The sequence below is a fragment of the Cygnus atratus genome, chromosome 17 (assembly GCF_013377495.2).
Source record: "Cygnus atratus isolate AKBS03 ecotype Queensland, Australia chromosome 17, CAtr_DNAZoo_HiC_assembly, whole genome shotgun sequence".
Taxonomy (NCBI): Eukaryota; Metazoa; Chordata; class Aves; order Anseriformes; family Anatidae; genus Cygnus; species Cygnus atratus.
In genome coordinates, this window is record NC_066378.1 from 6,422,913 (window position 1) to 6,488,148 (window position 65,236).

The 65,236-nt window shown below is 40.3% G+C and overlaps 2 protein-coding genes across 3 annotated transcripts; both read left to right on the forward strand.

Annotated features, from left to right (window-relative positions):
• Window positions 1–1,536: 1,536 nt before the first annotated feature.
• TOP3B (DNA topoisomerase III beta) lies at window positions 1,537–16,046 on the forward strand. Its single transcript, XM_050714189.1, has 18 exons — window positions 1,537–1,717; window positions 1,798–1,957; window positions 2,626–2,757; window positions 3,757–3,863; window positions 5,269–5,343; window positions 6,272–6,468; window positions 6,907–7,063; window positions 8,165–8,278; window positions 9,183–9,273; window positions 9,583–9,737; window positions 9,969–10,074; window positions 10,910–11,056; window positions 11,831–12,004; window positions 12,781–12,909; window positions 13,165–13,314; window positions 13,791–13,891; window positions 14,147–14,348; window positions 15,538–16,046. Exons 2-18 carry the CDS (start codon window positions 1,888–1,890, stop codon window positions 16,017–16,019), a joined length of 2,589 nt encoding a protein of 862 aa, XP_050570146.1. The 5' UTR covers window positions 1,537–1,717; window positions 1,798–1,887; the 3' UTR covers window positions 16,020–16,046.
• Window positions 16,047–20,802: 4,756 nt separating this feature from the next.
• On the forward strand, window positions 20,803–46,102 carry PPM1F (protein phosphatase, Mg2+/Mn2+ dependent 1F). 2 transcript variants are annotated; one of them, XM_050714190.1, is made up of 8 exons: window positions 20,803–20,978; window positions 29,522–29,652; window positions 33,293–33,492; window positions 34,143–34,331; window positions 35,200–35,343; window positions 36,295–36,388; window positions 37,452–37,576; window positions 45,351–46,102. In XM_050714190.1, exons 1-8 carry the CDS (start codon window positions 20,803–20,805, stop codon window positions 45,387–45,389), a joined length of 1,098 nt encoding a protein of 365 aa, XP_050570147.1. In that variant the 3' UTR covers window positions 45,390–46,102. The 2 variants fall into 2 exon arrangements, with proteins under 2 accessions (XP_050570147.1, XP_035412421.2); XM_035556528.2 differs by lacking the exon at window positions 45,351–46,102 and having other exon boundaries at window positions 37,452–38,042.
• Window positions 46,103–65,236: the final 19,134 nt, after the last annotated feature.

Genomic DNA, 65,236 nt, shown 5'->3' on the forward strand with positions numbered 1-65,236 from the left:
GCAGGGTGCCCAGCGCCGTGCCCAGGCGGCTCTGGAAGGTCTCGGAGGAAGGAGATTCCGCAGCCTCTCTGGGCAGCTTGTGCCAGGGCTCTGGCACCCACGTGGCACAGATGTGCTGCTGGTGGTCAGGTGGAACCTCACACCTTCCAGTTTGTGCCCATCGCCTCTGCCCATCATTATCTCATCGTCTGAGTAACATGCTGTAGGTGACCCTGCTTGAGCAAGGGGGGGTTGGACCAGAGGATCTCTGGAGGTCCCTTCCAACCTCAACCATTCTGTGATTCTGTGATCTGGGTCTGCTCAGCATTGACCTTGGAGACAGTGATGGGGCAGCCCAGCACACAGGCCTCCTGCTGCTGTGGTGGAAGCGGCCTCAGCACGGGAGGTGGAGAGGCAGAGTGAGAGGCCATGAGTGTGAGTGCCCAGGGCAGCACCAGAAGTCTCATACCTATGCTGATCTGTGGTTTGACCCTAAATGAGCAATAATGTGTTAATTCCCCACATTTGGCGTGCAGGCCACCTGTGTGTTGCACACACATCTGGTTTGGCAGCGTGTGTCTCCTCAGCGTGAAGGAGGCCAAACTGCTTGCATCTTGCAAAGCACCCAGGCTGCCACAGGATGCCCTGTTCAGTGCAAGTCTGGTGACAAAACTGCTCAAAAAGTGTGGTAGCACTCTTTGGCTCCAAACCTGTGGCAATTAGCCGTTACAGAGATGTCACACGAACCAGTGCCTGCCTGTTTGTGTGTGGACCCAGCTGGCATGGGGAAGTCTGCAAGGAGTGTTCACATCGCGCGTGTGCAGGTGGGAGACTCTGGAGCCGCAGTGTTTGCTTCTGGGGAGCGTGAGGAGCCTGGTACATAGGTGTCTCTTAAAATAGCACATGGGCCAAGGAGAGCTGTGTATGTGGACTGCCTGGTCAGCAGGACTCCTTTGGCAGGGACAGACTTGGTGTGTCTCGTTAAACCAGCTACACACGTGTGTGTACAGGGAAAGTGGAGCGCAGGGACCCTGAGCACCCAGTCCCTCAGCCCCGCTCAGGAGAGCCCCAGCTGCCCCTCACAGGTAAGCACAGGTTGGAGTTTGCACGTGGTGTTGCATGTTAAAGAAGAAAAGAGGCGTTGGATTTTGTACAGGGCTTTTAGTAGAGGAAAATGAAAAATATGTATCTGACATATCTGAAGACTCGGTTCCAACTCTCATCCTGATTATTCCAGCTACTCCCCAGATGTCAAAGGGAACCAGGCACTGAAACAGACGAAGACATTTGTTTTAACAGGTTCTAACTTCAGTCATGCCAAAGAACAAAGAGCTTTGAGTCTGTCTCGACTTTTCTTCCACTAGTAACTTGCATATCTATTAACCGCCCACCAATCTATCCGCAGGTGAGCCGGTTCCTTTCACTCAGGGCGGCGATGGGCTGGCTGGGACCGGGCTCGGGGCCACCGGGCCCCGCTGATCCCCCGCTCCGCCAGGAGTCGCTGCCGCGGGGGCCGGCCCCTTCCCTTCCCTTCGCCCTTCCATCCCTTCGCTTCCCCTTCCCTTCCGGAGCTGTGCCCCGGCAGCGCAAGGGGGCTGTGGCCTCCCGTCCAGGTGCGGGGCGGCCCTCACGGTGCCTCAGCGCCCCCCGAGCCCTCAGCGCCCGCTGCCGCCATTTCCCGGCCCCGCTGCGTTCCCCGGCCCGGGGCACCGGAGCCCCGCGGAGCTGCGAGATCCGTGTGAGTGTGCGTGGCCTTCGCGGTTATTTGTTGCTGGACATGGTTTTGCAGCACACCCGCCCTGTGTTTTCTCCCCGCAGGCCGAGAGCGGGTTTCCCCCGTGAGCTGCGTGCTGTGGCTGCAGGAGGCTGCACCGAACCGCTGAGCGGTGTGGGGCTCGCCAGCCGAAGATGAAGACCGTGCTGATGGTCGCGGAGAAGCCTTCTCTGGCTCAGTCGATCGCCAAGATCCTCTCGAGGGGTAGGAGAGAAAATAAGTTGATTTCACGCCTTCTGTTCTGCCAGACTTCACGGGAGGTGAAGTGAGGTTGAGAAGTACCCAAGTCGGCTACTTGGTTGTCTCTGGGGCAGCACTCACCTGGGAACAGTGGCTTAGCACAGGTTGAGGTTCTGGAAATAACCGTATGGTGCTCTATTCTCTTTATTTTATTTTTATTATTTTAACGTGCTAATGCCTGTTCAGTTTGAGTAATGGAATCTTTGTAGCTGTAGCGTATGGTAGTGCACATGCTTTCTGGAAAGTGCCAATCCAACCTAGTTTTTTTTCAGGGATTTTTGAAGCTATGGTAAATGTTTTATAAATCATGTGGAGAACATAATGATTTAATTATTAACTGCAGTGATCGAGAAAACTGACTGTATTTGCATAAAGATTTCCTGATGGGAGGGAAAAGTTAAAGGAGATTCTGAATAGTTTCAGTTAAAAATGAAGACTCCTAGAGAAGTTCTAAAGTGATAATTGACTTGAAAAAAGCCTTGATCAAAGAGTAGAATTTTGTGATCAGGAAGACCCTAGCTGTCAGACCTAGACAAAAGGGGATGTCGTTTCACAAGAAACAATGGTTATTTCAATAGGTTATTTTTGTTTGCATGCTTTAAATCCCATTGATGATGACCTTATTCTTACAGGAAACATGTCCTCTCGCAAAGGACTGAATGGTGCATGCTCTGTGCATGAGTACACTGGGTCATTTATCGGACAGAGCGCCCATTTCAAGATGACATCTGTGTGTGGTCATGTCATGACTTTGGATTTCATAGGTATTTGTTCATGAAATGTTCTAACTGATATGGATTGTAAAATTGTCAAGGACTTAACTATTTCCATGATTGCTGTTTTCTTCAGGAAGAGCATTAAAGAAAACTAGAGAGGAAGGGAGGGTGACAAGATTGCTTGTGGTCAGCAGTTCCTGGCTTGTTTCTAGTCCTCTGGCTGACTTCTTTCATGACTGTAGGCATGCAACTTATCTTTCCAGTACCTGAATAACATTACTGGAAAAAGAGGGCAGATGAGGTCAGTTTATTAAGTATTAAAAATTTGCTACTGTCAATGAAAAGTAATTAAGGAATAGAGTCCAAAAGCATAATCTCTAAAGCACCATAGTGAGCTAGTACAAAATAGAAATGTGGTAAGGATCACGTGCAAGTAATCCTGTCACTAACTTGCTTTGAAGTCACGTGAGTACTCTATTTTCTCTGATCCTAACTACCTCACAAGTTTTGAGGACTAAGTTCTGAGTTATTTACACAGTGCTTTAAAGAGGTACGGTGTCATGTAATTGCTAACCATTATCACCAACAAGTACTTTTGGGAAATGGAAATGAACAAATGCAGCGATATGAGAAGGTGATGACACAGGATGCTCCATAGCATAACAAGGCTGAGACATAATAACTGGCCAAAAGTAATGAGTGGTAAAACAGTCTGCAGTGCGCACTTTTTATGTGTGCTGTGAAAACAAGGAAAAATAGACCCCACCCCCATCATGACCAGTTAATTGTACAAAGAGTTTTTTTAATAGCTCATGTTAAAATTTCTGAAAGGTGAATAGTATTTTGTTTTTTCTTCTATCATGTCTCAAAATTAGAGCTGCAATTCACACAAAAAGGGGTCCCTAGATAACCAGTAAAGCAAGATGTATTAGGGTAGAAAGCTTTCCAAGACAAATTTTGAAAGCAGGGTGTTTTATGAAGTAATGTTTTGTTTTGCTTTTTTAAATATATGTTTATAACTCAACTTAATACACTTCTGCTTTTCAGGAAAATACAACAGCTGGGACAAGGTGGATCCAGCAGAACTTTTTAGTAAAGCTCCCACAGAAAAGAAAGAAGCTAATCCCAAACTGACCATGGTGAAGTTTTTACAGGTATGCTTTCTTATGAGGTGTATTTGAGATGCATCTTTCAGTTTTGTCATTCTTTTGTTTTATTTCCTCTGGAGCATATTCTCTTCACGGATATGTTGTCCTTATTCTTCCTCTGTTGAACACAAAGCGGTGAGATCTATTTTTATCAATCCAAGAAAAGTGAAATAAGTGAAATTATTCTGTGGTTCTGGAAAGCAATAAAAATTACTACTAATTTCCAAAAAATGGTGTAGTATTTTGCTGTGAATTAGCCTGGCTTTATTAAAAAAAAAATCTTACAGTTTAGCTAGCACTATTTAAGAACTAGAAACGTAATCTTCTCCCAGCTCTTAGAGTGGATCAGTTACCTTCACTCTAATATAAGAAAGAGAGTCTGTTTTCACCATAGATAGTTTTCTATTGGAGGGTAATGCCAAAGGATTCCCTGTACTTCAAAATACTTGCTACATACCTTCCCTCTACTAAGGTAAACAGGCCATCAGAAGGTACTGTTCCTCACATTGTAGGCTGTTGAATGTTTGATTTATTTATATTCTCCTACTTCCCTAAAGTGGGCAGCGTTTGGCAGTATGTTATACAATATTCTAGAGTTGTTCTAGAGTCAAAGATACGGGTACATTCCTAAATGAGAGCTTTCTTCCCTGCAGAGAGCGGCTTTTTGCTAAAGATTAGATATTTTTTTTAATTTCATTGTTTTTTATGCCTTCTGAAATCTTTGCCTTGTTGAATTGACACGTGCCTTCGCTCTGTTTTTTTTTTTGGCTGTCAGTATCTTGCTTCTCAAAATTGGAGTGTAGGATGCATGTTTGGCTCGTAGCAGCACATGCAAGACCTAGCTTGTAAATGCTTTAAAATGTCTCTGATTATTGGTCACTTCTCACATGTGCATCTAAGAGGAAAGTGGTCATTTGGATGTCGTTTCAAAATAATACTCTTTCTGGAAAGAGGTATTTGTGGTATAAAACTGATTTCTGTAAGATAAGTTTGGGCTTCATGGTATCTTTACGAGCTAGGAAAAGGGTTCTTGGTATTTTTATATATATATATAATATATATATTTTTAAATGATCTGGGAATTAAGATGCAGAAAGAGGAAGGAACTGTGCCCAAAGTTGCACACACAGACTGGGTCAGGAGTTTAGGAGACTTCCACTGCTGTATAGCTGTGCCGATTTTTGTTCATGTTCTGCAGAAAAGTATCTTGTAGGCAGACTTCTAGTCCCATGAACCACAGCTTGCTTCTCTCTTCAGCCACTGTTTAAGTACAGCAGAGTTCTTGTCAATTCTAATACATTCTTCCAACCCTTTTTGCGCCAAATAGTTTACCTTTGAAATAGAAATAAAAGCTATACAGTTAGTGAGAATTTTTTGAATTGCTGAAGAGCTGTGCTAATTTCTTTCACAGGTGGAGGGAAGAGGCTGTGATTGCATTGTCTTGTGGTTGGACTGTGATAAGGAAGGAGAAAACATCTGTTTTGAAGTAAGATTTCTTTCTAAGATTCATAATACTGTAATATATTCGTTTGTGGCATACAGTACTACCATTATGTTGTTCTGATGTACTGATATACAGTAAAATTTAAACTAAGTTGAATAGAGATTTAAAGGCACGGAGGGCCTTGGTGGAAATAAATCATGTTTTTGAGCTCTAATTTGTCAGTTAAAAAGTATAAACAATTTCACAGGTGTTGCTCATCTGAGGTGAATAAGAAGGTCTCTTAAATTTTCAAACATTCCAGTGCTTTAAGAATCAGACTGTTTCAAAGCTGGAGTAGTTATTTTGCCATCCTTATAAAACTTAATTTCTATCGTCCTTGGTTCATTAGATGATTAGACACTTTTGAGTGTAGAGGCTGCTTTTAAGCAGCAAGAGTTTGGACTCTGCCCACAAAAGGTATAGAACTAAAATTTTGCACAAAGATTATTTTTTTAACATCTTATTCCCAGAAGTCTAAATGAAATGAAAAATGTCTTTTTTTTTTTTTTTTTAAAGAACCTCATTTTATCAAGTATTTAAGTTCTTTAAATACCACTGTTTCATAACTGTGCCCTGGTAATACATAGAAGTAAACCGGGATAGAAGCAGATACATACTCACCAAAAGATGCTGCAGCTGCACTGGTGGATTTATTTGCCCTTAGCTAAGAATAGTGCTTCATTTCTGGCACTTGCTGTTTAATAAATAAATCCTTCAATTTTGCTCATTCTTAATATACTTCTGAGAGTATGACAAATACTGTTCTTATCAGTTAACGTATTGCCATGACATCTTCCGAATGAAGAAAATAATTACGTGTCAGCAAACATTTTCTGGGGAGTGTGTGGGTTTTTTCTCCTCTAAAGAGAAAAAAATGACTTAAGCCCTTAGCTTTCAATTACTTACAAAATGTGCTTCTGATCTTTGTTAGGTTCTTGATGCTGTTCTTCCTGTTATGAACAAACCTCGTAGCAGCGAAAGGACAATTTATAGAGCTAAATTCAGTTCCATTACTGACACAGACATCTGCAATGCCATGAATCATTTGGGAGAACCCAATCGCAATGAAGCTCTGTCAGTGGATGCCCGCCAGGAGCTGGACCTTAGAATTGGCTGTGCATTTACAAGGTGACAGCATAGATTACAGACGGTTTTGTGAAAGGTTCAGCAATACTGCACTGTCCACAAAATATGCCTTAGACCTGTAGTGGCTAATTCTGCTGAGCACCAAACCAAACAATTTTATGCATGGACAAATAAAAAGAAATTTAAAGAAAGTGTTATGGCTTTAACTGAGCTAAGATAAAGTACATTAGCAGCTATTATATACTCTTCCTTTATGACTTGCTCCCACATTTCTTTGTGAATAAACAAGATTCTGTGAGGCAAAGTATTTATGACTTCTTTAGCTTTAAGACTTGATGTTTCTGAGATTTTTTTTTTTGACAAATACCTGAATGACTTAATAGATTATTCATTTATGTCTATAAAAGTTTGTGATTTTTTTTTTGCTTTTCATGGGAATGAGGGTATTAATGTACTTGTTCCTGTATTTTTTTTTCTTAGATTTCAGACTAAGTATTTTCAGGGGAAATATGGAAATTTAGACAGCTCCCTCATCTCCTTTGGGCCATGTCAGACGCCAACACTTGGATTCTGTGTTGAAAGGCATGACAAAATCCAGTCATTTAAGCCTGAGACTTACTGGGTGCTGCAAGCTAAAGTAAGCTTTACAATACTTGTTTGGTAAAAATATGTGTTCCTCATATACAAAGAAATGTGCTTATTTCCATTTTGTCCATTCATAAATTTGTAGCTGCTGACAAGAATTCACAATGCTTACAATTTACTTGTGTGCTTTCATTCAGTTCATATGTGTCACCACTCTCTCTAGAACAGATTCCAGGATGTCAGTTTTTTGTATTAAAGTGGTTATTGTGTGCTGCTTATAAGAATTCTTCAGTGTTAACCAGCTAAGCTTAGACTCAGCCAGAAAGACTACTTGAAACGGTTTGCTTTTGTTCCCTGGGGTCCTTGGGCTGACTGTGGTGTTAATTTGAATCCAAGAATTAATTAGGCTGCCAGCAAACATTGGCATTGCTGAGTATTGGAATTTTAAAGCAAATAAAATGCTCATTGTGTTAATTGGCAATTGAGTCCTCTGAATACTTTGGCAGCTTATGGCAGTTTTATAGCCTTGCTGCTGTCCAAGCTCTCAGAGCAAACTAAGATGATTTTACTGCTTGTGATGACAAGGATTGTTTAAACAAATAAAAGATAGATGGTAAGAAGTTGCCATTTTTAGATTTTAAAATAAATAATAATAATAAAAAAGAAATCTAGCATCTACTCTCATCTGTTTTCTGATACATCTCATTCATGTGTGTCATGCCAGGAAGTATTTGGTGCCTGTTTTCAGAGTTTCATGCTCTCATATTGTCTGGTTCATATTTATTTTTGTATGTGGGACTTGAAATATGACCTAGTTACACTTTACTTTTAATACAAAGAATTAGTTTTGCTAGATCAAAATTATAAACTTTAAATTTCTGCCTGCTTCAGCTCTTGCTATTCCTAGCACTAAAATAAGTGTGGTATTTCAATTAACTGCAAGAATAATTCTAGTCATTCTCATGGCTCCTGAACTCAACTACTCTATCTTTCTCAGAAGTCCCTGGGAAAAAGAGCATAACTGCATGTTTGGAGCACTTGTGTTGCAGAATGGGTATTATTAGGGTTTACTTGCTGGATTGTTGTTGGAAATGTGCATTCTCACACTTTCATTAATAGTGTTGGTGGCAATTAAATTTTTTTTGACCATTAGGTGAATCCTGAAAAAGAAAGTTCTCTCACTTTGGATTGGGATAGAGTGAGGGTGTTTGATCGTGAGATTGCTCAAATGTTCCTGAATATAACGAAGATGGCAAAAGAAGCAAAGGTACAAATATGTATGAAGTGTTGATAGAGCACATTTCACATTAATGAAATACTGTTTAATATCTCATCTTCTGCATTTTGTTTTCTGTTAAAGAGGGGTGTAGAATATCATCTGTATCTTTTTTATTATTATTTATTCCATTCAACTTTGTATAAAATAGAATAAAAGTCAAGAGGTTCTTGATTGTAGTTCATATTATGCTAGTGTGGTCATCTCAACAGAAGGCCCGTTCTTAATATTGACTTCAGAAGTGATCATCATTCATGATAGGAAGTCTTCATTACTAAACCTGCTGAGAAATACAGTTCAGAACTCTCCAAGCAGACCTCTTATTTCCCATGAGACACTGTATAAATCAGAATTTAATTACTTATATGGCAATATTCCTGCAGTTAAATTTTTAATCATGTGTATGGTACAGTCTTTATAGCCAATTAACTTGTAATTCTGTTCTGTTCAATACTTGTTTGGCAGTATGTTTGGATTTAAGTGTTTACAGCCATCAAGGTTCAAAGACTGCATGATGCTTTTAAAAATCTGGATCCTTATAGTTAGGACCATTACTTGGATTAAGCATTAAATCCTTGTAACACCGACATATGTGCTGCTTAGTTAAATGAGAAGTAAAGATAGCAATAAGCTACCTTGCTGCATTTCCAGTTGCAGGTCTAATCACATAGCACAAAGGGACCTCAGGACTATAACTTTACAATTTGGTAAAACTGTCTCCAGTCAGATTTCCTAAAGTAAAAATATATTGGTGGTACTGCTCTAAGAAAAAACCCACAGATATGATGGCAACAGGTAATGTTAGGTATACCATATGGTTCTAGTCACAGTGGAAATGATATATTTATCAGTTACCAAGCTTCAGAACTTTTACTGGAAAAATACTATTTTCTAGGTAGAATCTGTGAGTAAAAAAGAGAAGGTGAAGCAGAGACCACTGGCTCTGAACACGGTAGAAATGCTACGAGTGGCCAGTGCTGCTTTAGGTATGTGTACAAGTTCAGATTTTCACACTGATATAAACCAAAATACCTTGGCTCCTCAGCTGAAATAATCAAGCATATACATGTTTTGATAGCCTCATTTCCCTATATTGTATCGTTTTTGCGGAAGGAACAAGTTTAGAAAGCTTGTCACAAGCGAAGTGCTGGGTAAGATCAAGGTGACAGAAGTCTTATAGAAAGGCCAAACTGATTTACTTAAATGCTTTGATAATGAATACTTTTGAACACAGCTAACAAAATCATCTACACATCACTGTGATTATGATTTCATTCTCTCCTATCCCATCTCAGGAATGGGTCCGCAACATGCCATGCAAATAGCAGAGCGTCTTTATATGCAGGGTTATATTAGCTACCCTCGAACAGAAACTACCCATTATCCAGAAAACTTTGACTTGAAAGGATGTTTGAGACAGCAAGCCAATAATCCCTACTGGGCAGAAACTGTGAGTATATGAAGCAAAACCTGTACTGTTCAACAGATTGTTCTCTAGTTAGTGTTTCAGAAATGTCTTACCTGGTATGTCTTAATCTAGATTTTTGCAAACAATAAATGCCTGTAATTGCTTTTATTTATGGACATTGTATTGTTACAAATTTGATCTGAAAAGTTTCTTAACCTGATAGTAGAGACCTGTTATCCACTTCAGTCAATTTTCTCTCTTGTCCTTCACCAGGTAAAAGCATTGCTATCAGAAGGCATTAATCGTCCAAGGAAAGGCCATGATGCAGGGGACCATCCTCCCATCACTCCAATGAAAGCTGCAACAGAAGCAGAATTGGGTATAGACAAATTGAATAGCGTTAGAACACTGTGATGAAAGTGGTTCCTTGAGTTACAGGGGCTGGGTTGAAAATCCCTGGATTTTAACATAAAATATAATTATCTGAATTTCAGGAACTGGAGAGAGAGCAGACTTAGTCTTAACTTTAATTTCTGATGACAGTGAAGATCAGAGCTGGTCTGCTCTTCAGTAATTGATTCTCAGCACCCTAAAACTGTTAAGAACAAGGAGTAGTCAACTTAACACAGTATTTCATACTTTCCTTTAGAGAAATTTGACCCACAGTAGTAGCTTCTAAGTATTGAAATTTGATTGTATGTTTCTGTTTGTAAATCAGACGTTAACTGCATTTTAAATTGGTCTCTATGGTAAGTGTTACTTATATTAAAATGTAAGATTTGATTATATGGTGTAATCTCTGAAAAGAATTTAAAACTTAAAGTATAGTAAATGGATTGTGCTGTTTATTAGGAATAACTAAAATTGTTGTAGAAAACGGGTAAATTCTGATTTTCAGGAATCAGTGAAATAATCTCTGATAGAAAAACTAAGTATGTTAAAAGTTTGAGTAACTGTAAAGGTTATTAAATGGCCATGTAAGACTTTTATTATACACAGCAAGATGGAATATTGAAAGCACAAGAGTAAGAATTAGTTTCTGTTCGTAGCAGGATAACCTTTCTACTAGTAGATTTTGATGGATTTTTGAATTTTTTCTTTCACGTACCAGTTTCTCCTGTGATAGCTGTGGAAATCTGGTGCAAATTTTAGTACAAATTTTATGTAGAGCTGCAGGACTTGGTTTGTGGGACTAAGATTTTGTTTATCTTCAGGTGGAGATGGATGGCGACTATATGAGTATATAACTAGGCATTTTATTGCCACTGTAAGCGCTGATTGCAAGTACCTACAAACCACCATTTCTTTCAGTATCGGCCCTGAAAGGTTTACCTGTATTGGAAAAGTGGTAACTTCACCAGGTAAGACTAATGAGGAAGTAAGTAGTCAGCTACAGATTATTATTTTTTCCCATATATTCATTGGATGGATATAAAAGTGAAGTTTTGGGGACAAGTAGAATTTTGAAGACTTTTTATTTTTGGAGCTATTGAAGTCACAAGGACCAAACCTTTGTCTTCATTTCCATACTTCAATTACACTAGAAGAAGTCTTATTTTTCATGTAGTAGTTTCAAGAGTTAATGCTACGCTTGCCAGTGTAAAGACAGGCTTTTTTTTAGACAGCAAATGTCTTTTGTGGTTTAGATTATACAAAGATGGATTTTTTTTTTCCACGAGTGTAAGAAACTCAGTTTCTAGTCAATAAGAAGAGTGTAGTACCTCACCACTGAGATCTTCATAGCAAGCAATCCCAGTAGTCTTTATTGCATTAATACAACTTCCTATTTGCATTTTCTTAACAAGCTCTTCCCATGCATTTGGTGAGACTTCTGGAACTGTGCTTTCATTCAAGGAAAGATTTTTTTTTTATTTAATTTTTTTTTTTTTTACTCTCCATACATCATCCTGACTCAAGTCACCCACAGAACAGATTTTATGCAGTGTCATGGGACATCTTGTCTCTTGATATAGTATTTCAGATATTGTCTGCATGTTATGGCAAACAGTCTGTATGTATGGCAGTGTATGGCAAACTTTGATCTGTATAATGTAGCCCATGTTAAAATCAGAAACATATATCTTGACCTTTTGAAAGCTGTGAAGATAATCTTTCATTACTTTGTTTACCTCCAGGGTTCACAGAAATTATGCCTTGGCACAGCATACCATTAGAAGAGAGCCTTCCGCACTGTGAGAAAGGAGATCTTTTCCCAATTGGTGAAATAAAATTGCTGGAAAAGCAAACCAGTCCTCCTGATTACCTAACAGAAGCAGAACTTATCACTCTGATGGAAAAGCATGGCATTGGTACGAACTCACTTAAATTACTTTATCCTGTAATGCATCTATCAAGAGAGCAAAGGCTCTGAATCGTTTCTCTGAGCTGTCTCTGTCAGCAGTGACCTTTCAGTATTCATTTGAATAGGTTCAGTAATGATCTTTTTCCCTTCAAACCACAGTAGCACCTCTTAGTGGATAGTGGATTCTCTATTCCCCAATATTCCTTTCCCCTTCTTATTCTTATGCCTAGTTTCTGGCCAAAGCAACGTTCTTTCATAATCCATCATTGTCACTTCTTTGTTAGAAAGAGCTGATGTTGTGTGGAAGAATGCAACTCCTATTCTTAGGAATGATTTCCTGTCAGAACAGCGTGCTTCAGCTTTGCTGGCTCCAGTAGTCCTTCTGTATCTTATTATACAATTTATCACAATATTATTTTTCTTTTTCGATCTGACTTGCTTCCTTCAATACATTTTCATAAACAAGTCCAGTCGAGAAGAACATAGTCTCCTCCTGTATTTTTCCAGAACAAGTGATTGTGAGAATAGCTATCTTTCTGTCACTAATTCCTTGGAAGAGATGAAAGGATTAAGGTTAAAATACACATTTCAGACTTTTCAGAACTGCAAAGGAACATATGTGTTAGTAGGTAGAGAAATTATCCACTGGAAACAGGGTAGCAGTAAAAAAGTATATGCATTTTAAGCTAAGAAGTGCTGTAATATGATACAAAACCAGAGAAGTCAGAAATAAGTAATTTCTTGAAAGCTTTGATGGATGTATTGTCTTCCTTTGTGTGGCAGGAACTGATGCAAGTATTCCAGTCCACATCAACAACATTTGCCAGCGGAACTATGTCACAGTAGAGAGTGGTCGGAGACTAAAGCCTACAAATCTTGGAATTGTTCTGGTTCATGGTTATTACAAAATAGGTCAGTCAAATACTCTTCCCCCCAAACCCATCCTCTTACCTTTTGTCCCCTTCAATATGTCAAAGGCGGTTGTTGCTGTATAAGTAATGTTTCTGTCTGAAATGATGCATCTAGGAAAATATCACTAATTTGAAAAGCTATAATAATTAAAACTTGTTTGTTTATTTTGATGTCAGTTTAGTTTGGGCAGTTTCCTACTGTTTTTGGTATTTCATTACTGCTTCTCTGTTGCTGATATCTCTGGTTTTCTGTTAGATGCAGAGTTAGTTCTTCCTACAATTCGCAGTGCTGTGGAAAAGCAACTCAACTTAATAGCTCTGGGTAAAGCAAATTACCATCAGGTCCTGGAGCACACCCTTGACATCTTCAAAAGGAAATTTCACTATTTTGTGGATTCTATTGCAGGTAAAAGTTGTTTTACATGTAAAAATCTATGCAACTACTTAATTGTTGTAAAGACGCTGTTAGAAAGTACTTAAGTATTAGGTTGCTTTTTCAGAGGTTTAGGCTCACTGAAAATTGTGCTGTGACTGGGAGTTTCCAGTCATATGAATTCCCTCTCCAGAGGGAAATAAACTCAATCATGTCTCTAAAATTCCATTTTAGATTTATTTGTGACTGTGTAGTGCTGAGTTCTGAAAAGCTGCAGACTAGCTGAAGTACTTACCCTAGTGTGTTTGTGTGTGCTTATTACAAAACTCTTTAAATAAAAAGTCATCTTAAACAGAGAAGAGCATTGTGAATAAACTGTTCACAATAACTATTTGAAATAAGCTGTTGACTATTCTCATTACTTCTTCACAGGTCCTGTAGATGATTTTGTGAGAGGTTTCCTCCTAGGAATTAGAATTCTAACATAAATGTTACAATCTTTTCTGCAGGTATGGATGAGCTGATGGAAGTGTCTTTTTCACCCTTAGCTGCCACAGGTAAACCTCTTTCCCGCTGTGGCAAATGCCATCGTTTCATGAAGTATATTCAGGTAAGTTCACATCACACTTGTATTTTAAACTTCACTTGTTGGGCGACGTTGAGTAGAAACCCTTTTTCCATTACTGAATTTGGATTCAAATGTGGTTGTCAGTAATGAATTTCTTGGGTAGGGGTGGAAAGGCAGGAAGTCTGATGGAGCTTTTCCATGGGTTACAAACCAGAAAGTGGTCACAGTTGGATTTCCTGTGAGTTTTGAACCCTACTGACATTACGGATGTTCTGGAGATTTATGTTCTCCTTCCAGGCGAAACCAAGTCGTCTGCACTGCTCTCATTGTGATGACACCTACAGTCTCCCACAGAATGGTACAATTAAACTCTACAAAGAGTTGCGTTGCCCCCTGGATGACTTTGAGCTGGTGCTGTGGTCTTCTGGATCCAGAGGAAAGAGCTACCCTCTCTGTCCATACTGTTACAACCATCCTCCCTTCAGGGACATGAAAAAAGGTAGGAGTTTTGTGAACATGCAGGCATCACCTTCACTTGAAATAAGTTAGGTGCAGTCTTATCAACTGTGCTTTTTTAATAGTTTTTAATGAGGGTTGCTTAGTATAAAGTGCTACTCAAATTATATTAGATACCTAAAATTCATATCAAAATCGGTGAACAAAATGTGTTAGTTAACTCACTTCTGAACGCTATTATTTTTTGCTTTAATCACCACTAGCAAAGATGTTAGTCATCTTTGCAAAAGTTTCCTGTGTATTTTATTGAATACAAGAGAGGCTACTCTTATTACATTTGCTGTAAGACAGAAGAGAGAGGCGAGTATTTTTTAAACTATTCTTGTTATTTCAGTAGCCCTAGAATTTACTGAAGCTGTTTTCACTGAAATAGCTGTGTTTTGTGCATGAATTCAAGTATTTCAAGATTGGCTATTTTTGAAGTGATTTTCTAAAGTGGCTTATGTGGAGTGGCTAGAGAAACACTTCACTGTTAGTCATATAGCCATGTCTTAAAATTTTTAGAGAAATGCTCAGAATGTTGAATGGACCACAACAGATTTTATAAAAGCAAATATGTACATACAAATAAGTTAATTTCTTGACTTTTCTAATGCATAATATATGGATGGGATATAGTTTAAGGCCCTCTCTGAGAGTAGGGGAATTGTATTTTGATGCAGAGATATGTCCTTCAACAACTTGTAACACACTAAGAAGAGAAAAAAGTAACAGTTAGTATGATAAACGTGAGATCAAAACTTATTTAAGGTAGCGCTTGGAAGCTCTGACTGCATATCAGGAGCTTTTTGGCATCGTTTTATTACCATCTTTTAATTAAAAACATCTTACGCTACTAGCATACAGTGCAAGTATTAAATGAAGTAGCTAGGATCCATATGTTTCACTGAAAACAATTTCTTTTAATCACTAATATATCCAAGCTTTATGTACTGTACAGTGGCATTGTCTAGGAATTCTGAAAGCCATTAATAAAAAAAATTCAGAGCAAGGGATTATTCTGAGTATCTGAAAAGTCAGATTGCCTTTTGGGGATATGTTCCTTTGTGCAGTGGTTTAGAAAACCTGTAATATACTAAGCTGTCTTTCAGTTCTGTGTTTCTCTTCCTGCAAACTGAGCAGTGGTGATGTAAAGGGTTCCTTGTGGTATAGTTTTACTCTTCTTCCACCAGGAATGGGCTGTAATGAATGCACCCACCCCACATGCCAGCATTCTCTTAGCATGCTTGGAATTGGGCAGTGCGTTGAATGTGAGAATGGGGTTCTGGTGCTAGACTCGACATCAGGTCCCAAGTGGAAGATGGCCTGCAACAAATGCAACGTGATCGTGCACTTCTTTGAGAATGCCCACAAAGTCCGAGTGTCACCAGAGACGTGTGATTTGTGTGATGCAGCCCTTGTGGATGTAGATTTTAACAAAGCCAAATCTCCTCTGCCTGGTGATGAGACCCAGCATTCAGGCTGCGTATTCTGTGACCCTGTGTTTCAAGACCTGGTGGAGCTGAAACACGCAGCCATGAGGCACCCCATGCATCGTGGGGGACAAGGAAGAAGGCAGGGTCGAGGAAGAGGTAAAGGCCGGAGGCCTGGGGGAAGACCCAATCCAAAGAAACCCAAGGACAAAATGGCAGCTCTGGCTGCTTACTTTGTATAACGGCTGCACAATACAAAAAAAAATAAACTTCTTATAAAAATTTGTTTCTCTTTAAGTTCATTTTAAGTATTTCTGATCTTTATCACTTTCCTGTTCTTAGAAAAGTTAAAGCGGTATAACAGTCCAAGATTTAATCATGGTTTAATCAGCAAACAAATTGTTCTGGGTGATCAGTTAGTGACTAAGCCTTTAAGCTTTTAATTGGAATTCAATTGTCCAAGTGGACTTCACAAACAGGAAGGAGACTGAGAAAGTCTACCTACACTGTTACTTGTGGCTAATTGAAAGGAAATGAAATTTTCCTCTTCTGTCACTTCCAAAGCCTTTGTCAGCAATACAAATGCCAAGAGTATAATAGATGATTAAGATCGGTGTTATGCTGCTGTAGCTTTTAGTTGTGGAATGGGCTTTGTTTTATCTGACTTCTCATCTTCTAGTAAATGATTAGTAGCCTCAGATTTTTAAATTACATCTGCAATAATAAGAGCACTACAAATCTGCCTCTCTGCTGCATGTAATAATATATGAGAATAATGCCAATAGACATACAAATTGGAAATTCCAAATACAAAGGGGAGTATCTGTCTTGAGCAGTGATTCCCAAATAATGGGCCATGCAGCCAAGTATCTTTAGGTCAGTGAGTCACAGTTAAGTGAGACCTCCTCCCACTGCTGGAGGACAGATAGAGCTCTCGTGCTCCTCTTTTCCTCTGTTCACATAGCTGGTCATACCCGATCAAATACAGTTTGTAATGTCTGCACCCCCACATTGTCATGTCAGTGTTGGCTAATTAGAGGAGTGTCCTCATGGTTCATTATATGGAGCTGTATCTAACCACTGGGTTCCACACTACAAAATCTAATGCTGTACAAATATGTAATACTCTCTCCTTTCCTTCCATGTGCACATAGCTGATCCATCTGATCACGTACAGTTTGTATCATCTGTATCCCCAAAACAGTTTCAGTGCTAGTTGTGGTCGGATGAGAGGATACCATCGGTTTTACTTGCTGCAAAGGCCGCTGCATTTGAACGCAGAATATGCAGAGCAACGTGACACGTGATTGACTTGAAACAGAATGGAAAGATGAGTCCCTGCAAAAGGTATTGTACAACCCTGCTGTTCTAATTGGCACTGTGTGCAGTTACTGAACAGAGAAAACACACAACACTGCAGCCCCCTGTTCCTTTGATCAAATGTTCATATAGTTACAGCTCAAACATGACCTATATTTTAACAGTATTACTTAAAAGACACTGATTTAGGTAGAAGCTTTTTTTCTGTAGTTTTTGTTTGTTTTTATCCCAAGTACTAAATCATCTTTCTGGTAAAAACAAACTCTTTGTATCTCCCTTAACCTAGACTGAGTAGTTTATTCTCTTGAAGTTCATCTTGCTGTAACATCTTAGGCCATAAAGCTTAGCATAAACTATAGTAGTTTTCAGAGGGGATTGTATTGATTCTGTTGTTCAAGCCCTTTCTTAACTCCTGTAGCCTGCTTGGATACGCTAGGATACTGCTTTAAAAATACCTGTGTGTTCAGCTAGCTTCTGCTGCTGTGTGTGCCGCTGGCTGGGATTTCTGCAATACTTAGTGTGGGAAAAAAGTGTGGGAAGCCTGTCATTAGTCATCCCATGTGGCTTTTGACCTGTGTGGGAACCATTTTTTTTTTATTTTAAAAAATATATTTATTTATTATGTTTTTATTTTGGCCATTTTCAGGCAAACGTTTCCTTGTAAAATCTCTTTGCTGAATTAGTCCCAGTAGAAATTAAGTGCTGGGAACTTTCTGTCATGCATAGAACGAGCCTCTTAAGTGTTCTGGAAGGTTTGAGTAGCTCCCTTTTAACTACCACAAATGGCAAAGGTCTTCTTTCTGCCTGTGCCTGAGGAATGAAGGCATTGCAGGGTGTGCCTCAGCGAGCTGTCAGTGCTGTGACCTGGCACACAGGCTGGTGGTGACGATTGTCTTCAGAGTGGAGCGGGAAGAAGGTGGAGATTACGAGTGCTTCCAGTTTCTGTTTAAAACTTAAGAGGTGCATTCCTGGGATTGCTTTATGAGGTGTGAGAGAGCAAGAATTTTCTTAAAATGTTGAAGTTGTTGGAGATGTTTCTAACAGTAAGGTGAGCGCTGTATGTATCATGTCTGTGGTTCTTACTGGAGAAACAGGTGTTACAGCTTATGAAATAAATCTTTTCTACTTTTGGTTTCCATTCCATGGAAAAGACTCCGGAGAAAGCTTTTACAATTTAGGAAAGTTGCTTCATGAAGTGGCGTTAGTCACTTTTGAAGAAAGGAGACTGTTTTGGCTCCCATAGGTGATGAAACAAAAATGAATTATCTGTGCTATATGGCTGCATGCTTGTCCATGTCTGAGATGACACTAGCATGTCCTAGGATGCTTGCTTTTGTCAGCTTGGGGCGAGAGAAGTAGCAGGTCTCCCTGGAAAGTTGATGCTAAAAAATGGACAGACGGTGCTCGGGAGTATAGAGAGTATCAAAATACAGATTTTGATCTGATGATTATATGGAAAGGAATTAAAAAAAGAGGGTCAGATCTGATAGAAACAGGGAAAGGGTGCAATGCAGACAAAAAAACATCTGTCTGAAGGTGATCAGTGGCGACTTTGGGGCTGGTAATACTGAAGGGTTGACTTCATCCCATACCTATGGTTGCTCATTTAAATCATTCAACTTTTAAAAACTTTTTTTTTTTCTTGGAAGTGCCAGTAAGGAGTGGTCATAAGGATGCTGCAGCTTTCCCACTTGGCTGGTTTCCCAGCAGTCTTTGAAAGTACTTTTTGGTCTTTCCTATGTGAAGCCACTGTAGGGCTGCACAGTATGTACTTCTTGTTTTTCCAAAGATAATTGTATGTGGGATAAATCTTGAACAAGACTCATGTTCATGAATGAATTTTGGGAGGAATGAAGTTGGAAGTTGTTTTGAACCTTGATAGATTTTCTTCTGCCAAATCCACTGGGGCTGATGCTCAAACAGTATATGTTTGGTAAAACCTGCTGTGGCTTTCAGGGACTCAGTTGGGAACATTTTGTTGTGTTCAAGTTGTTACGTCAGGTTGTGACAAACTCCTCAGTGATTTTTGTCATCCAAATCTAGTCTGGATCTGGGCATTAGAACATCAACCCATGTGGGAAAAAAAATCTTGATTCACCCAGGAACCAAAGGGAAGAGCAATGTTTAGATGCCCATCCTGCCAACTGCTTTTGAGGAAGGCTGCTGTTGGCTTCAGCAGAGCTTTGCCTGCTTTCCTGGAACTGGTAATAGGATACAGGCCACTGCAGTTTAGCACAGGAATACAAAGGGAAAGGGTGGGATAAGAATCTCCATGACAGTAATGACTTAGGAATCTCTAAAAACCTCAGCAGTCTCTGTTGCTGAACACAGTTAACTTAGTGCCAGATGCTTCAGCCTGGCATGAGTGCTAAATACTTACCAGTTTCAGCAGGAATTCAAAACACTCAGATCCTTCACAAAACTGACCTTCCAATCACTGAATTAAAAGCCCACTCTAAAAAAAAAAAAAAAAAAAAAAAAAAAGTGTAATAATGGCTCTCTTTTTCAAAGTTGATGATTTTTTTACAGGATCCCTTCTGCAGTGTCCTATTATAAAAAGAATAAGAAAGTTTGAAAGCATTAACTGTGCTGCTTCTTTCTTTTCAGAGCTCTCTGGCAATTAAAAAAAAAAAGTTGGAGGTACTTTGCTTACTAGCTCTTTCAATAGAATGGGGAAGAAAGAACATGAGTCAGTGCTCTGAAATAGAGATGTCGGAGAAGGAGAGAACAAGAAATCAAGGTAGTGCAAATGCTTGCAGCAATACTTCACTGAATGTGAACTAGCGTTTCTGCTTAATCCCTTCCTCCTGTGAAAGTGTTCTGTTATAACCAGTGACCACTGGAAGCTGTTTTAATACCAGGTGAGAAGTTTTACTGCTCTTAATATCTGAAGTAAAAAACTGTTTCTAATTGTACCTGCTGGAAACTGCTGCTGTTTGGAAGGTTTGTCACCTGTGCACATCTGGATGCTTGAGTATCGAGGAGGGGATGGGGGATACAAATAGTGTTAAAGACATTGACACAGTGCAAGGGGGGGAGTGGGTTCTGAAGTTTTTTTTCCCAAACAAGTATCTGGGTTAATGTCTTGATAAAACACTGAACGTGTTTAACACAAATGAAAGTCGTGAAAAGCCCCCGTATGTCTTATGGTATTAAAAATCAGTCGGTAGACGAAGTAACAAACTACAGTTCTGTTACAGTTGGTACGCTGTAAATACCCAAAAGGCCCCAGAAGGTGTAGGGCAGAGGTAAGGCAGTATTCCAGACCGACTTCCTTGGGGTTTTTGACACTGCTACGTTTGTGGGTTTAGGGATTCGGGGCTTTCTCTCACTGTTTGCTTGGGATATTCCAGCTAGAGACAAATACGGTCCCGTGGGGTTTATTGACACTGTCTGTTCTTTGCCAGAGGCGTTCTTATATGAGTAAGGAATGGTCCCAGGGGATAAGCGGACGCAATTAGCAGCCAGTTTGAGAGACGTGTAACGGGTGCACCCCGACTCCCCCCGCCTCACAGACCCGCTCTGAGCCTGGGCCCCCGCTGGGTCCTAGTGCCCCCACCCGCCTCGTGCCCCTCCCCGTCCGGCCACGTGCCCGCGTGGCCCCTCCCCTCTCTGAAGCCCCGCCCCTTCCCCGCTTAAAGGAGCCGTCACGGCGCCCTTTCCCCCCTCCCCCCCCCTCCCGCCGCCCCTCAGCGCGGCGCCGCCATGGCGCTGGGAGCGGAGGCGGCCGCGGCTCCCCTCGGCGCCTTCCTGCGGGACTTCCCCGCGCCGCTGGGCCCGGGGGAGCCGCCGCCGTGGGGCGCGGCGGGGAGCGGCGCCCTGAGCCAGGCCGAGGCGCCGGGGGCGCTGGCCGAGCTGGCGAGGAGCCTCCTGGGCGGCAGGTGAGGGCCGGGAGCCGGCGGGGGGTCGGGGACGAGAAGGTTCCGGGCCCCGGGGGGCTGCCCCCTGCCGCGGGCCCTGCGCGGCTCCTGCCCGGCGGGGTCACGGGGAGACCCGGGGAGAGGCGGCGGGAAGCCTCGGGAGAGGGCTGTATTCGTGAGGGGTGCGGGGGGGGCTGCGTTGGCTGATAGTTAGAGGAATGCCACGAGGTAAGGCTTGTCTGCAGTCTCCAGCTACGCTCTGGTGGTTTTATGGACGTTCGGTAGGTTTTGTTGTCGTTGAAGGTGCAGGTGATCTTCAGGTTCTTAAATTGCCTTAAAAAATCAAGTCGCTTCTGTGCATGTCAATGCTCCAGGCATAACATTAATTACATGGCGTTCGTCACTTAATTGTGCGGTGTGCCTAGACCCAAAGATGAGAAATGCGTTAAAAAGTGCATTTTTAGGTTGTAAAACCCAAGTGATCCGTCTCTTACTTGTGCTCTGACTAAACTGCTCCCAAACAAAACGCAGCTGTTGTGATCCTAAAAGAGCCTGCACACACATCGTGTGCGCTGAGGTTTTGAGCTCTCTGGAGCTAGAGAGGTTCTGGGTGAGTGCTTTAAAGAACAGCGATGCCAGGCTTGAACACACACTTATGTGGCAACCCACCTGCCACGTGGACCAAGGTGATACTTTCCAAAGTTATTTTAGAGGAAGGCATGAAGCTGTAGAGGTACAGGATAGATTCTTCAAACTGTAGTGATTTTTAAAATAGCATTTATGAGTTACCCACCTGTAATATTCCATTGTTCTCTGGCATGCACGTTAACAAGTTAACATTGCTTTTGCAATGCTTTCATCTCACCTGTCACTTCTGGTGTTTACCCAGAAAGGGGCCTGCCCTGTCAGAAGCTGCATTTTTCACATACCTGCCCTGCAGCCAGTTCTGATTAGACAGCCTGCTTTGTGGGGCTTCTGAATTCCTAAGCTGGAAAAAAAAATACAAACAAAGGGGAAGGCAGCAAAAGAAAGCAACCCAGAGTAAAAATGCAAAAATCTACTTTATGCTTCTTTTCACAAACTGGACTTGGAAAACAGCAGTATGTCAGGTTAGTGTTTTCACGTTTTCTTGGCTGCCAGTAGGCAAAACAGAATCAGCCATTTGTGCAGCTATGTGCTTGGCCATAGTACAGCATGCATGAAGTGTCCAATGTAGGCATCCCAGCAGGGTTGCAGCTCAGTTCTGGACTTCTGATGCAGACAGAGCTTGTCTTACAATCGCAGAAAGGCTGCAGTGTCATCCTGGGTCAACTAAGTTCTTGTACGTGGAGGAAGAGCACGATAGAGACCAAGGCCAAGACAGGAATGTAGTAATTTGGAAGTGCAGACCCTCTTATAATTCACGTAACTAAGAACCAAAACTGAAGTCTGTGACTGTGTGAGAAATTGCCAAATGTCAACTCAAATGCAGCTTTAAGGCTAAATAAACTTTGCAGTTAATCTGACTCCCCCAAATCTTTGACAAAAAGATAGGTGAGGAAATGTAAACAAATAGGAGAAAGAAGATTGCTAAAAGTTTTAAGAAAAGAAAGGAAAAAAAAAAAGGGGGGGGTGGATGCCTTAGGGGAGGCATTTAAATGTTTGTGTAAAACTTGTTAAAGATGCACAGGTGATGCCAGATTAGGAAGCAAGTTCCAAAGAGGTCACTGTAGGTTAGGTCCAGGGTTGTGCTGTTGCAGGCTATCATGGTAATGTCCCTAACCCACAGATGGCAGCTCAGTGGAAAACATGCATGCTGAGATACTTCAGCATCAATATCACCAGGTCTCTCACACTGCAGATGCTGTTAGGTGCACCTTGCCGACTTCTTGCATTGAAGCTTGTTCTGAATTTGCTCAGTTTGAGAGTTCTGTAACACTCCAGCATTGCAGAATGTATTTTATGTGATGATTAGTAATGATGAAGGATTTGTCTATAGATCAGTGTTACTGGGAGTTGAGTTTGGTGCACAGTTCTGCTGCTTATTTCTGCATTGTCAGGTACTTCGTTCACACCTGCACGGATGTGTGGAGTATACCTTGAGCGGCCCAAGCTAATAACGGTCCGGCAATATCCTTAGCTTGTGAGACAGCATGTGGTGATGTTTAGCTCATCTTCTTGTTGCTCAGAGGCATAAACCTTTGTGTCTTTACAAGGAGAAACATTCTTCCTCGGCCACCGATGGGGATTGCATTTGAGAAGAGAACAGGGTAAGGAATAACAGTTGTGTCCAACGACAGGTTTCTGAACGCTGTTATTCCTCTAAGGCTGCACATGACACTTGTGTGGAAGGAGTTGGATGTGTCCAACTAACCCCTTGGATGTCTTTACGAATCTAAAATGAGTTATTTTAACTACCTTCTGCAAATGTAGCTAGCACTCTGAGACAGTCACGTTTCTTCCTCACAGGGCTTGGGTTAAATTGCCAATACAGTGAAGCTTTGCAGATTCTACTTTGAATAATTAATTTAAATCAATGGAACTGCCTGCCTTGTATAGAATTAAATACTTGCATAAAACTCTGAAGAATTGGGGCAGGATTAGGTAATCTTGCTTTGCAGAATTTTAATTAACACACTTTTGGATAAGAGCTGTGTTTTACAACAATCTGAAAATGGATCAACATGAGTGAAAAGTCCATTAATTATTTCCAAAACTTCAGAAATTAACCTGAAATTTTACTTTTACTGAAACAGAACACAAGGTGAAGTCAGAGCTCCAATACAGAAGTTTCTTCTTTGCCTTGGTAGGAGCCGAAACTTGTAACACCATCCTGTCACATAGCCAAAGAACAATATGAAATTCCAGCAGGCTTCCTGTTTGAGGAGACTTTACTACAATAACAGTTGTGAGCTCTGGCTTCCTGTTGTGACCCCTCCCAAACAAGTGTTTCATCTCTTAGTTGCCTCAGCATCCTGTTTTGTGTCTTTGTTTTACACTGTAATGCTTGCACCCAAGGTGTTGCCCTGGTGTCTTTATTTTCAGCATTTCCCTGCTTTTAGAATAGTTAATTTTGCTATTCTGATGGTTTTTTATGTGATGTTCACATGGAGTGGGATTGGGACGGGACTTACCTTGCCTCTGGTTTGTCCTCTCTCTTCTAAAAACTCCCTTTAGTGCCATCCTCTCTGGAAACTACTAATAACCCAGCTACCATGACCTCTGCTTGTAAAAAGTTGCCTAAAATTTTCTTCCTGACTCCTAATTTTTCCATTTAGCATATGTTACTGTAATGCACCAATACTTCTCTTTACTAGGAACGTGTTTACAGTGTCAGTGATCTGTTTGTTTCAGGAAAGTGAATTTCATCTGCCAATGCCTCCAAACAAACTTCCTGCTTTTTGTGGGACCGGTTGTGCTTGGTGGTGGAAGGGTACATGCATCAGCCTTCGTGAAAGAGAAGGCCATTCCTGCCAGAGTTCTCGTTAGCTTATGATTAATCATGTTAGAATTGGAAGCCTTGATAAAGTTAATGCACAAGAAGAATGTAGCACTTTTGCTGTTTACTAGTTAATTTAGTCAATGATTAACAAATTGACTCTGGTAATTTTGGGTGATGGTCAAAACCAGCTTGATTTGTTGCAGCTGGTTTGCCCACTGCTGCTTCAGAAGCTCCTGTCAGGCTGTATGTCATCCTGCCAGGAACGATGTGAAGCTCACGCTGGATGTGTGTATGCATAATAACATTTTTGGCAGTTCTGACCTGCCTCCAACAATATATAGAGGCTGGACAAACTCTTAATTTTGTGCCCAGTAAATTGGCTTTCAGAATACAGTTCTTAATTTAAAACTGACAAGGAGATTTCCCTGTTAGAAGATACTCTCAGTAGTAATTTTGCAAAAAAGAAAATTAAAAAAATACCTTGCCTTCAAAAAGAAAGCATGTGTATGGGGAAGTCTGCAATGCAATAGAGGAAAAAAACTTGAGTAAATGCTGAAGAAAAAAAAAGATCAAATCTATGATGATGAGGAAACTTTTTGGTGACTTGTGGGTGTTTAAATAAATTTGTTTTGCTCTGCTTGAAAAAGTGAAATTGTCTTTCCCTTGAACTTGCATGTTTGCTCATTGCTCATGCATTTTTATTTTATTTGTCTGGTTTTATTTTAATTCCATCAGTGTTTATCTACTAAAGACCTGGTGTCATTAACACAAGAAATGACTTCCCATTCATTTTGGGATTTCAGATGTTCTCTCATTGACAGGAGACAAAATTTTTATACGTATATATATCTATATCTATATATATATATTATATCCTGATACATAATCTGGGGGAGAGAAACAAAAGCAGCAGATGAGGGAGAAAACAGTGAATACAAGCAGCTCTTGTTTATTAGGAAACTTGTGACCTGGTATTATTTCAGCATCGTGAGAGACTTGGTAGAGAACTGCTAGCATCTGCAGACCTGCGTTAAAACAGCTTTGCTGATGTGGCTGCAGTGTTCTGCAAACACACACTGAGCCCACAGTGATGAGCTTTTGCTTTAGTGGCAAAGTTGTAGTGTATCTGCTTTTCTGGTGTTACAGACCCTGTGTAGCAAATAGGAGCAAGAATAAATCTTCCCTGTGCTCCTGCTACAGCTGACTTAACTAGAAGTGTTTGTTAGCAGATACAGCATCTCTTCATCGCACAGCCTGTACATACCTCTCTCTATATGTCTGCGCGTGTATATAGCTATATATACACGTAATACTCTGAAAGGGAGAGAGAATTGTACGGTGGTGCTGTGGCAGCACTTTAATATCTCAAAAGAATGACATGAAAATTTTTTTTTCTTTCAAAGGTGGCAGGTGATCATCCAACGTAGGCAGCACAGTTGGTAATCTCTTATGTTTGTCCTTGTACACCCAGAGACTTCCTGGCTTCGCCATGGAAGAGCGTGTGTTAGGGAGCATGAATTATTTTCCTTCCAAGAAAAGTAAATAATTCAGCAGGCTTTGTGTAAACATTGGGTGTTTGTTAGGTTCTCGTGGGGCTTCATACCACCCTCCAGCAGGTTACACAGAGCTTGCTCCTCTGCTGGAAGTGCTTAAGAGCAGCTGTTTGGAGTCTGCCGCCTGTTGCAGTACTCCCCGCTTCCTCAAAGCTGCCGCAAGCTGTTGGCACAGCACAACAGAAAGCCTGTTGTGTTTTCAAGCCTTTGAAAGAAGCGCAGCCGTAGCTGAGGCTCTGGGTGAGATGGAGGGGCCTGACCCCTTGAAAATGCAGCTGTGTCCTGCAGGCTACTGAACGGGCTCACTTATATTGGTGGGGCAGAATGGAACTGGTTGCAACGTTCACTGCAGGTGTTCTGGGGTATTTGAAGACCCAAATAAAGTGATCTTACTAGGGTTTCTGGTTCCTGAAGAAGCCTGCGTGCGTTGTCTTTTATTTCCGAAGGACAATACGTATGGGTCAGAGACAGTTGCTTTTTTCATGTGATATAGAGAAGTAAATTGTGCTGCAGTAGAGAAACAAAGTGAACGAGGAGAAAAGTAAGTTCACTTCTGTAACTCATGCCAAGCTGAGGCTATGCAAAACGTCATAATTGCTTTCTGCTTCCATGTGTAACTTTATTTTGGCTGGAAGGTATGGATATCGAGAGAAGCTTTGCAAACCTTCACATAGGTCCTTTTAACAGTACAGTATGTGTCCAGTTGGCCAGAATCTTTCAAGGAGGAGGATGACATATAAATTTGTGTTATTTATTAGCAGAAGCATGACTTTACTCTTTAACCTAATGCTTTTATCTGTGCTCAAGTCTTTAAAACGAGGCTTATACTTTACCATGGAGTACCTGGAGGATATGAGCTCTCTGCCCCAGCCACTGGTGTTCTGACTTAAGCCTGTGTTGAAGCTACAATGCCTCATCTCCACTGTTACAACATGTATTATTTTTCTTTTACATTTTTGCTGTGGTCAAAACACACCCTTTTTGTTAACAAAGAGCCTGTAGCAAAGAAATTCTGAGGCTGTTTACTGCTAGCCTGTGTGGGCTGAGGCTAAGTAGTTAGCATTGCATGTGTCATAGAAATGGGGCTGACATGTTTCTTCTGGGACTCTTGCAGGAGAAGGTAATTTCCTTTCCATGTAACACACCCTGCCAGCTTCCCTCTTCCTCCCAACACCGGTGTTTTCCCACTTAGGAAGCAGTTACAGTATTTCTTCTGATTCATGAAAATTAAGTTATGCTTGGCTCAGCCCATCAGCAGGGAGTCTTGGGCTTCTTGGGCTAGGGTCATGTTTTTTAAACTTCTATTTTACCTTGTGTCAGTCTGTCAGAACCAGCTGCCCACCGTTCTTGCTGGCTGCGCAACAAAATCCCAGTAAGCAGCCATTTTCCTTCCTTGTTTGCATTTGTAAAACTTTAAAGGAGGATAGGGAGGAAATGCATAGGAAGAATGAATGAAGCATATCAGTACTGAGGAATCTTGGATTTCCTTCTTAGGAACTGGGTGGCAACTGGACAAAGTTGAAGGATGTGACCTAATAACTTGTAAACCTGTTCCTAGTTACAAGCTTCCTGTAAGTAGAGGTTTATATGGGACTTGAGAATTATAGCATTTAGCACGATGCCTCTTGTTTAAGGTTCTTGCTAGGGACCTCGTTCAGCAAACTGGGGCTTTGGAAAGCAGAAGCCTACAAAGTGACAATCAGTTCTGGTGCTGAACTGGAAACCAAGGCTAGATTTGAATTTATTCTCCCATAGAGCAGAAGAGTTCTGTAGGTGGCTGAAGCTGTTGCTTTCTATGCATTTAAATGCATAGCTACTTCTCTTAATACTTTTGTCTCTGTTCTTGGAGCTGGAACCTGCTTTAACTAATGCTTCTGACTTACAGGAACATCATCTATGCATCTGCTCACGTTTGTGTGGCTTGTATTCTCATATTCGTTTCTTTTCCACCTATACTAGGGAAAACAGGACTTTGTTTGTTAGCCATCTCCATTTCAGACGTATTTCTTGCCTGACCTTTTAAAAGATTGTCTGTTGGTGTCATGGTGATTGTATTGCGTTGTTACTTTTAAGTAGGAAGGGAACTGACTGCTAAATGCATTAGTCTTTAAAGAAAAAAAAAGTCAAATAATGCCAATTTCTGGTTTCCTGTGATGATATGACTGCAGCTAGCGCTGAAAGGACTGCAAACACGTTGCCATCTATTTGAAGTACTGAAATGAGTCATTAAAGTAGGCCATCACCACTACCGAATGCGGAGCATAAAACACGCTTCTGTTAGCAGCCTGCTGACTAACACAATGCTTTTTGTTTGCTGCCACAGGAGGTAGTCGTACGTGGCTCTGAGGATATTACAAGGCCTCTCTTTCAGAAGCACAATGGTAAAATGCATTTCAGATTGTTGTCACTGGGATCTAGCGGCTCACAGTCTTCCCCTCCTCTCTTCTGTGCACACAAAACCAGTTATCTTTGTTCAGCCTTTTCAGAGACCATTTGCTTCCACCGTTTCTTACTCTCTAGCCTGCCAGTTTTATGCAGGAATTTTTAAATGTTTCCCTGCAAAACAGCTTGTCCTTGACTCGCTGCAGGTGCCTTAATGTGTTATTTGCTTTGGTTGCATAATTTGGTGCTTTGTGGGCATCAAACACTCCATGAACAACAGATAAAATTCTTTTTATGGATGTCCACGCTTATTCTTCATTGTGCTCATGGAAAATGTCTGGAATGTGTGTCGCATACTGTAATTGTTAGTGCCTGCCATGGGAATATAGTGAATATAAAAGACTCATTTTCTAGCAGTCCCATTTTAAAGTTGAACGGAGCTTATTTTTTCACAGGTTCAGAAGCACTGTAACAAGCATGTGTTTCGATAAAGCAGATAGCTTGTGTAATACATTGAGTAAAAAGGAGAGTTTGTAGGCTGTGTAGTGTTACTGTCTTCTAGAAGCTCACCTGAAAGCTTCAGTTGAATATCAGGTCTTGGAGTCTCTTCTTAGCCTAGTCCCCGGTGCCAACCCTTTGCGCTTTCTTCCCAGGCGATTTCTTTGGAGAACTTTCAGTCAGGAGAAACCGAGCATGACGGGTTTGTGGGTTAGTACTGAGCATGACTTTTCTTGTGGAGGGAAGGGAATTGCAGTCCTAAGTAAACGTTTTGGAGATGCACGTGTGCCACAGTGCAGAGATCTCTACACTGCCTGTGGTGAGACAGTTGGCTGCAAGTGAGCTGTGTTCTGTAGTGAATAGAAAGAAAATGTTGCATTCAGAGACTGGAATTGGAGGTAGCCATTCTCATCGGAGAGCTGAACGTACGATCTGTGGCTGAAGTGGGAGGCAACAGTTTGAAAACATGATTCATGTACTTCTCTGCATTCTTGAGAAAGCAGTTGTCTAAGTGAAGATCACACCGAACATTTGTATGAATAAATATCAAACATATGGTTTCTTCTACAAGTTTACTAATAAAGTTGGAATTATTGATTGTGTTTAATGCTTTCTAATTCTGAGCTGAGGTCAGCAGTCATAAACAGTGAGGTTGTAGCTCAGTTTAAACTAATGGTAGTTTGTCTTTCCCTTCCTTTTCTTACCAGCAGAGGTTTTTCACCAATTCTTGCAGCATCGTTGATCCATGCTGCAGTTGATGAAGTTCTCCGAACAGACTTGACTGAATTTAAGAAGCAAGGTGTGGAAACAGAGGGAGAAGGAGATGAGGAAAGGTTCACCTGTAAGTATACTTTTTCCTTCTGTGGTTTTCCCAGAGGCTGTCTGTTGGAAGACTTCAGTGTTTTGAAATGTTTCCCAGAATATTTGGTTAGGTGTGTTGCAAACAGTAGTGAACATAACTTGATTTGCTCCTGCTGGGTATCTGTGGAATAAAAGGTAGCTGTGCAAATGTGGTGTCACGAGCCCCAGACTGATTACGTGGGTTGGTTTTCTGGAAAGGGAAGAGTGTTTCTCTTCCCAAAAATGATTAAGGACTGAGTATGTCCACAGTGCTTCCTGAACTGAACTAGTTAAGAACTTTTTCTCAATGAACTACCACAACTTGCAACTGAAGTTGATAACCTTGTATTTTTAAGTGCCCCGTCTCCTTTGGTAGACTGACTTTAGCTAGTTATACATTGATGTTGGCATCATCACAATTGCTATTGTGCAGCCATAGTAACACCTTAAATTCATCCACGTATTCCATGTTGCTTTTGTCTGTTCTTGGAAACTAGATTTTGGGCCCTCCAGAACCTGAATATCTTAAAACTAAAGGTCTTTTTCTTGGCAAGTTTCTCAAGTCTCTGTTTTATCAATTATTCCCTCTTCTCTCCTTGCCCTCTCCCATGAAGATGGGATTATGAAGAATTTGAATCATGTATCTTTTACCTGAGGCTTGCATTTTCTCCCATCTGACTAAATCAGGGAGAGAACAGACTGTGGTGATTGAGTACTGGGTTTGAGCCTTCTCTAACAGATGGTCATATTGCATTTACACGCTGAAGTACTTAACATTAGGCTTCACTAAACCTTCAGTCCCAATGACAAGAATGTAAATGGAGCAGGATGCAACTGAAGATTAAAAAATGGAAAAGAGAGATATCTTTGACAACAAGTCTATCCTGTAAGGGGAAATCCTCGTCCTTACATTGCCCTAGGATGACTTCAAAGGCAGTTCAGTGTGCCACAGAGGGTGCATCTCCAAACAGAGCTCTGGTAATGGCCAGGACACAACGCTTTTGAGAAGCCTGCTTCATTATGTATTTACAAACCTGAAACGGGGTGGGAAAACACAATTAAATCCTGCTGCACCCTGAATATTTCTTCCCTTGCCTGATGTTGTAGCCTTTCTATATCTGGAGAGATTTAGCGAGTTTCTAGCACTGTGCATGAGAAGAGTTGGCTTCGTATCAACTTGGCTGGGGTCTAAACAACACACACTGTCTCTCTTCCTCCGGAGATTCCCAGGGAGAGCAGGATTGGGCTGGGGGCGGTGGGATCGCACCCTCTGCTGCCCCCCAGTGGGGCTGGACCCTCAGCATGCCTGACTGCCACCCATACGCTTGTGGGTATGTTCTGCAAGCCTTCAGAGATTCTCCTGGGTGCCTTTTATAATCACTTTGAGGTTAGTCTTACTGGCCCAATATCTGTGCTCTGTGTTCTACATGTTGGTCTGCGAGCAATCGCCCCAACTTCAGTGCTAAGCTCACCTGGAGGAGAGGATGCTGCCTGAGATGAGGAGCGGACAAAAGAAGAGCTTTGTGCAACTAAATCGTTGCAATTGTTAGAAAATAAAAAGGTAGTGCTAGTGCAGCAGTGCTAGAGCACACCTTTGGGCAGGGGAAACTGAAGGACGTTGAAGTACTGATCTTCCATAAACAGAAGTTCTATATTGTGGTTGCAGCAACAACCATGAGGCACAGTAAGATCTTCCCTTGTCAGAAGTGATATAAAACTACCTTCTTTACTGTTCTCCTTACATCAGGGGGAATTGTGCACATTGTGACTATGTGCTTCAGTAGTGTGTCTTTTTTTGTACTACACAACCTATATAGGAAAATACGAAATAGCATATTGTAACCCACGTGTAATAATTCTGTAGTTTTTCAGCACAAATACTTCACAGAGCAGCTGGCAACTGGTCATCAGAGCATCTTGCATTCTGTTGAGCCTCATTATTGACTCCCATGTAATTATATTTGATGTGAACTGCAGCAGTAATACATTATTGCACATGTGAACTGGTGTGCATTTGTACAGCTAGGAAGAAAGATGTTTCTTGTGCTACAGCACACTATGGACTGTCTTCCTGCATTGCAGTAACAACTCTGGCAAAAAGCATTCTTGGAATGAAAGAGAAGTGACTATATATGAGTAAGGTATGTATGTGTACCTACATGAATACTACTGTTTGATGTGGTGCACCACAGAAAAATTTCTGGCATTAAGGTACTAAAGTCTATGTCAAATTTCACAAGCCTGGTATTTAAACAGCAGTATATGTTTGAATCTTCTGGTCAGTATTAGTATACTTCTGTAAATGTCTTGACTAATAGCTGTAGATAAGGCTGTTTAGGGTACTGTCCTATTGAATTATATTTGTATATGGGATGACTTAATATTTACAAGTTTTTATGCCAGCTCATATCTGTATATTGAGCAAATCAAAAGTAATTTTGGATAACATTTAGTGACTGCTAATCAAAGATCTGTGCTTAAACTTAAGCTTTCAGTTCTCCAGGCTCAGAGATGCATCTGAAGATGGCCATCTAGCATTGCTGAGGAAAAGAAATGCTTGAGAGCTAGGAGTTATAAATTCTGAGGAAGCTTTAATGCTAGCAGTGTTAGTAGGAGTAAGGATAAAACAGAAATAGAAAAGATAGTTCATGCACTGCAGTTCTTCAGGAAATGCTTTAGTGGCCAGCATATTATTTTTGCTGTATAGGTGATCTTTGCAATGTTTTTTGGAGTTAGTTGATTTAGCATTGAGGCAGGGTTCATACATAACAAAACTTCAAATTATTATCTATTCTGAGAGATGCTACATTGCAAAGCTAGATACAATGCCAAAAAACAAATCATTCAGTCTGATGAAGAATAAGTTTGGATTAATTGATCTTTGGGACCTATCCAGAAAAGGATTTGAGTGTCTGGCTGGAGCTTTTCACACTATGCTCAGTAGGTCTTTATGGTTCTGCTCTGTCATGACAAAGCAGGAAAGTTGCAGAGGTGTTCTTCTGTCTTTCTGTTCGTCTAGTTTTTACAGCCCTGTGTGTTTAAAAAGATAAGGACAACAGCTTAAAATTTGATTCTGTTCTGTCCAACTAAGAGTTGAGCTATTGACCTCAATAAAATATATTCTCAGACTTCCTTGATGCTTCAGTGGAAGTGGTTCAATAGGACATAACCTGACCCAAAGCCTGGCTAATATTTTTTCAACCCTTGTGTCGAAGAGAACAGCAATCTGTTATTGAGTTGGAATTTCTGCCCACTTGATCTTTTTTTTTTTTTGTAGGGATGTGCTCCTACCACTATACCTTGTGCATTTTACTTACATAATAATCACATTTATTTCTAGCTCGCCAGACTGATTTTTGGATCCATGTTATGATTGTTTTTTGATGTAGCTACCTATTTGATGAGTCTCTTTTTGAAAGACAACCAGTAAGTACAAGAAGCTTTTCTTGTCCTTAATGGTACCCTGTTCTCCATTATTGCCACTTTCTTTCCACATGATTCTCAGGAGCCTATTTTAATTCTTGCAGCGCTTGTAAAGGTAGAGTGCTGGATATGGGTATGCAGCTGTAAGGAGAAAAACTTGAAGGAAAGATGGGGTAAATGATGAAACACAACTTACTGTTTTGTCTTTGTTCTGTCAGTGCTGGATGGAGAGTCACTGCAACGCTGCTTCTTTAACAAGCTTCGGGATGTCTGCTTTGAATGGCAGAAGCAGTTGCCACCACTGAGACCACTGAAGCGATTCCTGCTTGTTTCCATCCATGCCATCCGTAACATTCGACGGAAAATGGAGGACCGACATGTTTTGCTCCCGGAGTTCAATCAGCTCTTTGGTTTATCAGTAAGTCTGGACAAAACTGGGGAGGTCAATTTGTTAGCTTTTCAACGTTCCTATAAACAGAGTGATCTAGTGATGGATGATCTGGGAAATGGTAAGAATTTGTAACCACAACATATATATCATGTCTGCTGAAGTAAGTGCTTACTGACTGCTTTTGCTAGGGGCTAACTAATGCCCTGAAAAAGAAAGATCTTGGGACATCGGGTTTCATGTTATAAGTGATGTAGAGAGATGGGAAGTTACCTATTGCTATGTTGCTGGAGTTGTAATGTTCTTGTGACTCAGGCAACTGATAGGTTTTAACTAAAAAAAAAAAAAAAAAAGACTGGGAACAGAACAGCAGTTGAACAAGGACAAGTGCCAATGAATGAAGTGGCAGTGGAACTACATAACTGCCTGCCTGCTGTTTCAATTCCAAAATATTCAAGGATATTAAATGACAAGCAACAAAGAAAAGTAATGCCCCTGTAAATTACCCATTTTATCCATTTAGCACATGGGTAAACTGATTTAAATTGCCTTTACCTATGCAACATCATATGGAAGAAAGCCCAGAATAGAGAACCTTTGCTTACTTGCTGGTACTGCTTTAGGAACTATTTTATTTTTAACACTTGTATTTCTCCTCCCTCCCTCCCTCCCCACAAAAGGATGACATTGATCGTGCTTACTTTGCGGTATTTGACGGCCATGGTGGAGTGGATGCTGCCAATTATTCAGCAACCCATTTACATGTAAATGTTGGGCTACATGAAGAGATTGTTAAGAATCCAGCAAAGGCCTTGAAATGCTCTTTCCAGAAGACAGATGAAATGTTTCTTTTCAAAGCCAAAAGAGAGGTGGGTGGGTAGAGATTAATCCCGTTGTATTTAAATAACGGCAAGAACTTTTGGACAACACGGTATTACCCAGAAAATTCTGGCAGTATAGCTTCTTTGAATTGCTGACTCCTTTATGAAATTATGCTACGTGAAAAGGTTTTATTTTGATCAAATTATTTCTTTCTTTGAGGAAAACCAAAATGACAGTGCTTGCAAGTTTGAGATGAGTGATTGAAAAGAAGTGTTATGTGGTTTAAGTGATCCTGACATACCAATTATTTGAGAGAACACTGCTGCCTCTTTGCCGGAATTAGTCTCTAGGTGTTCTGTTGTCCTACTCCCTACCTCCAAAAGAGGTTTCTGTTTTTCTGATACTGTGGTCGCCATCTTCTTCCTCTTTCTTCATATCTTTAATGTCACAAGTGGTAGCAAGATGAAAATGTATTCTATAGTTATAAAAATGATCTAGAACAGACTCTTCAGTTCTTCAGTGTTATCCATCTGCTTTGAATCAAGTTGGTATGATGAATGTTCTTTCTTCAAATCTGTACAATGGAAGGATGGTTTATAGTAACAGTAATTGTAACAGTATTGTAACACTGCTTGTAATGTGAACTCTTCTGTTATCTTTTGTTTAGCAGTAACTGATCAGTCTGGGAACTAAGACCAGAGAGGGAAGAACATAACAGTCGGTATCAGCTATCTGTATGCTAGAATAAATAGTTTATTTCAGATCTGTCTGATATCTTGTACCTTTTTCAGGTACTTGAGTTATGATCACAGGTCTACTGCACTGCATTTCAGTTTAATTAAGCTTAAGTTTGTAATTTTGCCAACAAGCAGAGCTTGTTGAATATTCAGCTAACACGCCTGCTTTCTTCTGCAGAGGCTGCGGAGTGGTACAACAGGTGTATCTGCATTGATCGTAGGGAACAAGCTACACATAGCATGGCTAGGGGACTCGCAGGTAATGCTTGTCCAGCAAGGAAATGCCGTGACGTTAATGGAACCTCACAAACCAGAGAGAGAAGTAAGTCTTTTTGTGTGTGTGTTGTCAGAATATCTCTTGAAACCTTTTGGAATTGAGCCTGCTCAAATGTTTTGTGCTTTACATACTTCTGTGTAGTGTGGTAGGATTTACAGAATGACTTTTTTTTTCCATCCACTCCTGTGTTTTGAAAAGCTGTTTCCTACAAAGTACTAATAGTACTGGCAGGCTTGACTTCAGTTCCTACTCAGACTGTCTTTTCAAAATTTATAGTAATTAGAAAACTTTCACAGGATTTTTTTGTGAATGTGTAACTGCCTGTTATAAATGGACTTTGAGATTAATAGCTATTTAAAATGTTAACATAACTAGCACATAAGGCTTCTATAATATGCTATACCGTCATCCAAAAGCTAATGATAATCTGCTAGCCTAACCAGCTTAAAGTATATTGAAGTTCCTATATATTTTAAATAATCAGAAATTTTATTACACAAAATTTGATGGGGATCCTGTGAGTTTAGATAGCATTGTGTGACCATCTGCCTTCATAGCATGAATATTTGTAGTAACTGAAGTAGTTAAAGTAGTATCAATGCAAACACACCATTGAATCGTGACATAGCCTAGCTGTCTTGTCTTTGATTCCAAATGTGTATATTTACCCAGCTGTATGGGATAGAAGAAAGTGACAGGAAGGGTACTCTTTCATATGGTACACGATGATACAGAAACTTAATATTTATGATTTTTTTTCTGGACAAGCTGTGACACGTTTGGGAAGTAGGTGGATTGTTTCCAGTAGTTGTATTAAGTGCATGTTTCTGAAGTAGATTCTGATATGTATTTATTTGCTATATTCATGCTATAAATACAGAAGGTAAGGCAGTGCTTGGTTTTGGGTTTTGTCTTTTTTACTTGAATGGATAACAATAAGGTCAGTAAACCACAAGTAGACTCTCAGTATAAAATTTGTATTCTACTGTTTTTCAGGATGAGAGAGCACGTATTGAGGCTCTGGGTGGCTGTGTAACCTATATGGACTGCTGGCGGGTTAATGGTACTTTAGCTGTCTCCAGAGCAATTGGTAAGATTAAACCATCAGAATTAGTACAGTTCAGATTAAATTTGATCAAAATGCATCATCTGAGACTGTATGACTATAAATAACACTTTGCTCGGCATCAATCGAATAGTAAAACCACTCTTACCATCTATCTTGCATGCTAGCCTTGACAGTTCAAATTTTATACTTCTAAGGCTTTTGCTCCTTGGAATGTCTCTGACACTGTGTTGTTCTCCAGTAGCTTAAACTTGGAGAATTTCACATGTAAAAGTGGAGAAAGTAAAAAAAAAAAAAAAAAAAAAAAAAAAAAAAAAATTATCTAGCTTTCTTTATGTTTGTGTCTAGATGTCTGTTGTGGTTTTTTGGTCAACTTTATCTTTCTCCTGACTGCAGCTCTTAAATCAGATTACCACATCCTCCTTCAAATAGCATATATCCATCAATGTAGGGCACTTCAATTGTAGTATTCCAGAATCTTATTAAACGAGGTTGCTTTGCTACTCACAAGATACGGCAAAAAGAGAACAAACCTTGGACAAGTACAGTAGATAACTGTAATATATGACTAGAAGCAAATCAGTATAAATTTGTATAATATTATTTGGATCAATAGCAACCCATATTTGATTACTGTGTCTACGAAACTGATAACTAAGCACAACAAACAGATTCTTGTGGCATTTTGCTGTATATCTGGATAGCTAATAAATATCTTATTTTCGTAGCATTCTGGAGGCTGTGCAAGAAGTGCGCTTGTAAAATGAAGACCTGAGTATCTCCTTCCATAAATACATTTCAAAGAGAATAAACTTTGAAAGAATTTCCTTTGTTTCCCTGCAAAATTAGGAAGACGTGAATTAGAGTAACTCTTTAGAAATTACTGGATTTAGGTAGGCCCCAAGAGTTCTCAAAGGAAACAAAACCCTTCCATGCTTATTATTCCATAGCTTTTCACTACTCTGGTCCTGCATCAGGTATCTCTGGAATATGATCTATCTGTCCTTTAGGATGGTGGAAGCAGGTGTGGATGAAGAACCATTTACATTTGAAGTAACAAAGTCTTCGTTTTGATTGTTTGTCTTAGGTGATGTGTGTCAGAAACCCTACATCTCTGGTGATGCAGATGGAGATTCATTTGAGCTGACTGGTTCTGAAGATTACTTGCTCCTAGCCTGTGATGGATTCTTTGATGCTATCAAGCCATATGAGGTTGTAGACTTGGTCCTAGATCATTTAATGCAAACCAAAGGAGTGGGTCTCAAAGCGGCAGAAAGACTGGTGGCTGCTGCAAAGGAAAACGGATCCAATGACAACATCACTGTTTTAGTGGTGTTCTTGAGGGATCCACAGGACATCTTGGCAGACTGTCTCAGAGACACTAAGAGCCTTGGGGCTGGTGATGATGCTCAGGGCTCACCTTTTAATTTCCTCAGCTGTGAGGCAGCAGCCACACAGTGACAAAATCCACAACGTTCAAAAAAGTTCTGTTAAGGAACTGTTTTCCACTGAAGAAGCCTCTAATACAATAGGCAAAACATGTCAGGAAGAAATGACAAATGGACAAACATTGAACAAAAAGTCAAGACTCCTTTTACTGAGTTCCCATTTGTCTTTTCCTTCTCTTCCCCTCCCTTCAAAAACCACTGAGCAGACATGGAGATTGATAACAGCTATTTTGTCTCTGGGAGCAGAATTGTAAAGTGTGTCCCAGGGCTGCTGGTCATTTCCCTCTGCCCTGGAGGTGGTAAGAAACATATATATATATATATATATATATAAGCTAGTGGGTGAGAATACCCATTTGTGAATTTTGAGTGAAAGGTTAAATTAGTGCTTAAGAAGAATACTATATGTTATATTTAATTGTGATGTTACTTTGGGAATTGGGAGGAGAGAAGCTGTCACTATCAAAGAAAAGCTTGTTACTGTGTGTGTGGTCTGTAGGAATGGGCTTGGTGCGTGAGAGAACTGGGTGACCAGAAGTAGCACACCATTGTGCTGTGTAAGTTACTTCTGTTTTGTACCAAAGATGATATTAAGAGAATGATGTGGCCTCTTTCTTCAGAGACATTTAATGTTGTCTGTATGGAGAGGGGAAAATAAAACTGAATGCTCCACCGAAAGAGCAAGAAAGCTAACTAGAAATATCCCAAGCAAGAATGGTAGAAAATCATCTGCTTTCTGGGATGCTCTGGTTTATAAACTGGAATCCAACATTTAACTGCACTGGATTATTTCTCTCTAACAAACACACTTCATTGGCTATCTGGCAACCTGAAAAGAAAGGACTGTTTTATAAGAGAGAGATCCTTACAGTGTGTATGCTCTAGCAGTTAAATATGCTCTATTTCTGCCACTCCTTTTTTGTGTGTGCGTACTATAACAAATGAGAATTTTATTTTAATTTTAAGTGTTTATTTGTTTACTGAACTTTATGGTTGGAGCAATTTTTTGCAGTGTTACTTTATTTTATTGTGGTTTTTATTTAAAGTAAAAGTTTAAAGTGGCTGTATCTTTATTACCTGGTTTTAAAAACTGACTACCCTCAAGTGCCTTAAATATTTCACCCAAGGATTGCTGGCTTCCTGTCATATGCTGGTGAGCCAGCTTATAGTGTTTTTAAAATGTGACTTTTCTATTTCATTAATATTAATGCGTAATGCACTTAACTCTTTCACTTCTGTGAATAGTGGGAACTAGTTTTCAAGAAAACATCTCGTTCATTGTTGCCAAGTTGGGTGGCTTATAGTAAAAGCCTCACAATGCTTACTGTGATTTTCCCCTGCCACATGCAAGAAGCCCTAGCTAGTTGATCATAAAGTAACAATCTGATTTATCACAACTTTCATTTAAAAATAAATACACTTCCAACCTTCACAAGAAAATTTAATTACACAAACTAGAAACATTTTAGTAATCATTTTTGATTAATATATGGTTGATTTGACCGTATTTTGTAAATTTTCAGGGTCTAAACTTTCTAAGGAGATGTGAATCTAAGGTAAGGATGGAAGAGTCTTAATGAATGTGTATTTTGTTTTGCAACTGTTAGATCCATTACATGCTAGAGCCCCTGGCTGTGTTTTATCCTGCTTTGCTAGCCTGGCTAGCAGAACTCAACAAGATCTGAAGGCTCAATGGCAAATGTGTTAGTAATTTCTGCATCTAAACAAGAAATGTTTTACATCTGGCAGCAAGATTGTATGCCTAATTTAGAAGCACATGGCATTGCAATATGTCAGTCCTGTTGATCAAAATGTGTTGAAATGTAGTGTTGCTTAGGGAGGTAGAAGAGTTGAGACAACTAAACAAAGGCAAGAACAGCAGTGTGCTCATGTCCGTACTGTCTCTGAACTGTCAGCTGGTGTGGGCAGTGCAGTTACCCGGGTGACTTGAGCCTTTTGCCAGATTATTGTGGGTGTTGATCTTACAATTTAACACAGTGTCCCTTCTGTGAGCTACCATCTCATTGCATAGCAACCCAGACAACGACTTTGTTGTTTTGCTGAACAACAGTTGCTTTTCCACTGAGAAGGTTGTAACCACTTTTCCATCCTATGTTTTACTGTCCTAAACTACATGGTGAAAGCTTTCTGTGAGGGTAACCTGGTAGGGTAGGTGTTAATTTTTGCAGTGAACCTACTTCAGTTAAAGAAGCCTTCAGTCCTGCACAATAATCCCTTTGGATTAATCTCCCATTACTATGATTTCTAACCCAGATATTCAGAGTCGTGCTAAATTCTGATGACCACTAGTGCCTCTTGGTGTCTTGGAAATAGAGTTCTCATTGTTAGCATAGTAAGATTCATACAGAATTGTTTGATTTGACAGCTATCTAAGGTTTATCAGGAGAGGGGGAAGCTATTGTATTCATGAAGGGAGGTATGTAATGTCAGTAAGTTCATAGTATAGTTTAGTTTCTGAAATTTGCCAAGTTTCCTGAAGTATGGAAGGAACTGAACAAGTCAAATTCTTTGTAATAAGCCTTTTATTTTTAACCTCTTTGGGCAGATTTGCAATACAGAAGAAACAGTCTTTCAGTGTGGGCTTACAGCCATGTGAGAATGTCCTATCAAATTTGGAATTATTTTTTTAATGGGAGAAAAGTAAAATACACCTTTACAAAGCTGTCTGTGGTAATCATAATCTTAATTCTTAAGCTTAGAATGCAGAATTTCTCCTCTAAAGCACAGAAGTTGTTTTCGTTCTGAATAACCAAGTACATCATTTCTTTGATCCTTGTGAGCAGGAATAACCTTTGCAAATTAGTACAGATTTTAGAAGGGGTAGAAAGTATTTCTCCAATTTTCAGTGACTTCTTACTAGCTTTAAAAAGACTGGTCAGATCTGTAGGAGATGTAACCAGGGTGAAAATAGCAGTTTGTATCTTACCAGTGGAATAAATAAGTCTTAGCATGTCATCTGCAGTAAAATTTGATTTAATATACTATTTGGGGGGGAGAATTGCTTTTGGAGATGTCTTATCTGTTCTTGACAGTCTGATTAAAAACTATGGAAATTTTTTTATAACTGAAAAAATATTTTAAAGTTTTGACTTGTAAATCAGTAAGGAAAGTATGAGAAAGGACACAACTATAGATTTTGGAAGAGAGCTTTCAAAATGTTATTGAAAATCACAATGGATGGTCTTACCTTCCTTGGGTTGGCATGAAAACTCCAATATTTGTTTCACTTGTGACATTATTATCACTTTTAGTAGCTAGTAGCTATAATGCATAATACTGTTAAAAGAAGCCTCACTAGTATGGGTGGTGAGGAGATGGGTAAGAGCTCTAGCAGAAGATTATGAAGTTGAACTAAATATTCCAAAATATGGAATGGTGCTATATTTAGTATTTTAGTTTATTAATTTGCAGTACTAATCTGCTACGTTAGCTTTTCTTATCGTTCCTCTTAAAATTTCCTGGATTTCAGGTGTTGGGTGTTGTTTTCTTCTGTTCTCTCTCCCTTGGATTTCAGCAGCATGTAGTTGTGGTGAGAGAATGATCTCATCTCTCCAGGCCTTCCCAGCATCATCTACATTATATTAAGACTTGTCTACCAGTGTTCAATTGACTAATTTGCTTGTCTCCTTGTTATCTTTCTAATGGGCATGAGCCTTCATCAAAACCAATGCTTGAGCATAGTCAAAATCTATGAAGCTGTAGAAGTTAACTGAAGGATTCAAGACAAACGTTCCATGAAAAATTATTTTCATATTTTACTAGACTTCAGTTAGATGTCTGTTGCTGTATTTTAGCACTCGACACCAGAAAAATTACCTTTTAAAGGAGCCTGCATTTTTGAAACATAGCATTGTTAAATTCTCACATTGTGCTTGATTGAAAACCAGCTTTAGTCATGCTGCTTAGTGGGTATACAACATCTCTTGTGGTTCTGGGTAATTCATACTTCTACCTTTCTTTCCTTCCTTGCCCCACCCTCTCCTGCAAAGAAATATGCCTAAGACAGTAAAGTCTTCTGGGTGTGACATAGATGAGATTACAGTTCTACAAATTAATTTTGTTTTTTTTTTCTAATACAGAGGATAGAAAGGCAGGAAAAATTTTAGAACAGAGGGAGATGAAGCAAAATCCACCCTCTAAGTGATGGAGGAGTGAAAGAGAGAGACAGGAGTGCATTTAAGTATTATTAATGCCTATTTTAAAAAGGAAGTGGGCTGGAAAATAGAGCTACAAATGTCAGTTCTTTGGAGTGAAATACCAGTGCTTGAAAGAATTAGAAACACACCCATTAAAAAGGCAACACTCAGATGCGGTAACTGTCTTCAAACAGCCAGGGAAGGAATCACAATGAAAGCATCCTAGGTGACTTACGCTGACCCCTCGGCACTGTCTTGGATGTTAATGCTACTAAATGGATTTTTTTAAAACGTCTTTACGTGTAAGGGAGTGCTAAGAGGGAGCGTTCGATATATGCAGTCACTGGTCACTATGCAACTGCTGCCATGAGTAAATGCCATGAAGTGTGTTAATGAATTGGTGCTGCTGGTAAGCTCTCACGAGATGAGTAATTGGGCACAGAGTAGTTACATCAGAGCTGCCAGTTGAATAGTGTTAATCACAGTGATGACTTTAATAGCATTTAATAGACACTTATCTGAATTCAAAGTCAGATGAGATACTGCTCTTTTTAAAAGCATTTCCAGTGCTATTAGCTTTCTGTCACGAAAAGCCACTAAAATTTTAATTTTTTTGTTGGATGTTGGGAAAAGTGCTTCTCTTGCTTTCTGTATTCTGGAGATAAGTTGGCTGTCTGCATTGGAGAGGCCATTCTCAGTTGATAGCTTAAAGCAGCTGTTTGGGGTTGAAACTTCCCTTCTAGCAGTCCGTTAAAAACAAGCAAAAATGTGCTTCCAGAACAAGTGGCTGAGGAGCATACTGTGTTTCTAAATGGTGTTGCACAAAAAGCTGTAGCTTTAAGGAAACAGCAAATGCCCTCAATATGTAAAGGAGAGAATCAGTTAATTGAGGTGCTTAAAGCCTAAATTAAGATTGCACTCTTTGTATGATTACTTGGGTTCTCGTGGACGCAGACACTTAATGCATAGCACCAGATGTGGTATATTTCTGTTCTTAGAGTACTGAAGTAGCAAGCAAACGCTTTAGGGAGAAGGTGGGGGAAATGTTAGCCACAACAGAGCAGACTGCAGATGATTCATATGTAATTTATCTCTAGTTAAGCCTGAATTAAATTTCCCTACTTAGTTCTGTTACTGTCCCTTTTACAACTGGGCCTGTGCTGTCAGACAAAATCCTACTGGGAGGTAATGGTCTGTTCCCCTTTTTTGAGGAGCAAACAACTGATGGCTGCAACGTCTTTCAGGAAAGGTTGGAGAGGGAGAAAAAAGTTTTCAAATGAATGCAAAACTTCCTAATCTATGCAAAGTTGCGTGTTCTCTCTAAAGGCATGTATAGCATGGCTGCAGTTGTGCTGGAAAGGGATTGATTTTCTGCCAAGCCTGTCATAACCTTTACAACTGACAGCACCAAAGCCACGAGGCTGGTCCTCCCTGCTTTCCTGAATCCTGCCACTAAAACAGCCGGCCCTGCTGAGTATTTATTTTGTAGTGGTGACAGCTCTAAGAGCTAAGCCTGTCACTTTCTGCATACGTTTTGTTTGGTTTTAATATATTTAATGGATTTCACTTTATCCAAAGTTATTTTGATTTATTTCAGTCATCTCAGCTAGAAAGTAATCAAATGGAGGGAGACATGAGGGAGCGAATCTGCACACGTATCAGTCATAGACACTTCTTAAAATACCCTAAAATAAGCCGATAGGCTCTTGTCATAACCTTATTTCTCCAAATAGAACAGGAAGCCGAAACCTTTCGAGAGAAAAATCACTTAAACCTTAATTTTGGTGTGACCCACCAGAGCCCGAGCAGGCATGAGCCCTCCCCGCAAGCTGTTCAGTGCTGCCAGTTAATGTGTTTTCCAAGCTGTACATGCTGCTGCTGGTGCACACAAAAATAAACAAAAGACAGCTGTGTTGGCAGCACAGAAATTTAGCAAGACACAGCTTTTGTCAAATAGAAGAGGACAAAATCAATAGGGAAAGAAATGTTTTCAAGCTTCTTGGAATGCAAACAATGGAATAAAAAAATGCATCCTAGAAGAGTTGGCAGTGTGCTGTCAGCTTAAAAACCACTGTTTTAAGCAAATAAATTTGGCTGCTTTGTAATGTTTGCTCTATTTTGTTAACAAACTCCTCTCAGTCAGGGTTTCATGTCTTGTTGATATGTGCTTTTTAGTCTGAAGAGAGAAGATACATTCAGCTCCTTAGAAAGTTAAATTTATGTGGGTTTTGTGACTACTCTAGTTGAGAGAAAATTCTGTAATCATACTCTAAGCTATTAACCTGATTACTAATTCCCAGGAGATACTCATGTATCAAGCACTGAATTTACGAATGACTAAGTGGTTCTGGATATCCATGCACAAGAACATCAGTCTTTCCTAATCTAGTCGATCACTTCTTGGTTTGTTATCATTTGTGTGGCAGTACATTTGGCACGTGAAGGGTTTGTCACCTTGGCAGATGGACCTGGAGGGTTTGATGATCACTCCCTGAAGGAAGTACTTATCCTTTTATCTAAGGAATGATTATACCTTTTGGATATCTAAGGCTAAATAGATAATAGCTAGGAAACTAGGGAGATCTTAGAGGGACCTTCTCAGGACAATTAGATACTGTGGCTTCTCTTTTTCGTGTTGCCCTTTCTAACTTTGTTAAAAGGCATTCTGCTTAATACTGGATGATTAATACTACTGTTGTGTTTTTTTTCTTCAGTGTGTTTGAAGGAATGTCGGGTTTAATAATAGCCAGATGTTAGTTTCGTTGAGGGTTAAAACTTTACACCTTTTTTTTTTGCCAATATAGCATTTCTTACTTCCTCTTCTTAAAGTCAGTCTTGCTCTCTCTTTTTATTCTCTTCCCAATTTTCTTTTTCTTCTACTTTTTATGGCCTTCTACACTGTCAGCCTCCTTCTGCTACCCCTGCCTCCACAAAAAAAATCACTGCTTAAACAGTAAACCCTGTTGACTCTTAAGTCAGTTTAGTTGCCTCTGTATAATTCTAATTTCATCTGTGTTCATAGTGAAGTGGTCTGATCTTTGGAGGCCTGCAACACCAAGAGTGTAGGAAGTACCAGGTCAGCTAGGAAGATAAGAGACTAGAGCAACTGTTCTATTATTGGCATAGCCCAGTATTGGATGGTTAGGAAGAAAATCCTGTTACTTGCATGCTATTACATAGGAGTACTTGAGCTTTTTTCAGGTAAGAGTAGGTCTCACCGTGGATACTGGACTCGAGAAGTATTCTTGTCTCTATTTTCTTGTTCCTGCAGACTGTCTGTGCTTTCAAACATTTGCACTGTTTGCTGGGGGGGAATGGGTGGGAAGGGGGAAGCTTTCTAAGTTTCATCAGTGCTTCATTTCTCTCTCTTTCCTGCGCTAGTTGACTGAACAGACAGGCTGCAGCATACCGCGTGGCTAACCAGCTTCTCAGCCAGTGTACCTCTTCAGTGTCTGCTCTATATAACAACTTCAGTCCTTTGCTTGTTTAGTGGTAAGTTAGACTTCTGTAACTACTCCTGCTGACATAAAAATGTGTCCTTATCAGTATTAAAATAGTCTAAGAGCAGAACTGTTGCTTTAGGCATATTTCTTGCCACTGTGTTGGCTAATGAACCTTGAATAAAAGTGAGAATGGCCAGTGACTTTGAAGTAAGAGCTGTTAGCCAAGTGTTGTAGAACTGTAGTCTTTATTTATTTTGTATGTTAATCTGCACTTGTGACTCTGAGCAGAAAAACTGTAACACAGCAGGTTTTATAAGCTGTGGCTTAACCAGTTTCTAGTATCTTAAAACTCTTTATTTAAACTGACTGGTTCTGCTCACAGCTCAGAAACCTGTTGTCATTGATCATTACATGCTATGCATATTGTATGTTCATTTACATGGATTGTTCTAATAGTGCTTGTGTGTATTATCCTACATTACCATATTTTATATATATATATATATATGTATGTATGTATGTATTGCATGCGGTTTAATTTTTTTTGTATTGTCACTTTTGTATTCACACGGTGCCTCATGTATCTATTTGCATATTGCAAGAAGTTGTTTCAAAGCAGTGACTGGAAACAAGTGGGGATAAGAATTCTTCACTGTAGGATCTGATGTTTCCGAAGTATTAATAAAGCATAGTGATCTGAAGTGTTGTTTGTTTCTTTTCTTCAATGTATTTATCTTTGTAATCCTTCAAGTACCTGGATCTGTTGGATCTTTGAGGGGGTTCCCTGTCATACTAACGAATGTCACCAAATCCTCCTTTCTTCCATAGGGTCTTTCTGGGAGGAGAGACCAGGGGAAGCACTAGAAGGAAACAATCCCTGGGATTACAGAGCATGGTTACTTGAAAAGGTGGTGTTGCTAAAGCCATGTTAGAAATGGCCTGTGTATCTCTAATTAATTGATCTGATCTAAGTTTTCTTTCATCCTTCTTACCAGCTACCAACAATAATAATGCAGGGTAAGTTATGGGGTAATGATTAGAAAATCCCTGTTTCAGAAGAGGTGGTGAAAATTTGTTGTTTACTTGCGTACTTGTTAAAGAAATGGTGTGGAAGCACGTAGGGATAATTTACTACAGAGTGTAGAGAAAGTTTTGAGAAGGATGGTAACTTTCAAAATATAATGATGGGCTTGGAAGCTAAGCTGATCTGTGATGGTTTCTGCAGTGCTGGTATTCCTTTGCTCAGGAAAGGAAGTTGTAAAGACAGCAGGACAGAGATAACAGTTAAAATGCAAGCTCTAACAGACTTGGGAATCTGAGATAGGCAGTTTGTCTAAATGCTGCTGCATTTATCCTAGGGAAGAAGAAAAATAAAGTCTAGTAAAAGACCAGGATGCTGTGTCAGAGGGAAAAGCAGATAAGGTATTTCTTGAAATACAAAAATAAGGATCAGGATATTTGAATATCAGACCAGATCTCAAATCTCCTGAAAATATCTTCCTTTTCATGGTTCTAACTGTTGTTGCTTTTTAAATTTTATTTCAACTTTTTAAATAAGAATGCCAGGGGTGAAAATTCGCTTGTAATAATTTCTATAGTAGTAGTAAATTCTCAGGAAAGCTTAAGTTGGGGATTTGCTTGACTAGCTTTAGAAGCAGTTTCCTAACAGGTGATTTTCTTAGCTCACCAGGGAACACAAGCAACAGTTAACTGCTGCTGTTCTTTCATGGGTATGCAAAGCAACTATAGGAATCCATCATCCAGGTGGATCCACAATCCAAAGGCAGCTACAGCTATTCTTTACTGATAACAACACAGAACTGAACTAAATCACTCCAGTGTGTTGTAGGCATACTTGGTACTTCCTATAGATCTGAGGCTCATTACAACTGCAGTTAGGTGGCATTTGAGGAGAAAAAAGTGAACATGACTGTTCTTTCTCCTTGCTGGTGTCCAACATTGGCTTTTCTGTCTCCTTTTGATTAGTAGAAGGTGAAAGCCAGACATTGCTGAGTCTTTTTGGCTGTGCTATCTTACTTATGAATGTTTTCTTTCTCATCTAACAAACCTCCAATAGACCATGTGTCCAAAATGGGGCTCAGCCAACCTTCTGCTCTGTGCTATCAGTCATCCACAGTTCTCTGAAGCTGGTGGATTTGAGCAAGAAGCAATCAATAAGCCCATGGAAACAGATATAAAACTTTGATTTAAAACTACATGAGGCTGGACTTGGATGCCGTTGATAAGGTTCAATGTGTCTAACCATACAGTTAATGACATAGAAGCATTATCTGCCTCAATTGTTTGACGAGCAATAACAAATCTTCATGTCCTGTTTAACCGCCTCCATTTAATGTATGTTTCTTTGCAGACAATGTGCAGTAAAATCTGCTGCCACTCGCTTCCCAGGCTGTAGAAAGTAATGAAGTAACAGTGGTGATGAGGCAGATGTTTCTGCTTCAGCCCGAATTAGTGATTATTACAACACAAATGAAGACCATTTAATTCTCATAGAGCTGCTCAGTTTGCCTTAACTAGTATTTGCTGGTTTCATCCAGGTTCTCTAGGAAACGTTACTGAGGGTAGTTAATCAGAAATCAATTCTTCAAGTCTGCCAGATCAGTGTGGAAATGTCGGTCCCCTATACCTGGGAAACAGTGAGCAACAGTGCTTCATCAGAGGCTAGAAGAACTTCAAGAAATAAGGGCTTTCCTGTAGAAATGCAGGCTATTTCACAGGTCTCTCTACTCACTGGCCAGGGCCAGATGAAATATTTTCTACATCTAGATCAAGACTGCTAATCAACTAGCCCTGATACAAATTACAGGCTTTCATGTTAATATCTCTCTCTTTTTTTTTTTTTTTTTTTTTAGAAATCAAGTATAAGCTTGAATATGTCATGCAGAAAGTCCCTTGTGAATTGTGCAGAGACTGTAAGAAGTACTAACCATTCATTTCAACAAACTGGTAGTGCAGTTTTATATATGCAACCAATGTCTTATGGTGGACATCCCTTATATAATCTGTTTTTTCAATGTGTTAAACTGTTCTTGAACTTTTCTGTGTTGGATATCTTACAGAATCTATTACCTGTTGCACTATAGCTAATTCTTTGTTTTGTTAGATGCTTTCTAATACTTTCTGACTCCAGTTAAAAAAAAAAAATGTTTTGAAGTTTGGATTTGCCACATTCTCATGTTGTTATGTTGAGCTGTTTGGAAAGAATCTTAAGTTCTCATTAGAATGAGAAAATATTTAAATGTTTAAATGGTGCAGCTGTTATCAAGCCTTGAGATATAAGTAGCTCTTGGAAGGAAATATTTTGAACATGCCTTGACAAATGTAAACCTGCTCACTTTATGCAAGAGTTCACCATATGCTTGAGGCATATTATAAGGCAAAAACAAGTCCTTTGCATAGCCTAAAAGAAAAATTGTAGCTATGCTGTGGTGGGCCAGACTAGCTATAGTACTTGAGTCTGCAGTTCGGTGATCTGTCTTTTCTGAAAAAGATTGCACAAACAGTTGAAAAAGACTTACTTTCCCACGTCATGTTCTAGGCTGTAGAGTAAGCATTCCAGGAGCCAGCCTGTGACCTTCTCCTACTCGACCTGACTTTTCTGTGTAGATCTACGTCTCTCAGTCCTTGCAAGTGACAGGAAACTGCTCCTATCTCGAGGTAAGGCAGGAAGGACTCGCTATGGAAAAAGCCGGCTGTTCTGCTGGTGTCTGAATGCTTTCAGGTCTTTTTGTTTCTGCCCCTAGAGGGCTCCCTCCTTCCTTTGGCCAAAGTAAAACGAGGGCGATAGGAAAAGATACCTGATGTTGCCTTCACCACAAGTTATTCCCAAGAGCCCTCTGCGTGCTGTGTCATTCCCATAATATTTTTACCTTGCAGTTAACCACTGGAAAGCTGAGTCAAAAAAATGTGTTTGCATGGTAATACCTTCCTTCCTACTCCATATCTTTTAAGAAGTTGCAGTGGTTCTGGCACTAATGCTGTGTTTTGTTTTCTTACTGGCTAAATTTCAACTAGTTGGTTCAGGATGGGGTGCAGCTTGTCCAACAGCAGAGCTCTGATAATGGCCAACAGCAGCAATCTGGGGAGTGTGCAAGAAGCCTCTTACGTGGGAGGCAGGAGAGTGGTAATTCATAAAGAGTGGGACTAAGATGTCATGGGTTAGAAGTAATGTTCCTTTTTGCATCTCTTAGACAAAATAATCATAATAAAAATCTGAAGTCTTGTTTCTCTTTACATAAGATATAAAAGACATTTCTCTGTGTGTGTTTATCTGCCTACCCAAGAGACCTCACTTTTAGTCTAGAGCACAGCTCCTTTACAGAATGAAGTTCTGGTGTCAGTGTGGGGAAAGGAGGGGAAAAAAACAAAACAAAACACAAAACCAACAATGGAACAGAAGACACTTCAGGTTTTCTGTATAGTTAATTATAGTCATTTAAAAATCTTGTGCGCAGTCTTTGCTTTAAGAAGTTCTAAGTTATAATTAAGCCAAGCTGCTAACGATGGATCTAATTGTTGGGTTACAGACAGGCGCAGGTAATGCGAGTTGGGCCACTGACATCAGATATTTCACCCAATTGCTTTCTGTTGATGCAGCTAATTCCACACAACTGTTCCAGCAGCTGGAATGATTGGCATGAGGTGAAGCCTGGACGCCTGTCAAGAGTTTTCCCTGGCAGACTTAACTGGCCAAATGTCATTGGTCTTTAAAGGTACCGTGTCCTTAGTGTTGGCTCTGCAAAGATTTCTGGGAGCAAAGTTGCTTTAGCACTGTTCCTCTTAAACCCCCGATATTGAGGGACTTGAGATGGGAGAATGAATTAGATGCTGAAATGGCTCTGCAAACTCTCCCTTTTTTCTTGTATCAGTCACGTGAAGTCGCACGTGTTTCTGAAGAAACGTGCAGTTGAGGCAAAGGTCAAGTTCAACGGTGTAGTCAGATACTGCTGTGGCATTGGCAAGTCAGCTTTTAATAATAAAAAGAAATCCTTGCTTCCATCTCTCTGTCCCATCCTTCAACGGATTTTCACCTCCAAGATATGGAGAACATCACATCATACATGGAAAGAACTTTCTTTTACTGCAGAACTAAAGCTGCGTGCCTGTATTGGTAGTTGATAAGAATACTGTGTAAATATCCAACTCGGACATCCACTATTAAGGTTACATTTAAAAGCCTAAATACTGGGTGCTTGGAAGTTACCAGCTGAACCATTGAGACAACCTTCCTGCTATGCAGTGCAGTGTATATTTATTAGGGGATTTTGAGGAAAGTGTTTCACATTCTTATTTTTCAGCTGACATTAAAACCTGTGAAAAATATTTTCATCTAAATTTATTTTCCCATTATGTTCTTTCTCACAACAATGTTTAAAAGGCTGTTTTTTGCCTTAATTGTGACATCTCAATTTTTGGTTTTGTCTGCTGTCTAAAGTAAAAGAAGTATGGATCTGTATTCTCAATGTTAAACCCCTTTGTAACTGCTGGCTGTTACTTATTTAATCATTTATTTGATAGTGCTAGAAAGAAATTAGGAAATGGCTAACTTCTGCAGGGTTAAAAAGAGAGGGTATTCAAGCAATTTAGTATCTTTTAAGTAGTTTAAGAAAAGGCTAATGAATAAATTGTAGTAGAAATACTAATGCAAACCGTTCATTTCTTCCCCCTACTAATAATCACTTTTTGTAATGGGAAGATATGTTGCAAAGGCCTGCCCTTACCCTCAGAAAATTGTCTTCTAATATTTTCTTGTTAATGAAATTTTAAGTCAATGAGCTCTTCCCAAATAGTAATAGGCCAAGCCAGGATGTGCATTAGCAGGCTAATGGCAGGCATCCTGCCTTGCTGAAGGCAGTGCGGCTCACAGCAATCCTCTAGGAGTTGGCTGCACCACTTGGAGCACTTAATCCTGGCTATGCTAAAGCACTTCTTGTCCTCCCATTGTCTCCTTTGGGAGACTACTCCATTGACTAATAGATCTCATTGTCAGGATGTCTTTCCTCTTCTTCAGTCTTACTGATCTCAGTTCCAATGCATATGACTGTAACTTCTTTGACTACTCTTTAATGTAATATTAATAAAGACAAAAAGCTAGCACATTTATATTCATATCAAAAATGGAAACTAATCTGGTTTTCAGTCTTCACTGTAAAACTTGTAGAACTAACTGTTCTACAGATTTTAGTTAAATGCTGCCTGCATGCATTTCGGGCTGATGGCAGCAGGATCTGGAAGTCAGCTAGCATAAATAAATGCTAGCATAAATGCACTCATAAATAAAAGTACTCGTAAATAAAAGTACTGGGATTTGGAATCTGTCAGTGACTGATGTGTGCCTGTGACATGTAGAAAAGCTGGCAGCTAATGAAATCAGAGCTGAGCTGCTCAGGACTCAAAGGAAGTTTGCGAAGTTGCACAATGCACTAGTTGAGGTGTCACAGAGAAGCCAAGGGCTAGGGGTGTGGAAAGACGACCACCGGGGCTGCATTTTGCAAGGAAAATGGTGTCAGTGTGACAGCAGCCGGCAAAGCTCTCTGGCTTACGCAGTGCGAGATGCTTGCAGTCATTGCTGGCTGCTGAGAGAGGCTGGTGTGCAGGAAGTAGCCGGGGAGAGGTTTTCACAAGGACCTGTTGTTTGGTTGCTCAGATTATATCAGTGTTCTGGCTATTGAGAGGGATTTGGCCTTTTTGCTTGCAGCTTTATTTATTTTTTGCCTGTTCTCAATTCTCTTTGTGAATACCAATATTCTGAGTCACCCAGAACGATTTCTGCCTTCATTAGAGCATTCCTTCCAGCTCCCCTTCAACTGCCTGTAGGCTGCTGCCTGCCCCTGCCTCCCCCTATGCACTTTGCTGCACAGATTTAGCTCTCAGTATTCCATCACTCATCCCTTCCTGCAGCTCTGGCAGTTGAATACCTTCATCCATATTAAACTGGATTGTACCTTTGATTCTTTGCACAACTTGCTTTCTTCACCTGACCTCTTCTGTACTGTCCTTGCTATTACTGGAGTGTTTTCAAGTGTTTGAGATGTGGTATAAGGCCACAGTTTATCCTTGGCCTACAGCAGCTGTGCTTGGAGCTAATCAAGTGAAATGGTTAGACCTGGGAACTGGGCATCCAAACCCTTTAACCCATTCCTGTTACACTGTGTCATCCTGGAATAAAACAGCATGTTTGTTTCTTGATATACCTTGGTGTTTAAATTGCCTACAGTATCTACACCACACAAACAGGATTGCGTTTCTAAAAACCTAAATTAAAAGATCCAATATAAATTAGAAGTAATTGTATAGTTTTTTAATAGATATTCCTACATGAGTTGCTGACCTCTGTGGTACTCAAAAGCTTGAGTATAAGAAATCTACAAATCAATAAGGAAAAATAACCTGGAATGGAGGATGGGTCTCATTACAGTGCTAAGTGTCGATACAGTAGATGTCTTAATGCTAGTTAATGACTGTCCCTAATGGTATTCAAACAATGTACATTTGCTTTAGCTTTTTTCAAAGTCCAGATAAGCTGCTCTGAGCTCTCTTAATGATGCGAATTATTTAACGCTCATTTGTATGCAGTATGCTCCTGCTTTGAAAGTACTTCACAGAATTCAAGCCAAATTCAGCCATGCAGCTCCACTGAAGTCAGTTGTTGTCTGTGCATCTGCTGGTAGCTTTTCTTTTTGCTTTTGCTTGAAGAGTTAACTTCTTGTTGCACTGATTTTATTTTTTAAGTTAATATCTGCAAGGGTTTTTAGTCACCCTCCTCCCCTCCCTGGTAGAGTGGCTGTAAATATAAATGCAGTTTTGTTGATTCTCTCATCTCCCTCTTAAGCCCTGCAAAAGGAGGACAAGCTAAGCAGAAAATATTTTTCTGTATTCTTTCCTTTCCACTACTTCGCGCTTCCTAAGCACGGTTCTGCTGAAATATGGAACTTCTCCTAAAAATCATCCTGCATAGAATCTCTGCCTGCCATCAGATGTGTGCAAGAAGCTGAGTTCCTGTCTGTGGCCCATTTCTGGGTTAACACGACGTGAACTGATGGAGGCCAAGTCACGTACAATGCTGCAGGTTAGTTCTGCTCAGTATAGCAATGTAAGGATGCGCTTTCTTGTGGCTGATAGCAATGTGGTGTGGGAGCCTGAGTTAATATTTTGAATAAAAGTAGCTGCTGGAAGGTGGAGCAGGTATTCTTAGTTCAGACATATTTTTGTGTTTGACATTATAACTGCAATATTCTTTTAATGTAATTTTTAACTTGGCCCCACTATGTTTTTAGCATGCACAGTAAAAGAAAAAAAATCATCTTCAATCATATCATTCACTCCCCCTGGGTAATGGGTAGGGGTGTGATTTTGAGCTTACAGCACAGACCTACAACTCTACTGCCTGCACAGAGTAAGTAGGAGTAATGGAAAAGCATCCTTTCTAAATGTACGTGTCACTAGAATGGGCAGAGATGTTTCTTGTCAGCTGTTAAGATATTTGCTGGCAGCACAGGGATGAGTGTTGAGGTGTGGGAATAATGGGTTCATTTCCAAGTTCTACAGCGGATGAATCTAGATGTCCTGCTGCCTTATTCCGTATAACATTACAGTGTATGACTGCTTCCCCTCTCCCTATCCTGTAGCAGAGCTCTCCAGCTTCTGGCCTGTGTTCATCTTGATCTCCACAACATGGTTCCTTACCCCCCAGCTCCTCCCTCCTTGCTGCTTGCCCATCCCTTTTGGCCTGCATCTCTCTTCCCTCTCTCCTGCTGGGGATGGCTGTAATCCCCGGAGGAATGTGGCCCACAGGCCTCTGCAGGACCTGGGCGTGTGACTCGAGAGAGCCTGCGATGGGGAATGCAAAGCAGGAAAAAGCAATCTCGTGTCACCTGGCAGCACACGGAGGGGAGAGCTGGGGATCTGCGGGCTGCTCAGTGTGCTTGGCTCTCCAGTTGTCTCATCAGACAGAAAAATAGAGGCTAGACTTTTCGGCTGCATGTGTTATTTCCCTATTCATTGTGTCTGGGTGATGTATTCTCTGCCTGTGGTTTTAATAAATGTCTTTCTAAGCTACTTTCTGCTTCAGTCCCCCTTGGGATAGCTCTTTCCAACTCAGCTGCATCAGTATGCTGAAGATGTTAAGTTGAACGTGTGGAACGGGAAAAAGGAGAACTTCCCATAGAGCATCTAAGGAAGCTTTAACTTTAATAATATCTCTATGAAGCTGTTGTATATTACAAACCTCACCTGAATTTTAAGTTGCACAAAGCTCTCTCAATCATATTAACTCCTCCTCCCTTTCGTTTTTGTATTTATATGTCTGCAGAGCACTCAAAAGCGTTTGCAAGGAGAATCCCAAACTACTGTTAGGACACAAACTTGTGCTGGGTTCTAATAAGACCTTGCAGGTAGGATGTTGCTGTGTTTTAGAGCATCCTGAACATTTCAACAGGGACATAGGGGGAAAAAAATAAATCATTGTTCTGTGTTTGGAAACTAAGTTTTGTTCTATGTAGTAAGCACCCATCTTAACCCTGCTAGAGCAGAACAACACCCCTTTTCTAGCAGAAACCAGAGTTGTTGTTAATTAATGTCTTGCTGAAAACTAAGTCTTTGCCATCTGTTCCGCCCCCTCACTACGAATGCCACTCTCATTATGTTGATTATGTAATTAAAAATGAAAATATATTTTGGTAGAGTGCTGCATAGGCATCTGTGCTGATTCTTCTGCTCCTATTCACTGCCCCTGCCCCCAGCACATACAAAAAGGAAAAGACAACAATTGTTTGGCTCGCCAGGAGCTTTATGCTGAAGCTGTGGCACTGGCTGCCAGACTGGTGCACGTCATGGGAGCAGCCACTTGAACCCTGCTGTGTTTGAGCTGCGAATCCTTCGGAAACCCTGGTTATTAGGTTCATGAGAAATCCGTGGCAGGAAGCTGCCCCTTAAACTGAAGCGGCTTTAAGTTCTTGTGATGGGTTAACTTGAATCCAGATCAAGAAAAGTGAAAAGAAAAAAGGCCTGGCTACTTTATAAGTGATAGCGTGACCTCTGAGATCAGCGAGGCTGCTCGTGTTACAAATATGGCCTATGTCTAAGGGTGGAGGAGGAGAAAAAGAGGAGGGGTAGCTTTCCTGTAAGTGGGTTAGAGCAATTACTGAGGTCTCTTACAGCAAATGAAGTTGTCGGTGTGAGTCACATTCCCTTTTTTTCCTTTCCCTGCCAAGTTTTATGCAGTAACCAGACGGAGAAAAAAAAAAAAACAGGGAAAAGTAACAATGGAGAAAAGTTGAACTGAAACAACCCTTCATTCAGGGTATTGTTTGACATTTTAGTTCTGATTGTACATAGAGATAAAGGGTCTATAAATATCCTGTCTGCTGAAATTCCTTATCACAACATCGCCTGTCAGCTGAACAAATAGGTTAGGTTCTCCAAATACTACCTAATTACATATGTAAATACAAAATTACTGATTATATCCCTGCACCACGTGGAATGAAGGCCTGATCATTGGAAGGGACATTAACCTTTTCTGTTTTACTGGGAGATGCCCCAGTCTCAGGAGAGCAAACGGCAAACAGCTGTTGCTGCTGAATTGGTGCAAGCTCCAAGACCAGACTGAACGAAGCAACAAGATATTTATCTGGCTAACGAGACTAGATGAAAGCATCTTCTGATGCTTTTGAAAGTATCTTAGCATTTAGTTCTGTTTAACAAATGGCTGGAAGCTTTTCTACTCTGCTTTAGAGCTTTTAATGAAGCATTGTGATTCCCATTGTGGTTGATTGTTTGACACTTTTATTATTACTGGTATGCATAGCGTTTTTTAATGTTTGACAGCAGGAGAAAGAAGTATTTTGTGCATTCAAACTTTTAGTACAAAGCTGCTGTTTTCCATTCTGCCTTTGTCTTTTATTCTTGCTGATGCAAATCAACGAAAGACAGAACTGATGAAATTACGTTTGTTTACTTTTTACTTGATAATAAGACACAGCCAGCCTTTTATAAAAGACAGAAATAGGGGATGTGAATGTTTCTACAGTATTTCTAGAAAGGGTTTTTTTTCTTACAATATAAAGGCATTTATTTGTTTCATATGTCTTGATTTATAAGATAATGTGCACTTCCTAATGCACGTGGAATAAGAATGGAGCAATGAATGACAGTTAGCAATGGATTCCATTTGAAAAGCTCATAGCTTGTTGTTTTTCTTAATTCAACAGTATAAATGATCATAGCACATCACAAGATAAACACACCAAGATACCTCTGTCCTTCACAGTAGGACTGCCTCTGATCATTATTGCATATTTGTATATAGCTGTACAAAAAATCCACTCCATCAGCTTTGGCTTTATACACATGTAATTGTTATTGGGTACTGGCTTTGATACATTGGTATGATATTGGAAAGAAACAATCACTGAGAGGCAGGGCTGCAGAAGTCGGATACCCATGATTGTTTTGGTGAGTAATGCGCATGTCTTGTGGATTGTGTAATACTTTTTTTTTTTTTAAATGCTTGTCCTGAGAAAGAAGGCCTGCATTTATCTATCTGGTTTGTGAGTGTGCATGCAAGCAAAAAGGTCCTGGATTGGGAGTACATTTCTAGATGTCAGTAGCTGCAGCAGAAAGATTTTGGAAGGAGTAAAAGGCAGAAACAGGAGAGGAAGATGATGAATGGAAAGGAGATAGTAAGAAAGGCACTATAAAACTGCTGTCATGATCACTGTTTCCTGCATTTTGGCCAAAAAGGGCAAAAGGGCAGCAAAGGATGGCAAAGGCAACAGATGTGTCTGAAGGCTTTCTAGCAGTGTAGCCAAATCTCCCTGTTCCACAGACAAAACTAGACTGACAGAGTGATATCACATGGCAGCTGAGCCAGATCTAATGAATTGCTGGTAACAAAAAGGGCAGTTCTGCTACCGGCCTTGCTGCTTTCTTTATACAGGTCTGGTGTTTGTCTGGACCCTTTGAGTTTATGCAGCTCAATAAACTGTAAGAAAATGAATTCAGCAAAAATTAGTGAAGTACCAGCCCAGGAGAGAAGGAGGGTTAGACACAATGAGAAGCAAAACTGGAACTGCAATGAGTGGGAGAAGCATGGATGTCAGATTTTTGCTGCAGATGTGGGGTGTTCTGGAGGATGCCTTGCTGCTACCCTACGCCTAACCTCCCACTTCATCTCCTAGGTGGTGCCTCACTAAAAAGGCCATGAAATGAGCATGGACTGATCAAGAAAGGTGCCTGGACAGGTGAAGGGAGGCAATCCAGCAATGCCAGTCCACACAGCAGAGAAGGGAATGAACTGCTGCGGGACTGCAGGAGCCCAGGAGGGTGTTGTCATGGGTAAGAGTAGTGAAGAGGAACCAAGAAGGAAACAGGACGTGTTCAGAATGACTGCAGAATGCTGCTACAACAGCACTGAGAAAATGCTGGAATTATGGGGCAGCGGTCCCATTTTGCTAATCCAGCTCTCTAAGGGTTTTTCTAATGTATCCAGGTAGCAGGCCTGGAAGGGGGATTCCTGTTTATCTCCATTATTTAGGTATACATTTCTCCAAATTGGGATTTGATAAGAGGACAGCTGCTGCATTTTTATTATTTGAGACAAGCGGCAGTAAAAGCTGTTCAGAGTTCACAATGGAAATGTATCCGCATATTGGCATTTATCCAGCTGCACTTCACAAAGGTAAATGGGACGTGAGAGTGGTATGCTGCCCCTTTTTAATCCATTTTCTGTAGAAGGGGGTACTTTGCTTCTCTGCGGTAAAGGCCAGCACAGCTACAGTGCTAATAAACGCTCATTTCTCACTGCAGCATATGGGCTTCCCAGACAATTGCTTCCAAGCAATTTTAGTTGAATTACAATTAAATATCCACGCACATTTCCATACCATGGTCTGGTGCACAAGGCATAGGCCTAAGTGGCTGGACATCTGCTGTCTGCTCTCCCATACATAGTGTTTGGCAGAGCCTAATTCCTTAATCTTACCCTACCTCCATTAACGGTACCTGTAAAATTGGATGCAGAGCATCATCCTACAGATGTTTTGGCATATTCTTCAAGAAGAGCAGCATTTTCTTTCTTGCTCTTTTTTCTTCCCCTCCCCCCCTTTTTTTTAAGCATCCCTTATTGTCAACTAGTCAAAAATACTTTTCAATGCTGTTGATCTTTCAGTCAAAGGATTTCCAGGTCAGGGGTTCACTTTGGCTCTGTTAATGACAGTGGGAAATAAGACATCATATTAAAAAGTTGGTTGAGATGCAGGACACTCATAGATCCTCTCAACAATTTTGTGTCATTTGTACAAGACCCAGAGACTCAGTAATGCAATAAGATAAATGTAGTGCTTGATTACAGTGGATGTATTGCACTTAAAAAGGCATTTTATTGTTAGGCTCTGCATATCTAAAGTAATAACCACTGTATGTCAGGCAAGACAATAGTAAAGTAAGCCAGATAATTTTCCCATTGTTAAAACTTTCAAAATCCAAAAAGCTATAAATGTCTTAATTACGTTCAATTTAGCTAGATCTAGTGCTGGTGGCTGGAGGGAACATCTTTCTGAGGTTCAGTCTTTCCCCTGGTCTAACTGATAACACTTAAAACTGTGTCACTTACACTGTTACAGCTATTTAAAGAAGAATTATATGTAGTCATTACCCATCTTGAGTTTCCATGCAGCAGGGTTACCATATGAAACTGCAGTTTAGTTGTTCTCATTTGTCCCAGAAAGCTTAAACAAAGATGTACAGTCTGCTCTGAACTTAACCAGCATCCTTCGATGCTGAAGCTCTATGAGGCACACGGGCTGTCTTCTGCACTGTTGTATAGTTACCTAACAAAATGCTTATTCCCTGTGGATTTGGTAGAAACTTTGAATTTTGCCCCCTTGACTCCAACCCCATGTGCCTGTCAGCTTCAGACAAAGTTCTAGCCACGACCACAAGAACATCCTAAATCAGTCTCAGTAGTTTGTATTTCCTTGCCAAAGATCTTATCTGCTCTGGGTGCAAGTTGCACCATAAAGAGTGCCGGTGTTGAAAATTTTTCACCCTTCTGTTTCACGACCCTACCTTTTCGGGCTAGGTTAATTTATCTAGAAGAATTGAGACAAAGCTGTCAAGTGAGAAAGGCTGCGCAGCAAGACAGCACTGCTCTGAGCATCTGCACAATTTGTATATTTGATTAGGTACCTCAGCACTTGCAGATTATTGTTGTTACAAGCAAATCCTACTTTTGCCATTTTCTTATAAGGCTCTGTGCTGCATTTCAGTGGATGTTCATTCTCTGCATACCTGTGTTCTTTACAAAAATGACAAATGCTGATAGTAAAAATTACATTTGCTCATTAAAACATATTGCTATTTATATATCACATATATATACTATATATATATGCTGTGGTCCAATGACCTAATGAGAGATGCGTCATGGATTTCAGTGGGACATGAGTTGGGCCTTGAAATCTGCTTCTCACATGAGTAGTCCCCGATACACATCATGAAAACCTTCTTTTGTTTATAATGACAGATGCCACAGGGGGTTGTATATTTGGATATATATATTTTTTTCTTTGTGTTTATTATCAAATGCTCGCAAGTTCTATGATGTGGTAAAAACTCTCTCTGTGGATAAACAGGAAGCACTCAGAGGTATTGCATTACGCACGTAACGCAACACAGATTCCAACAGCTTGGCTCTTTTTTTCAACATACTGTGACACCACTTCCTTCAGGAAATCTCGTCTGCAGAGCTCATTTCTGCTATAGATATGCAAAACTGCAAAATAATTTGTTGTTTTAAAAATGCATGTTGATTTGCCAGTTTCAGACTGTGGAAACTGATGTCTAATTGATGTAATGTCTTTAAAAATATGCAATACAGACTCTTTGGGCTCTTTGGTCAGTGGGCTGAACAGAGTGCAAGGAGAAGTGACTGACACCATCCTTCCCACAGCACAGGTGCAGCTTAGAGAGCAACAATGCAGATTTTCCCTGCAGGAACCTGAAATGTGTCTCAGCTGTAAATCTGGAGGTGCCTCTTCTGCAGTCCTGCCACGCAGTGTCAGCAAGGCCTGGGTCTGCCCTGTACAGGAGGAACGGCAGTCCTGGTTCCAGTCAGGTCTTGTTATCTGCCAAGACTAGCAGCAAAAAAGCTAAGTATGTCTGTTCATATGTGGAAACCTATATTCAGAATAGCTGTGCCAAGGCAGTCTGATGTATCAGTATTGGCTGAATTTAGAACCCCAGTGGCTTTTATGTGAAAATCTTAGAATGCCATTAGCATACTGCTTCCTGTGCTTTGTTTCTGTTCAGCCAGTTCCCGTCACTTAAAGTAAGCAGACAGCTAGGAATTATACTTGTGCCACCACAAAATCATTAGATATGTGTTTGTGACAAACCACCCGAAGTGACAACAACATCACTTTAAAGGAAGTCCTAGTAAGGTCTTGTTTGAAGGTTTAGTATCATTTCCCAAACTGGTTCTCAGTGAAGGGACTTCTGTGTCTTCCAAGTGCTTCACTTGCACAAAGCCAGATGCAATTGGGTGTAGATATCAGGACTGATGCTTTCTCCTCTGCCCTCAGCTATAAGCAAGAAATATTGAAAACAAGAGTTGCTGCAATATCTAGACAACATAAAACCTCAGTGATTCTGTTTTTACGTTCTTTGACTTCTGCCTTTGTTGGATGCATCGCTTGTCCTGCCAACAGCTGAACTGAGAACAAGTGGGGGAAACAGGCTGCATATTTTAGTGTTTGTAAATCATGAGACTTGTGAGGCTTTCTAATAATCTTGTCTCTTTTCTGTATTTTATTGTATTTGCCTAACAATCAATGATTTCAGAAATAGATCAAGAGACTGATATTACACACTAGCTAAATCAATTTTGTAAAAACTTCATAGCCTTTCAGTGCATAAAGCTTTGGCACAAGAAAAATATTAATGTAGCAGGATTTCAGCAACATCCTCACAAGTCTCTGTAACATTCCATCTAAATAGTGGCTGTGCATGTGTTTTGTTTTGCCAGTCCTGTAGAATAACTTAGTCTCGTTCAATTCTTTTATCATCTGTAGCTTGTTTACTGAATTTTAAGTCTTGGGCGAGATGAAGCAAGCTCATGAGGAGAAGTCGGTTTTCAAAAGATACAAGCTCCAGATAACTGAGGACAAGTAAAGCACACAACAATATTGAAATCACTCAGTTTTATTGCAGCTGACTGAGACAGAGCGTGCTTTGAAGCTGGGAAATTTCCATTACTGAAGTGCAGGACAGTGCCTGGATACTGCTGCTACTGCAGTTGAGAAATAAAAGCAACTTAATTTTACTTAGCAGCAAAATGTCAGTATATTAGTTTAAATTGTTAGAATTATATAATAAGCTTTTAAAGTTGCTGTAAAATGGATCCCTTCTAAAATATTTATAATATAGTTGTAAACTACTTGTATGAAACTAAAGAACACAAAAATGAGTTGAAATTGTACCTGAGCTTTCAAACTATATCATATTTGTGAACAGCAAATCTAACAAGAACATGATAGATGATACATCCCCTACAACGCTGACAGTATGACAGTGAGACAGTGACAGACTGATATCCAGTGCAAAATCAAGTCTGTTTCTGACAGAATAGTTCTGCAGTTAATAATCCTTTGTGCTCCCCTTGCCATGCACAAAACAAACATAGCAATCTGTTTATTAATTTGAAGCCCATAAGGTATAAGCCACCATAAGTTTCCTGCAAATTCAGTCAGAATGTTGAATGGGGGAAGAAAGAAAATACCGGGGAAAAAATAATTAAATTTGTTTTGGCATCAAGTTATCCAGCACTTTGGGCATGAAACTTTTAACTTCCCAGCAGCATAAGATTACAGAGAGATTCTCATTTATGCTAAGGTCACTTCACACAGTCAAAGCAGTGGCCGACATTTAAATGAAAATTAGTCTCAAGGGATTTTGGCTGTATGTTACCAGTTAAATCAAGCCCAGGTAGGTACTGCCTAGAAGTTATTAGCATGTGATGCTCTTCATGAATCTTAGGGTAGTTCCCAGTGGATCAGAGCTCATATCTAAGCAATTTAAGTTTGTGTCTCATACATCACCATGGTTCCTGAGTGCCTGAGAAGTTAAAATATATCTTTATGAAATATCTTACATGTCTTATTTCTCTTTTTTCTTTTTCTCCCCCGCACAGAGGCTTGAGGTCTCTTTAACTAATGCTGGGAAAATTGTTTTATATACTTAATGTCTGCAATTTGTTTCAGTGATGAGGGTGGCAGGTCAGGGTCATTCTGAGGTACTCTGAAAGCAAATGCCATACTCCTGCAGCAGATACCATAAAAGCTGCATCTTCAATGTCTCCACGCAAATAATACAACTATCACAGTGGTTATGATTTTAGGAGATGTAGCTTTAATTTTCAAAAGAAAAATGGAACCCCTCCCACCCCCAATAAAATATGACACTGTAGGGCAGTTATGTGTTGTTTGTTCTTTGCCTAAACCTGATCATGCTGTTTCCAGGACTCGTAGGGCCTTTCCTAGTATGACATTTGCTTTTCGAGAGACCTATTTACAGAACACAAATTTAAGTTAAAGTAGATGTGTATAACGGTACAGAGAATTTGCACAACCTGATTGTAGAATGAACTCATCCACTCCTGAACTTGATATGAAGATGGAGATGGTCCAAACCATGGCATATTTAAACTGACCTATTGTATGGCTTAGCTGTTTCCTAATATAGCTTTCAAACAGAAGGTACTGCATTTCTCTTTGGAGAAATTCTTCTTAGCAGTGTTTTTGTTTCTGTTTGAGGCATGGAAACAGTTTTTCCCCCCTGCTTTTCATTATCTGCTGTCATTTTGTAGTATCACCTGTCCCCCCAACATAACCCATTATTTTGATCGTCAAACTAATAATTTTCTTAAAACACATTTACATTCTTTTCAGAATTGAGTCTCTAATGTCACCTTGCTAAAGTAAAAGACCAAACATTAAGTGCAGGTAATGGCAGTGTATTTAAATAGGCTGAGAAGCAATTGATAACATTTCTATCCAGTCTGCCTAACTCGCTAACTGCAGTGCTTCATTGAAATATGTACGCTAAGTTCTGTCACAAGAGAAATTGTTGGCAAAGTACGTCATAGCCTTTTGGTTGCTTATTTGGGTTTAGTTGGCTTGGACATATTTGAACACAGCATTCAAAGGTGCTGATGGTCTTTCCACAATTTCCTGGTCTGCCTGTCTGGTTTTCTTTTTGTTCTGATGCATCCTGGTGAAGGTAGAAAATAATGTAGATACACACCAGTTTTTAATTAAATTTTGCTATGACAGGTTGTGTTTAAACTAGCTTCCCTATAATCATTTGTTTTGCATTTGCTGATGACAGATTTATTTACGTAAGAAATCAGAACTGTAACCATAAATTCATTTTTGGAGTTGAGAACCTTTTAAATCTTATTTTACTTGTTTTCAGAAAATTTAAACATTTATTCACATTTACTGCTGTCTAAAATTTCTGAGAAAAATAATGCTGGGTTTCTAAAGTGCAGAAGAATGCATCGTGAAAAAAATGCAAGGAAAAATAAATTGAAAGCACTATCCCCCTCAAACACACAACAAAAAAGCTGTATAGCTGAATGTCTGTTAAATATATGGAGGAGTCTATTAGATTTTGCTGGGCATCCGTGACAGCTATCACTCCATCAAACTGAAACCCTGACCTGCTGGGTAGGGTTGCATTAAAGGGGAGTCCTTGGGCTGTGGATGGCCAACCACCTGCGCAAGGAAACTGGTGACTTCCCTCGACTTCTGGTCAGACGGAGCTCAGTGCTTTGGGGGATATTAATAAGTTGTAACTTGGAGATTGTACAGCATCTGGAACCAGCTACAGCAAATTGCAAGTTTTTGGTCAGCGTCAAAGGAAGCGACAGGAGGTGGGATGCCTCAGGTGACCTCTGGCAGCTGGGAGGAGGAGGAGGGTGATGCCACAAGGGTGCCCTGAAGGCAGAGAGGTGGGAGGCAGCAGGATGGGCGGTACAGATGGCAATAGGAGGAGTGTCAGCAGAAAGGGACTGCAGTGTCAGAGCTGAGAGAAACGTTGAAAAAAAGGACAAAGTACAAGTGCTGAGAACCTTAGAGGAACTGGACTGTCATCTAACAGCTTCTGCGTGAGCGCTGTTAATGGGGAATGCAAAACTAGTGTCTGTTTATGGGGTAAAGCACGATGGGGTAAGCAGATGAGTCCGTGCTGGGGTCTTCAGACAGGGTTTGGCCCTCAGGATGGGTACGAATGTGTAGCTGCAGGCACACGAAGATGTGTGCAAATACGTATTTGACTGAATTTAGAAGGAATGGGAGAGAGCACAGCTCTAGCAGCACTACTTAAATTAAGGCGCTGGGGGATTGCAGAGCGGGGCTGATTTTTGGCTTTAAAATCACTGTAAGACAAGATGGTTACCGAACTGCAGAACAAAATCAGAGGAGTTCCCCCCTCTGCTTAACTCTTGTAAACTTATGGCTCCGGGGAAGGCTGCTGCGGGAGAAGCGAGCCGTGAGGGAGCAGACGAGAGGCGGACGTCGGTTCGAGGAACCACGACCAGCAGCGCCTTCGCCTCCCAGCCCCAGCCGTGCCTGCACGGGGAGCCGGCAGCAGCGAGCACAGCTCTGTGTAAACACAGCGCTAACCAGCGCCCGCACAACCACGCACTGCGAGGAGGCGCCGCAACGGGCTCGCCCCTGCCGCCCCCGGGCCGGCCGCGCTGTGCCTCCCCCCGAACCCCGCCGCGGCCCGGGCTCCATTTCCTGC

Bases quoted from the DNA above. Each gene is read 5' to 3' on its own strand.
- TOP3B (XM_050714189.1), top strand. From the start codon at position 1,888: ATGAAGACCGTGCTGATGGTCGCGGAGAAGCCTTCTCTGGCTCAGTCG. The intron at 1,958-2,625 runs GTAGGAGAGAAA...TTATTCTTACAG, and splicing joins CGCCAAGATCCTCTCGAGGG to GAAACATGTCCTCTCGCAAA. The intron at 12,910-13,164 runs GTCAGTCAAATA...GTTTTCTGTTAG, and splicing joins TCATGGTTATTACAAAATAG to ATGCAGAGTTAGTTCTTCCT.
- PPM1F (XM_035556528.2), top strand. From the start codon at position 20,803: ATGGCGCTGGGAGCGGAGGCGGCCGCGGCTCCCCTCGGCGCCTTCCTG. The intron at 35,344-36,294 runs GTAAGTCTTTTT...ACTGTTTTTCAG, and splicing joins CTCACAAACCAGAGAGAGAA to GATGAGAGAGCACGTATTGA. The intron at 36,389-37,451 runs GTAAGATTAAAC...TGTTTGTCTTAG, and splicing joins AGCTGTCTCCAGAGCAATTG to GTGATGTGTGTCAGAAACCC.